At 41.9% G+C, this 72,089-nt stretch overlaps 1 protein-coding gene across 1 annotated transcript; it reads right to left on the reverse strand.

Annotated features, from left to right (window-relative positions):
* Positions 1–3,807: 3,807 nt before the first annotated feature.
* On the reverse strand, positions 3,808–38,984 carry BDNF (brain derived neurotrophic factor). The gene is made up of 2 exons (XM_026512203.4): positions 38,753–38,984; positions 3,808–5,100 (listed from the first exon to the last, which is right to left on the reverse strand). The coding sequence occupies exon 2, from the start codon at positions 5,077–5,079 to the stop codon at positions 4,336–4,338; it is 744 nt and encodes a 247-aa protein (XP_026367988.1). The 5' UTR covers positions 5,080–5,100; positions 38,753–38,984; the 3' UTR covers positions 3,808–4,335.
* Positions 38,985–72,089: the final 33,105 nt, after the last annotated feature.

Raw genomic sequence — 72,089 nt, forward strand, 5'->3', positions numbered from 1 at the left:
AAGCAATGATCTGGGTTATTTCTAGGCATCCCAATGCCTGAACAGGTTTAACTGCTTGTACCCAACGAACAGAGTGCAAATTGACTACTGTTACCTCCAAGCTGGTTAATTTGGAGGAGCCTCCATTTTTTGTTTGTTTCTCTGACCTCATCTTCTGATGAAAACTCCCAGTACTGTTTACCACACCCCTTTGACTTCAAGTAATTTGAATGCCATACTTAATTCTCTTCTTTTTACACAATCCTTTGAAAAATATCTTGGTCTTCCTGGACTAGGAAAATTGGTTAAGCCTGACGTTGAGCAAAGATCTAATTCCACGGCTGGGCTCATGCCTTGACTGCCAGGCAGGGTCTTCTCTTAAGAGTTTGGAGGACTTTGCAAGCTCCCTGGACAGATTGGGATCGAGTAATTCATCTCATTGGATCTGTTCTTCCATATACACAACACAAGTCAATGTTTGTTATGACTTTCTTGATCCTTATTTATAAGACAATACAAGAGGAAACCATGTGTGTATGTTTGAAATAGAAATGATACATTGCACAGATATAGTTCACCACGTTCTGGGATGGGTTGTCAGTGTTCAAATGGGGAGTCTGAAAGAGTAGGAACAGATGCTTTTTTTCCTTAATGGCTCTTTCTCTAATTTAAAATCCTTCCATTTATTTCCCTAAGATTTAGTGATAACTTTAAACACTTTAACTAAATTACCCAGCGGCTTGGCAGCCATCACAGAGGCAAATCTTTTTAGAAATCCTAGCAATCTGTTAGATCATGGGTACTATGATATAAAATCTGCATGCTTCACATACAAAAATTAAATCAGTGCAATGGATACAAATGCATAATGCAAATGGCACCATTTCCAAACTGAGGGTACATGACCTGCTTCTAAATATTGAATTTCTATGTTTTCTTTCAGTCATTGACTTTCTAAATTTGGGCCAATTTATTCTCATTATTCCTAAGTAAACCTACTTTGATTTTTTTTTTTTAACAGTTATTTTATAATCAAATAGAGCCAGCCAGCCCTGCTTCATGGATCCTGATGTTGCTAGGATACATGGTTTGTACTTGATGAAAGTATATCACTTCAAAGGAGAAAACTTTCAAGTGTCCTAGAATATGACACTCCCGTCTTCCACTGTGGAAGACAGGCCCAATCCTAGAGCTTCTTGGAAGCTCACAGACTGCAGGATTGGCCTCCCCTGCTTTGAAATAAGCATCCTCTCTGGGGGGGCTGTGCAATTGCTAAAACTAGTCAGGTTGGTCTTAAAGCAAGGAACACACGTATTTATAATAAAACATGTTTTCATGTTTGGTTTTACAGTGAAGAGAAAAAACCCAGAACCCCCAGATTTTATGTACTTTGAAAATATATTTAAAAACATTAAAAATTCTATATTTAAAACATATATTATATGTTAATTAGTACACTTAAATAGAACTTGTATTTACATAGGCTTCTGATGCGGTTAAGTTTTAATGCCAATTTTTTTCAATAACATAATTATATAAATATACTAAAATACAATAAATATTTTTTTTTTGTTTTACATGGTGAATAATATCTTTACCATAGAGAAAACAAGGCCACAGACATTTACTTACATTTTCAATGGCAATCACCATAAAAAAGCAACAGGCCTGCTGGCATGCATGAAAACACTTCTGCCACAAAGAGACCACAGCAAGACTTTAAAAAAAAAAACAACAAAACAGAACTGAACAGAACAAAAATGAACAGCAACAGAGAAAGATTTTAACAAAATAAATCTTAGGTCAACATAAGCCACCAAGCATGTGACTGTGATGTATCCTATTGGGTAAGAGAGCCAGTGACCACGCAATTGCTCAGTGTCTCCTGTTCAACCACATAACAGATCTGGCCTTTGCAGGACTTTGAGATTGTGACGGGGACTTCCTGTTTTATAGTTTTGTCCCTCCGAAGCAAGCTGCAAAAAGTTAACATACAGCAGATATTCGTTACATGTCAAAAATAATTACAAAGACAGTATTTTCACACAGCACAAAACAAACCTCTACTAAAGTCTTCCCTTTTTTAAAGATAGGTGTTCAGATGGTATCGAAAAGGATAGGCTCGGCTTGTTCTAAATGAAAGACTGAACAAATAGAAATTATTTGCTGATGGTATCTTCATTCCCTGGGTCATGGTGGACGTCCTCTTTTGCCGACCCCTCGCCCTACTAAGATGCAGAAACTTCTGGAGGCTTTCTGCTATTCAAGGACACTGGTCTAGGGCATTTTCAGATTTGGAGAGTGGGCTGAATGGGTGAGTGGGTTTAGCACTAAATCTCACTGGGATCCATTTCTCCCAGGACCACTATTCCAGACTCCCAACTTAACTTCTCCAAACCCAAGATGGCAGAGGTGAGGCAGGGACCCTCTCCATGAACAGACAGGTTGGGCAGGAGGTTGCTGAGGGCTTCACTGCGGAGAAACACTGTCAGCTCTGTCCTGGCCTCTTCCATCGAGCAAGGCACCTTTTCGAGCCTTGGGTGTCCTAGATGTGCAGACACCTTCTCGAAGTCTTGTCTCTGGACAAGATTTTCTGTCAGTAGCCTTGGTCATCTGACCTGAGTTTTGGGGCCTTTTCCTGTCCCTTCCCCCTTACCAAAAGTTCTCAGAAGACAAAACCCTGGTTTCCTCAAGTCTAAGTTCAAAGCAGTAAGTGTTCATGCCGCAAGCATCTTCTCTCTCGTTGCATCAGTCTCAGGATCACAATGCCACATTTGGTTCTGAACCTGCTCCAGGCTAATCCAGCTTTAGGACAAATTACCCAGGGGTGGAGAGCGTAAGTCAGCTTGAGTGGGGTCCTCCAGCGAGAACCTCTTAGCACAGTTAGATAATGTAGGCACTTAAAGCACGAGGTCCAAGCAACTTGATGCAGTCATTCCAGAGCCACCTCTGAAAGGTCCTTCAGAGGCCTCCCTTCTGGAATGTCTCAAGTACCATTCCCCACCCCCACCTAGACCTCAGGATGGCCACTCAGAAATTCCTCCTGCACCACCCGGAAATGACATGTCAGCTCCACACAGCCTCCATATGGCTGCTCAGTCTCATTTCACTGGCGGTGTGGACTCCTACTCTGATCTAGGCATTTCTGGGTCCTACAGAACTCCACCTTTTGCTTGCAAGACAATTTTTAAGCCTTACCATGATTTTGTGAAGCCTTATAATGATTGACCCCATGTTTACCCCTCATAAAAAACACAAAACTTCATTTTTGTGTTTTGTTTTTCTCTTCGTAAAAAAAAAAGAAAAAGAAAAAAAAGAAAAGAAAAGAAATCACTGTTCTCCATGCTTATATGAGGGCCACAATGACAAAACTGGTTCACTCGTTCACAGCAGTGGTAAATTATTCCAGAGCGCGCAACTGATTTTTCTTCCTTTAAGAGAAAACAAAACAAAGAGGGGACCAAAGGGGGAGGGAGGGAAAGAATGTGTTCTAAGAAAATGTAGGTCTTTCCAACAAAAGGAGCCTCTCCTGACCAAGGCCCAACGGGCGAGTGAAGCCTAGGAGGTGCATCATGGGAAGTGGAGTGACCACTTTGTTCAGTTGCCTTAATTTTTATTCATTTTCCAGTCATCTGATTGATAATGCAAACATCTTTACAACATACAAATAAATCTCTTATCAACCAGAATATATATTGAAGGAATTCTTTCCCCATCCCTACTCCCTATGGGAACTAAAGAAAACAAAACAAAAACAAAACAAAACAACAAAACAAACAAAAAAAAGAACACAAAACAAACAAAAATATACCCCTCCCATCCCCCATTCCCTAAGCCAGTAAAGCGATGACAACAGCACCTTGACATTGTTTTAATTCCAACGCTATCAGAAGTTAAAAGCAGTAAAACAGATAATAGTACTAACAAGAACGAAGATACTTACTGTCTAAAACGTAAACGGAATGTTTTGGTTCAAATTTTTGTTGGTTTTTTTTTTTTTTTTGTCTGTTTTCTGAAAGAGGACAGTTTATTATCAATTCACAATTAAAGCAGCATGCAATTTATTATTATTATTTTTTTAAACTTTTTTACGTTTTCAATTCTTGGCAACGGCAACAAACCACAACATTATCGAGGAATGTAATGCAGACTTTTTAGAGTTGTGCGCAAAATGACTGTTTCCCTTCTGGTCATGGATAGGTCCAATAAATAGATTGTAGAACCACTGTACTGTATAAACTTCATTTATACATGCAGTTCATAAAATTATTTTTCTTAACTGAATAATTTACCCTGTTATGTATATATACAAATAGATAATTTTTGTCTCAATATAATCTATACAACATAAATCCACTATCTTCCCCTTTTAATGGTCAGTGTACATACACAGGAAGTGTCTATCCTTATGAATCGCCAGCCAATTCTCTTTTTGCTATCCATGGTAAGGGCCCGCACGTACGACTGGGTAGTTCGGCACTGGGAGTTCCAATGCCTTTTGTCTATGCCCCTGCAGCCCTCCTTTGTGTAACCCATGGGATTGCACTTGGTCTCATAGAAGTACTGCTTCAGTTGGCCTTTCGATACAGGGACTTTTTCAAGGACCGTGACCGTCCCGCCCGACATGTCCACTGCAGTCTTTTTATCCGCCGCTGTCACCCACTCGCTAATGCTGTCGCACACGCTCAGCTCCCCACGGCGGGCGGGGTCAGAGTGGCGCCGGACCCTCATAGACATGTTTGCAGCATCCAGGTAATTTTTGTATTCCTCAAGCAGAAAGAGAAGAGGAGGCTCCAAAGGCACTTGACTACTGAGCATCACCCTGGAAGTATACAAGTCCGCGTCCTTATTGTTCTCCTCACTGGGCCGGACTTTCTGGTCCTCGTCCAGCAGCTCTTCTATCACGTGTTCAAAAGTGTCAGCCAAGGAAGTCAGGCCTCTCGAACCTGCCTTGGGCCCATTCACGCTCTCCAGAGTCCCATGGGTCCGCACACCTGGGTAGGCCAAGCTGCCTTGTCCTCGGACGTTTGCTTCCTTCATGGGGGCAGCCTTCATGCAACCGAAGTATGAAATAACCATAGTAAGGAAAAGGATGGTCATCACTCTTCTCACCTGGTGGAACTGTAGGGAGAAAGCAGAAAGAGGACACAGGACTCGTTAGGGCTTTCTTCTGCAGGGATGCAGTGTGGCCATGTGATTGTAATTCCAGGCCATTCTGCAGGGTCAAGGATTTTATGTACTGGTGATAAACTCCAGCTGCAAGCAGACATAAGTTAATGTCAGGAGTGTGCTCTATGTGGTTTAATATAAACCAGAGACGTGCTGTGTTTGCCCCAAGACTTGGCATTGAAACCCGAGGTTACACGGCTTCTAGGCAAGTGAAAAAAATGGTGGCTTCAACTTCTCCTCCTTCCTCCCACTTTAGCAGCTTTGTAAATTTAATTTTTAATGATCTCTGCTCAGGCCGTCACAAGAAACACAAAATCAGAAATGTTACTAAGCAACAACTTCAAGTGTAATAGTAATTTTTTTTTCAAGTTAGCAACATGGTCCTATTGCGGGAACGTGTGACAGGAACACTAGTGGCCTAAGGGGTCTGCGGGGGCCTTTCTGGTGGTGTGATATCTAGGCATGAAGAGCACCATAAAAAAGAAATCAGGGAGCTGTAAAGAGCCTTTACACTGACTTTTCCCCCCCTCCTGTAGAGAGGATCTATTAGAACGAAGCAGCAAGATAATCCCACCAAGCCATCCTGCTTTACAGGTAAGGACATCAAAGGCCACTGACGGACTTGCTTCCTGTCCCGAAGAAAGTTTATATTAGAACTCGGGGCTCCCAACTCCAGCTCCAGTGCTTTTCTACTACACCTGGGTGGTCATAACTGAAAATGTTTTGCTTATTTCCAAACACAAATCATTTTCTACGCATTGATTTTAATGGCCTGTCTGTGCCTGGGGCGGCTATCATGAAAACAATGTGTCTGCTTAAGAGAGAACTGGAAAAGTCAGCATTAAAAAGGCACTGAAGTCAATTTCAAATGCCTCCCAGATGCGATCCATGGTTATCTCCACCAACTCTCCAAGCCCCTCACCCACTGGCTTTCCTGGCTCACATGCGGCCCCGTCTAAGAAAGCTCGGCTCTGCTTTTATTGGCCATGTGGTCCAGTGGGTATGTGTATGACAGCGCTCCGAGTTTATCACACCTTTAAAAAACTGAGTGGCATTTTGCGCATTTTGGAATAGGCAGCTAGTGCTTCTTTCTGTGCTTTTGAAGTTTTCTGGGAAGTCCCTTAACAGCACACCACAAAATTAATCTTTTCCTGTTTGCCAGAGGGTTGCTATACTCTAAATTTGGCTCCACGTCTACAAGCAGGCTCTGGGAAGCCAATTAGAATGGGTGAACAAACAACAGTTAAACATACCTACAGACCAACCCAAGGTTACCGGCAGATGGTGAAGGACTTCCGAATCACTTACCTGAGGCACCGGGTCCCTTAGCAAGAGAGAGGAGCAGCCCTCAGCTCCCACACTCCTACCAGTCCTACTTCCCAGTCCTGGAGCAGGGACTTACAAAGAGACACACACGTGCCCTAGCTGTTAGGCTGTGCTAAGCAGCAGGAAAAAGGGCGGTTTTTCTTCCATGAAGTGTCACTAGACAGGAAGGCAACAACCTACCTCCCGTCAATAGGTCATACTGCAGGAATGGCTGAAAATGCTGGTGCGGAGACACTAATGATTCTGTCCTCCGCTTTTATAAGAGATCACGAAGAGACTATTACCATCCCCAAACACCCACAAATCTCCTAGTGGATTCACGCTCACTTTGCACAAATAGCAAGCACGCTCAGGACTGTCTGGAGTACACGAGGGTCTGAGGGTAGGAAGGGCACACTGGTCGGAATGAAACACAGATATCCATTCTGCTTACACCTGAACTTGCTGTGGAAGTTCTGGATTCTGCACCATCAAAGAAATGTATCCTCCAAGGAGCTTTCTGTTCCTGGCAGGTGGTATTTACCACTGAATGAAAATCCTTTCTCCTAATGTTCCTAGTTCAAATTAAAACAACCCAAGGGGCGCCTCCGATGGAGGCTGAGGAAAGAATGCAAATTTAGAATATTTTACTCCAGCCACCTCCATCACTCCGGGAGAGATCTGCTGTGATCAGTTATCTTTTAATACTATGACTTCATCAGATCTAAGATACTGGCACTATAAAACACACCATTTTGTGTACCACTAAGAAATTAAAAATGCAGCCAATTAAACTACCGCTTTCTTTATCACTCAGAACTGTTACTGTATACTTACTGAAGAGCTCTCTTAGACTTTAATATATGATGAAACACATTTGATCATACAGAATTTTTCTGCATAGGTAACAAAAAAAACTAAGCAAAATAAATTGGTTAAGGTGATGACAACTGTGCTGCGACTTCTTCCTACCTGCCCAAAAATAACAATGAAATGACATCAACTGTAGGACACAACCCATTCCAGAGATGTTAAAAATATGAATCAAGAAAATGCTCATTTAGAATTAATCAAATAGAGTAGGTCTCGTAAATATTTACTAAGTGCCCACGCAAACTACTTAAAATGGCCCAGGGTACTCAGGCATCTTCAACTACAGAGTTGGGCCATTGCTCTATTACCGCTATCAGAGCAATGAGGCTTTTAATGATACCTTTTCTACACTTGGCTTAAAGAAGTTTACTCTGCCTTTCACCGGTCTCATCTTTTTACTAATAACTTTTCAGTTACAAAAGTAGTCAGTTCTCTATATGTTTTTCTTAGCAGTTGTGTTAGTAAAGATTTCAGAGGAACAGATGGTATCTGAGTCAATATAACTTGGCTTTCAGAGTGAAGCCCAAACTGGGGGCACCCCTCAAAGCTGAACATCTGCACAGAGTCACTAATTAACTACCTGGTGCTGGAGTCCAGCTCCCATCGCCAGCCCTGCCCAGAGGGACACTTCTGGGGCGCTCACTGCCTACTCACTCACAAGGCCTTGTAATGCCTCCAACGCCAATCTCAGCACTTTTTGTGGGGACCATGTTACTTCCTAACTTTTCTGTTTCTGACAGTGATTTCTTAATACTTTGGACCATCCAGGGTGAAGGCGAGAAATCTTGGAATCAAGTTTGACCATACATTTTAGGTATGGTCTTCAAATTCTATCAGCAAAGAAGTCCTGCCCGTTTTTCCTTTAAGACATTTTTCTTGTCCATTCCCTTTTTCCTCCGTCCCACTGCCACCATCTCGGCTCAGCTATCACCATCTCGTTCTGGGACTACAACGTCCCCCTGACATACTTCACATCCTTTCTGCTCCATTCAGCTATGACGACCACTGCCTGACTAACGACTCTTAGCTCATCATTCTCTTACAAAAACTTGCAATGGCATTTTTGTTCCACTAGATCCCATCTAATCTTTGTAATCTGGTATTCACACCCTTCAAAAGCTGGCCTCACCTTACTCACCTCTGCTCTGATCAGGCCAGAGTCCCTGGAGCCCCATATACGTTATTGCCTGGAAGTGACTTGTTCCATTCCTGGCAAACTCTTTTCTCTCTAAGTCTTGTTTATCCTTCACGTCCCAGTTCAAGCATCAAATCATACATGCCATCTTCTCTAATGACTCTGGCACACACTGTCCTCCTTCTCTTCTAAAATTTGCATGTTATATCTCATCTAGCATTTCATTCCCTGCTCGCTTGTTAATTGTGGACAGTGTTTGCTAACCATGGCCAGTCTTCAGTTAGATGATAAGCTCTCTGAGGGAATGAATCATGTCTGACCCAATTAATGCTTAACACAGAGTAATGTAATAGCTCTCAGTAAAAACTGACTGATGAGTTTATTAAACCATGAGAAAAGACAGTTCTGACCTAATTTTCACGGGAAGCCTTTCCATTTGGAAAGCACCAGTGAACCCGCTGGAATTATTTGCTCAAGCACAGGCCATGCTAAACCCAAATTATGAGCTTGAAGGAATCTAATCGATGTCAGAGATCAGTCACGAGGGATCTCTTCGGCTTCTCTGCCAGGGCAAAGCTTTACTTGAATGATTTCTAAAAAGCAAATAACATGACACCATATGAACAGCCCCTATCATTTGCGTAGCTCTGTTTCTAACAGAACACTTTGGAAAAGCAGCCAGTGATAATAATAATTATAGCAAAACTTGGACCTTTTAGTCTTGTAACTGCCTTTTTTGCTGTCAACCTCTTCAGTGAGTGATTTTATATGCTGTCTCAGGAAATCCTAAAAGTAAGTAAAAGCTTCCCTGACAATTCCTAACGTTTTAGCCCTTCGGATGAGTCTTTATTACGCCAAAGATGAGAGGCGGTGTAATACTGCTAAGTAGACGGTTGTTCTATATATCTGTTTATACGTAATAAATTCACTGGTGCTGTCTAATTCTGCTCCAAGGCTTACAACAATCAACTCAACCACATCTATAAAATGCTAGGAAGGATTTTTTAGCCTCATTCTCAAAAAATTAAATATAGTACACAGGACTAAAAAGAAAATCGACAAAATAGAAGTAAAGTTTAGTTTTAAGCATGACTCACAAGTCTTAAACATTCAACCAGATGAATATCCATGACAGCACACTGTAGTAATAACTTACATTTGTCTAAAAGACTACAGAACATTCACAAGTATGATCTAATTTGATTGTTACAAGGAGATAAGGCAGGAATTATTATCCACAGTATACAGATGAGACAATTATGGTTCAGAGAGGTTCACAGGTTACCTCTTTGTCAGGGTTTTCACCATCAGGACATGCTGCTGGGTTTAGAGTATTTAATTGCACGGAGAAGAGAGGCTCTGCTACAAAGGGTGGTCAGAGAAGGAGCTTCTAAAATGTGGCCACAGTTCTCTGCAGGTGGGTGTATCCTGGAGCCCAACTTTCTGAAGGCAGCACCAATGAGATGTTACTTTGTAGTATTGGAGTAATTGTGACCCAGAAGACCCTTCGACTTTAAGGCTTGCTAATTTCAGTGGATGGAATTTCAGACAACACGGTCTTCCTCTAAAGGAAAGCTTTGCAAAAATTTAGGCATGCTAGAACATTTCTATGGCCAAAGCTAATAAGGGAAAGCAAACAGTAATATGGGTAGGAGAAAAAACACAAAGTATTCCTTGTTGTCAATCCCTTAGGGTTTTTTTTGTTTTTTTTGTTTTTTTATGATATGTTAGTAGGAATTGTCCATGAGCACATAATCAAAGAAAACAGTTTAAAGATACAGCTGCTCATCTTAGGCAGTCCTATAAGCAAGAAAGATAATGGTAATGTTGAAAAAATTATCAATTAATATTTAATTCTTCACATATATGATGCAAGCCTATTAAGAGACCACCTTAATGCAATCTTGCAAATCAATGTAAATAATCTTTAATTTGTATCCAGTTTCACTATATGCATATATTAGCCTTTGTTTGTTCCTTCAATGTATAAGGAATCTACCTTCAAATCTTACAGTCTAGGAGGGAAATAGGACATATATTTAAGTAACTGAAACAGAAAGGTAGAAACAACCCAGGAAAAGTAAAGAAAAAATTCTATAAAGAGAAAGAGGTTACTTCCAGTTAGAGAATGAAGAATGCTTTGTGAGGAGTAAGGCAAAGGACAGAGAACATTTAGCTGTGTCCAGAAAAGATACCAATGGATGGATGGAGGCTTGGTTAAAGTCATGAGTACATTTTTGGAGAGAAGAGCTCTGGAAGAGAATAGTGAGAAATAACAGTGAGTGACTGTAAGATTCTGGAAGGCTCTCAGGGGGATGCTATTGAGTTTGGACCCTGCCTTACAGGCATGGAAGAGCCACTGAAGAGTTTCTGAGCAGGAAAATGCTTCCAGAAGCCCAGTTTATCACCAGGTATAGGAGGGCCTAAAAGAATGATAGAGTGGGAAAGACCAGTTAATTCACTGATTTTCCTCTTAGTGGCTGTTGAGGTTTAAAAATAAATAGTGAGGGCCACCTGGAGCGGCTCAGTTGGTTAAGCAGCCGACTCTTGCTTGATTTTGGCTCAGGTCATGATCTCAGGTTGTCATGAGATCAAGCCCGGTCCCCGGCTCCATGCTGCATGGAGCCTGCTTAAGATTCTCCCTCTTTCTCTCCCTCTCCCTCTGCCCCTCCTCCTTCCCCAGCCCTGTGTGTGTGTGTGTGTGTGTGTGTGTGTGTGTGTGTGCACATGCTCTCAATCAATCAATCAATCAATAGTGAGTAGTTACTTAAGTGTGAGACTGGAGTTAAGAGCTTGGGTATATCTTTTAACTTAATTTCTATTTTCTATTTATTTTTAGGCTGAAGTAAGTTGCAAAAGGAGAAGGGGTTAGAGAGAAGGGTGCAGAGATGAGTGTTAACCACGGGTTATGTCTGGGTTGGCTAAAAACACCATGGAGGGAGGTGGAGGGAAGGCGGGAATCAAAACTCTCATTCCAATTATAATTACACTGAACTTGGATTCCACCGCACAGCACTTTTAATTCAAAGATCTCCAAACACTTTGCAAATATTAACTAATTAAGACTCATAGGACCCTAGAGGTGCAGGTACTATAATTATCCCCCTTTCGTACAGGAGGAAAGAGGACCAGAGTTTTTAATCAACTCATCCACTCGCTGTGGTTCCCCTGATAGACCGAGGTCAGAACCTCAGATTCCAAAGGAAAACTAGGCCTGCAACTACAGAGACCAGTTTCTTTCATCCCTCTGCATTATTTTCCCATTAGGTAGATACTGCTTAGGCGAGAATAAAAACAAAAACAATAAAAAACAAAAAACCCGAAAACAAATAACTTCACATTCCTCAAAGAAAATAATTGGCAGTTGGAATCCATAAGTAAAATGGTGGTGGGGGCCTAATGATCGTGACAGATGCTCACCTACTTCCCTGAATGACCAATCAATTGAAATTAATAAATATTTCAGTAAATGAAATCTGATAATGCAGATATTCCAAAGCTTTGAAGGAAGTGCCTTTAAAAATGTAGCTTTTAGTAAAAATGTCATTTTAACCATAATGTATTTTTTGTTCATGGGTATCCAATTATGCTTTCTACACAACACAGCCCTTCACACCAGAGGCTTGGTATGGTACGTACCGTATTGTGACCCTTGCAGACATTACTTAGCCTCACTAAGAGTGCCAGAGAAATTGCTGGTTATTACAGACCCAGAATAATACATACATGCAATTATCATGTAAAAAAGTATATTGCCCTGAATTATTAATTTGATAGCTAAATTTACATACATCTTTGATAGAAAGCACAACAGCTCTGCTCCTTTATTAACACCTTCTACTCCGTACTCCATCCTCGAAAAAAGCAAAAATTTTTCTACTGGTCAGACGCCCAACTTACCCAGGAGTAAAACTAGACCAGTCTCCATTAGGATGGAGATGGGTATTCTCCTTTGAATTACGATTTGTACAGTACCTTGTACAAAGTAGGTTCCCACATATGCTAAATGACTCTTTTCCCTTTGCAATGGTAATATTTGTATAGTATTTAGGGAGGTGAAATTAAAGTAAGAACAGTAAGTCTTAAAATGAGATGGAATGAATTTTGGATAAGGGATAGAACATGCCTGGCACAAGGACCAGGTCCGGGCAGAGAACACCCCACCTGCCATTCCAATCCCAGGCACAGCTGCCACCATCCGAAGGTCTTTAAGTGCCTCCAACACTACTGCCCCAAGAAACGTACTGTTTCACTGTAACCAAGGAAGAATCCCTGAAAGCCAGAGCCACCCACAGCTGGCAGTCCTATCCATGCCCTGCCCACTTCCTTCACCTCCTCTTCACAGAGTAATACCGCCCAAACAGTGCACATCTCTGTAACAAAGTGGAACATACACAAGTCACTTGCCTATCGAGTGAATAGACAGCCTAAAAATTTTGCTTTTTAAAATACATTTTTAAACTGCTATTTTTTAAAAATATTTTCTTTATGTATTTATTTATTTTGAGAGAGAGAGTGAGTGAATGCTCATGTGCACAGGGGAAGGGGCAGAGGGGTAGGGAGAGAATCCCAAGCGCACTCGTGCTGAGTGTGGAGCCCAAAGCTGGCTCGATCTCACGACCATGACTGAGATCATGACCCGAGCTAGACGCTTAACCGAGCCACCCAGGAGCCCCTTAAACTACTACTTTTTAGATTACAAGAACAACATGGCAGTTAAAATTCAATTAAAAAGCTTAACGTCTTTAATTAGGATTCTGTTTTCTTTAGAATTTCAGGTGAGATTTGATTATAACAAACTGAAGTTTAGATTTAACAGTATTCTATTACTATTGTTCTTGACTTTTAAAGTTTCTTATTTTAAGTACAGTTAATTAACATACGGTGTTAAGTTAGTTTCAAGTGTGCAACAGAATGATTCAACAATTCCATACATCACCCTGTGCTCATAGTGCACTCCTTAATTCCCATCACCTATTTAACCTATCCCCCCATACCTCTCCCTTCTGGTAACCATCAGTTTGTTCTCTGTAATTAAGAGCCTGTTTCTTGATTTGTCGCTCTTTTTTTCCCCTTTGCTTATTTGTTTTGTTTCTTAAATTCCACATGAATGAAATCATACGGTATTTGTCATTCTCTGAACAACATTCTATTAAATTGCAAAAAACAATGCATTATTAAAGTCCCATACATGGTAGACAGTAATGTTAATTGATATGATCTACCAGGTTCGATTAAGTTTCAATGACCTACTTTGTAAGGACCTGAAAAAATTAAATGAAACCTTGCTTCTCAAAGTGAAATCCATGGGCCAGCAGCATTAGCATCACTTAGAAACTTATAAGAAATGAAGACTCTCGGGGTGCCTGGGTGGCTCAGTTGGTTAACCGTCTCCCTTTGGCTCAGGTCACGATATCAGGGTCCTGGGATCAAGTCCCACACTGGGCTCTCTGTTCGGTGGGGAGTTTGCTTCTCCCACTCACTCTCCCTCTGTGCTTCCCACCCCTCTCTCGTGCGCACTCAAATAAATAAATAAAATAAAATAAAATTAAATTAAATTAAAAAAGAAGAATCTCACCTTCCCTTCCTCCATCCCATCCACCCTATCCACCAAAACAGAATCTGCACTTCAACAAGATTCATATACTTCAAGGTGATTCATATACTTGTTAAAGTTGAGAAACACTGGACTGTAAATGATAAAGAGAAAGGAAGCTACTTACGATAAGGAAATGAAAGGGTTAAGGTCAACTTAAGTATTGTACATTCTGAGCATGTCATGGGCTTACCTGCCATCTTTCCTCATTGGTTCAACTTGTTTTATTGGGACATTTATTATGTAGGAAAATATTTTTGCTTTTGTAATGTTATTAAATAAATCTGGTTCCCTTTATGTCACCTGGATTTTCCACTATTGTGTTTATACAATAAAGTGCAGGATACCTATAAATGTGATTGATTGAACAAGAATTTATATTGTACTACTGACCTAAATCTGGACTTCTACTCAATCATTAATTTTTATCTCAAAGCAACAAACCACCTGCAAGCGTAACTGGCCTCCCTGATCACTTACAAAGCCTAACATCATTCCCTCAATCAGAATCAGACTGGAAATGACACCAATGGCATTGGCGGGTGATAGACTTCCACACACACGAATATTGCTTTCAGCCAGATGTCTCTGATGGTGAAAAGAGACAGAGGCAGGGAAAACTGACTCACTCACTCAATGAAGATTTCTAAGCCTGCCCTAAAACTAACAGATCTTGCTAACTCCAACCACCTAACTCCTAAATAAAACAGCAGCAGTGGCAGCAACAACAAAACTCTAAAACATATCAGTGTATCAAGCATCCAAATCCCCTATCCGACCCAAATTTGTCTTTATCTCAGTAAAGTACCCAGCAGGCAACCCAGTTTCTCAGCTGGGTTTCAACAACTGGGATCATTTGCTTCAAGTCTGAAGGAGGCAACGTGGTAAAAAAAGTTACCTTTCTAAAGAAAAGTCTAAAAAGTTTTGAGTTACAGGGACATCTTCAGGGAGTTGATAGGGTAGTTTCATCAACAGAACTGGAGATTGCTTCACTGTTTAGGTTTTTTACAAAGAATTGCAAAGACAGCTAGTTCTCAAACACCGAGTCACCAAGTCACCAGTACGTACACAAATGACTCACACTGGGAACCCTGATAGTGTTGCTGTTAGATCACCTGCAAATGGGTGGGGCTGAGATGACACAGAACTGTCTTTTCCCAGGCGGAATCCTAAGAATTACTGGGTTCCACCTTGAGCGCCACGCAGTACAGATGTGAACACAGCTAAGGGGCTGCCTCCTCCAAATTACAAACACGGCGTTCCTACTACCGGAGGATGTTCTGAAAGCACAGCACAACCCTGTCTTCCAGGTTCTGGGATCCAGGAGTAAGCATGCTCTGTACTTTAAAAAAGTGCAAGGGTGATGTAACTGTGCCCCTTGTCCCTAAGGGGAGAACATACAGTAACTCTCTCAGGCCAGGAGATAAAAGGAATCCCCCTTTAAGAAAAGAAGTTTGCCAAATTGTGGAAACTGAGAACAAGCCAGAACCATTACAATTAAAAACAAAAACCAAAAACAAACAAAAGAGACTATTTCAGTCTCTTTGCTCAGAATTGGAAACTTCAAATCAACAGGTTGCTTGTAAGGTGTTGCTGGACACTCTGGAGGTCTTGCCATGAGATGCTTTGGGAATTTTGACAGCTGTGAGCCAACGCCCACGAGACACCGTCCCCACACAAACACACTCTTAATGGACCCCAGAGCTGTGGAACGGCACGCCCTTCCCAGGTTTTCCACAGATGGTGCTCCTGAAATTTTCCACAGCCGATGTATTCCTGTGGTTAATTAATTATCTGAGCAAATTCCATCACAGAATATCTGTTCATAATTAGAGCCATCTTAGGTCCAAACTGGAAGCCTTCAATGTCATTACTGCAGAAGGGATAAAATGAGAATGGGACAGATGATTGTCACCTGATGAAGAGACCTCCATCTAGATTAGACCCTATCCTCTGAACTACAACAGAGAACATTAATTTTTACAAAGCAAGAGGTGAAAAATAGGTGGGGGAAGAAACTGGACAGATACGGGTGCCCCGAGAACAAAAGAACAGCGTTCCTGTTAAAACCAGTATCAGGAAATCCTAAGGGAAAGATGAGATTAGCAAGAGAACGCCATTAGCCCTCTGTTGCTCACCTTTACGAGACCATTTTCAGGGATCAGTTTGTTAAATTCCACATGCTGCAGCCCTTCTTCTGGGATGCACAGTCATACCGTACAGAAGCGTGTGGGCAGATGCCAAGACGTGTGTGGACATGCAGCCCTTTCTGTAGAAACTCAATGTTCCGAGCGTTAACGAGGATTAACCTCCCGCACACGTGGAGAAAACTGGTGGTTCCACACATCCAGTTGTCCTCCGGGTTATTTTTGCATCTAACTCTATAATTTCTTTTAATTACTTATTGGAAAGCACAGGAAAGTGCTCATTATTTGTAGCTTAATGCAGGAGCAGAAATAATGGAGTACGTGCCCCTGCCCACTGCCCTACCGCAGCCCCCAACTCTTCCATGTGTCCCTGTTCACATGAGTAGCACAAGCAAGTCAGTTTCTGGGCCCTGCGCATAATGAGCCATGTGGACCCCGTTCCAGAAACTGGCCATGTTCCAGAGCTACTATAAAATACAAGGAAAATATTAACATCTCAGATGACAAAAGATCCATATGGCTGGTCGGAAAATATCCACAGTGCTTAAGCCAATAGAACGTACCTATACAGAAACATTCGACTCTGTTTCACGAGCATCAGGACTGTGAGAACATCTGTTTGTCTCCATCCCTTTTCACTAAACATGGATTCCTACAGAATACAGGCAAACTCAAACACCAACATATTTAAGCAGTGGGATGAGGGATGTGTTTCTATCTACATAGTATTTATAAGTAAACACAGTATGGGGGGTAGTGGTGTGTACGGGGGGAGTGGATTTTGGGAGAAGCTGTAGGCAGCTAGATAAATAAGTAATATCAAGCTTCTCTTTGTATTAAAAAATGATTAAAGGGGTGCCTGGGTGGCTCAGTCGTTAAGCATCTGCCTTCGGCTCGGGGCGTGGTCCCGGAGTCCTGGGATCGAGGCCCACATCAGGCTGCTCCGCTGGGAGCCTGCTTCTCCCTCTCCCACTCCCCCTGCTTGTGTTCCCTCTCTCGCTGGCTGTCTCTCTCTCTGTCAAATAAATAAATAAAATCTTAAGAAAAAAATTATTAAAAATAATAGCTAACATTAATGAGCAGCAAGGTAGATAACTGAGTTATCCAGCTAAGAAACTGAGGCTCGGAGAGGTTCAACAAATTGCCTAAAGCCACAGGCCTGGCACATGGTAGAAATGGAATGTGAATCAGAGATGGCTTGCATGCTTCTTTCCACATGGGGTCCGATGTGGATGTGGTCTTATATGTTGAGAGAGGTCTACTTGGCAGACACAACCTGCAAACCCTATGTATCAATTTTTATTTATTTAAGCAAAGCCCTCTATGATCAATCCCAATAAGCAGTTTATTTACACACTCATTTCACAAACGTTGACATCACTCTAATGTTTCCGCTTTACTATCTTTTCCCCTTATTGTAGCGTTCCCTCAAGATACCAACCACACATGCAGACTTAACAAGGTATAGTGTCAACACAAGGCACGGAGGTCATTTGTTTGAAATGTCAGAATGTTTTCCCCTGAGAAGATCTCACTGGGCCTCGAACAGAACCACATGCTTTTTAGATCACTAACCACAACTGTCAAATACTCCTGTGTCAACTCCACTTGAGTAAGAATGATTTCAAACAAGACCCAAGCGCCAATGTGCCTTAAGGAAAAAAAACCCAAAAAACCAAAAACCAACTTGTGACATACAATCTTTCTTAATTCCCTCAAAATCTAGAGGCCTGGTTCCCTAGGCCACCCAACTTGTGACTCATGCCATGGTCCTGTTACTCAAGAACAGAGCTGAGGGGCTGAGATGAGAGTGGGGAAAAGGTATGGCAGGACAATCTCAGATTTATTCTCCAGGAGTCGTTCATACAACTAGTTACGACCCCAAAGACCGCAGAACAGATGATCCAACAGGGACAGAGCAGCAGACTCTCAGAGTGTGCTCCCAAGAGCAATCAAGGTGAAACAGCCAAAGGCACAAAGGTCATGGGATGGAGATCTCACATGGGTTCCCTGCCTCCAAACGGGTTCCCAGAGGCCCTTGGCATGAGCAGCAAAGGCAAAGTGGACTCAACAGGCACGCCGAGTGGATACAGAACACATACCTAAGACGACATCCTGAACGTGTGTGGCAGGTGGGATGCACGACAGCACAAAACACAGAATACCCTGCTTCGGGACACAGTCAGCCCCTTCTAGAGAAGCAGCTGCAGGGAGCCTGAGAACGGAACTGGAAATGCCTGTCGGGAAAGCCTTCCCGGTGTCAACACAAGAAAATATGCATTTGTCAGCGGTGTGTCAGCCCGCTGCTGGTAGTCCACCCTTATGCCCAGGAATGATTGTTTGTGTAGCCACACACAGTCATCGCTGCAACTCCCCCACTGCAATGAGGCCATATAGAGGAAGAGGAGTGGCTTTCCCTTTTAAAGGGGCCCCCACAAAAATTCGATGAGAAAGAACGTTTGCTTGAATGGAATAACCATTCTGCCAGGCTCTTTTACCACACTTATCTATGCAGTAGAACTAAAGCGGCCTTTTTTTTTTTTTTTTCCTAAATAGAGCACACTCTCTGCAGAGAAAAATAAGACTACGAATCAAGCTCTCCAATGAGCACGATACAGTTATGTGCACATGACCTGGAATATCTGCTTTTTGAAATGTGGACATGTTAGCTAGGCTATAAATCCTGTGTTTTTACCAGACCCCCTATTTGTAGGATGCAGGAAACGGCCTGGTAACTTTAAGGGAAAAGGGTAACAATACTGTGTCATAGTTCAATGTCTACATTGTACTCCACCAGCTTTAATTTATCTTATAAAGTACTAATTATTCAATTACACATCTTCAGGAAAGTGCAAAATCATTCCTCAAAAGTGCATCCCCTTGGGTGTGAAAGTTCTAAGCTCAGAAAGACTTCATCTGTGCTTTGGGATATATCTTCTGAACTCGGTACTTAGAAATCAGGTTAACAGCTACAAAACGAGCACTGAAAGCCTGGTACGCGGTGCATTGTGGTGGAACAATTTCCTTTTCTGTTGCAATAAACCCTGTTGTGGTCTTCAGATCTATTATTGCTAGTTAGGTGAATAATGAGTGCATGCTCAAATTTCCATTGCAGGAGCTCCTGCAAGTGGCAACTGGGTCCATTCCATGTGTGTCACCAGAGCTGGCATAAGCCCATGGCCATGGTGAAGCAGTATTTCCACTGGAATTGGTGTCTGCACCAAGTCTTGGACTGTGGAATATTCCCACTGCAAACTAGGGGCAAAGGGAGAGATGGAGACCTCACTTAGAAGTTCGTTCTCCATTTCTCATCTTTCAGATGGACACACACTCTTGCTGGTGAGGCTATAAAGAAACAGCCATTCCCATATATTGATGGTGGGAACACAAAGGGTTCGAGCCCTTTGTTTTTGTTTTTTAAAGACTTTATTTATTTAGTTGAGAGAGAGAGCGCGCGCACGCGAGCATGAGCAAGGGCAGTGGCTAAGGGAGAGGGAGAAGCAGGCTCCCCACTGGGCAGGGAGCCCAATGCAGGGCTCGATCCCAGGGTCCTAGAATCATGACCTGAGCCAAAGGCAGACACTTAACCGACTGAGCCACCCAGGCTCCCCAGGGTTGAAGACCCTTGCAGGCCCCTTAGGCAATATCTATCAAAATTATAAATGAATTTTCCTGCTGACCCAGGAATTCCACTTCTGAGAATGTACCTGTACAGGTAGGTGCACAGGTACAAAATGATGTATACCCAACATTAGTAATTGCAACAGGCACATAGTAGCAAAAATACTAGCGACTGCCCAATTTCCAGTTACAGGAAAACAGATAAACTATACTGCATACATACAATAGAATCCACGCAACTGTAAAGAACAATTAGCTGCCCACATACTGAAATATAAAGCTCTCTGAAATATATTGGCAAGTAATAAAAGCAAGCTGCAGAACAGTATATGTAAGACATATTACCTTTTGTTCAAACAATGGGGGAAAATAGGGGTGCCTGGCTTGCTTAGTCAGAAGAGCATATGATTTGATCTCAGGGTCTTGAGTTTGAGCCCCACGTGGGGTGTAGAGATACTTAAATAAAACTTCTTTTAAAAGATGAGGGAAAATAGGGGCGCCTGGCTGGCTTAGTCGGTAGGGCATCCAACACTTGATCTCGGGGTCATGAGTTTGAGCTCCACGTTGCAGGTAGAGGTTACTTAAAAAAAATGGCTTAAACAAATGGAGGAAACCTTAAAATAAATTCTTAAATGGGGGAAAATAATAATACATTCATATTTACTTATGTTTTTATAAAACACACTATGAAGGATTCATATGAAACTAATATTAATGATCAAACACCTATAGATGATATGTGCTGGATGGGGAAACTGAGGCGGGCAAGATGCTTCAATGCAGACTTTTTAATACTTGTTTGATTTTGAATCATGTAAGTAAATTAACTATCAAAAAATTAAATTGGAACTAACCAATTTTTTAAAAAACGTCTAACCTAGTGACCTCACTTTTGACACCAATGACTCTCCCACACTGCTCGGGTGCAATAGACACTCGAGGCATTTACGCCACTTCCTTTGCTATGTCCTAGCAGTGACTAAAATCAAGAAGTCTGTTGGATACCATCTCAATTTCTGGGACATTTCCTGGAAGACACCAGTACAAGGTGGGACAGCTGGGTATAGACAGCAGTCCCTGGGACTGGGGAATGAAGACCTGAGTTCTGGGCCTGCCTTTCCCACTTGTTTTTAAGTTGACCCTATGAAATGGCTGATAATCGGCCATTTTTTAACCAACAAATTGGGCAAATTCATAGGTGAATCTTCATGGATGAGCCAATCGAAGGACCCTGCTGCCTCAGCTCTGTGATAGGAGGATAAGAAATCTCAGCTTTCCTGACTCACAGCATCATGCCAAGGGTCATCAACACACGGAAAGGGGCTTTATAAACTATAAAGGGCAACTGTACAAACAAATGTTGTTAATCACTCCACCAGTCTGAGGGGTGACCATAGCCAAACCTAGAAGGGGAACAAAACCCATTCCCAAAAGTTTCTGAGACACTGGGATGGTGGAGTATATTATCCAAAATAATCTCGATATGTAAACAGAAAATAAGAGTGGACTGACAAAAACAGACTTGAAGAGGAAGACATGTGGTTAAATGACTCCATATGTGGACATCTACAAGTGAATATACTGGATATTCCATAAGCCTAACAGGGAAATTACAGAGACATGACATATATGGGAGCAAACTTTAAGGATACAGACTTTAATACACAAATGCAAGATCAATGTCAAATCCCAAAACCAAATCCAATCCAAAATGATGGTCCTTATCCCTTGTGATCAGTAGAGGTGTCGGAGACAGGTGCCTGTCACACACAGGTAAGCCTCCAACTTTCCTCCAAAATCAGATGTAAACTTCAAACACTTCTGAAAATACTCCCTAGGGGACCTTCTACCCCAAATTTAGACACTGAATGAAAAACCATGCTTTAAAAAGGCAAAAAAGACAAAAAAAAAAAAAAAACTTCTCATCTCCATATGTACCGTCATCTGGAAAGCAGATCTCCCATTGAACGGATGGTCAAGGCCGCACCACGATGTTAAACTAATCAGGAAAATCCAAGGGTGGCTTTTCACACCCTCCTGAAATACAACATTCCCAGAGGCAGGAAATAACTAGAGGAGGAAGTTCACTGGAGGTGCTCTACTTGGTACTGCTACCTAGACACCTGCGGAGAAGCCAGAAGGCCGTATGGAACTCAGAAAAAGAAAGCAAAGAATGCCTTTCTATTTTGATTAAAGAAGGCCCTGTGCAAGGTGCCTGGTTCCGGCTGGGTTTTAAGTAGTCTAAACGGTGCGGCGAACTCTGGGATCACCTCCTAATGAAATGAATTTTTACTTTAGGCCATTCTGAGAAGTTCCAATGCCTCTTTGGGTCAAATACAATGTCCTCACCTCCAGCTTCATGTCTCTCAGCAGACCATGTATGCTTACAGAAATTTCTCTAGGGGGCTTACTAAATTACAGTATTTCAAGTCAGAGTCTCTTCTTGCTTACGAGTGGTAAACTATCTCTGATTAAGAAAGCATTACATACATTTTAGTTAATGATTCATTTATTTATTAAAAACTTAAGAGTTTAGATGTACTCCGTTTAAGGAAAATAATTTGCAAGGCTGCTTCATGTAAAGTGGGAATAATCCACTTGATAACTCTTATTTTCTTTTAAGTAAGCTCTACTCCCAACATAGGGCTTGAACTCACGACCCCACGATCAAGAGTCAAAAGCAAATGCTCTACCGACGGAGCAAACCAGGTGCTCTTTGACTGGGTAACTCTTAGTGAAGTCTTCAAGTGACTGAATCCTGAATTTAAATTGTCACTGACTTTTTTTTTTTAAAGGCATCGATATTTATTTTTTCCATTTTTAATTTAAATTCAATTAATTAACATATAATGTATTATTGGTTTCAGAGGTAGAGGTGATTCATCAGTCTTATATAATACCCAGTGCTCATTACATGACGTGCCCTCCTTAATGCCTATCACCCAGTTACCCCATCCCCTCACCTGCCTCCCCTCCAGCAACCCTCAGTTTGTTTCCTATGATTAAGAGTCTCTTATGGTTTGTCTCCCTCTCTAGTTTCGTCTTGTTTTATTTTTTCCTCTCTTCCCTATGATGCTCTGTTTTGTTTCTTAAATTCCACATATCAGTGAGATCATATGATAATTGTCTTTCTCTGATTGACTTATTTCCCCAGGCATAATACCCTCTAGTTCCTTCTACGTCATTGCAAATGGCAAGATTTTTTTGATGGCTGAGTAGTATTCCATTGTATATTTATACCACATCTTCCTTATACATTCATCTGTCGATGAACATCTGGGCTCTTTCTGTAGTTTGACTATTGTGGACATTGCTGCTATAAACATTGGGGTGCAGGTCACTTCACCCCACTTCAGATCACTACATTTCTGTGTTTGGGGTAAATACCCAGTAGTGCAATTGATGGGTCATAGGGTACCTCTATTCTCAACTTTCTGAGGAATTCCATACTGTTTTCCAGAGTGGCTGCACCAGCTTGCATTCCCACCAACAGTGTAAGAGGGTTCCCCTTTCTCCACATCCTCACCAACATTTGTTGTTTCCTGAAATTGTCACTGACTTTTAAGTATAACAAGAAAATCTGAGACCTACGGAGGTGGGTGCACTCCCAGCTGTTGGTAGCTTTCAAGGAAGTGTTTCAGTGTTACCCCAAATGGTCAATTTTACACAGTTAGTCAATTAGAGGTTCATAAATCAAAAACAGTTCTTAAAAAAATGTTTATGGGAACACAGGGACAATGAGGTGACACCTCCAAAGTATACATCAGAGTCATGGAATCAAGCTCATGTTTCATCAGCAGAGCTCTGGTCGTATCAGCAAAGTGTAAGGTCATAACCAGCTGTGTTTCTGTCATTCTCTCATGTGAAGAAACTCAGTGGTAGACCATGAGCATTTCGTGAGGAAAAAATCCCACAAATATTTTTAAAGCTCCATTTCTGCCTTTTCTCCTTTCAAAGACACAAAGGTCATCCATCCTTCTGTGGCTGGTTTATCCTTGAAAACCTTTCATTGGGATCAACGTGTCAAACTCATAGCTTAGGAGGACTGACTTAGCCTTCTCCTAACATTTGCTCTTTAACAATCTCTGAGCATAGATGCCAGGGACACCAAGATGAATGAGGCAGAATCCCTGCCTTTGGGAGTTTCGCCGCTAGAGAGCGGGGATGGGGAACAGGTTAGACACAGATTAAATCAACAACTATCGTTCATTGTAGAACATGCTGTCATTGGCATGTGCCCAAGAGCAGTCCCAAAAGAGGGAATGAAAGGGAGGAGGGGTGACAGAGAAGAGGAGGCTGTTGACCTAGGTTTTTGTTCAGTATAAATCATATTCTGTAGAGCAAAAGCTTACGTGATCTGATCTGTTTAACCTCTTAGCACCTACAAGCCATAAAGCAAGAAAAGTGCCCGTAAAGAGTTCAATGTCGCTGAGCTTCTCGGGCATGTAAGCTGGAAATCAAGGCTCACTTATGGCCACTTACACAGAAATGATTTCCATTCACAGTGCTTCCCTAGCTGAACATGACAACGCTGAAGTTTCTTCCATGTGGGAAGGAAATGTTGACGTATTGAGCAAGTACTTCTGGGAGCACCTACCATGTATACACCCACCCATCAGCTATGTGCTATGGGAACTAAGACAATGTATGACACACAGGCTTTGCTTTCAAAGGGCTTACAATTTTAAGTGCAGAATTAAGGCTAAAATACGTGGTTGTTGAATCACTATATTGTACACCTGTAACTGTATATAACACTGTGTGTTAACTAATTGGAATTAAAATAAAAACTTAAAAGGACTAAAATACATGGGGGGAAAGTTAACTTATAAGACAGCTGTTTTGGGACAAGGACCCTAACTCACTCAACTTTGAAAAAAATTACCATTTATTCAACTTCCTACTTAATAGTACGTATTTGGGATAACCATACCTCCTCACTTTGGGATTCTGAGTGGAGAACAGAATAGGAACACACTGCCAAGAAGGAATCAAAATACAGAGTCAGCCTCATGTTAGCAAAGCTGGGTTAGAAAACACGGTGGGCACAGGTGTTGGCAGGGCCTGAAGAAGCCAGACCTGCATTTACTACTTATTGCATCATGGCTAGAATGCCAAGAACCTATGCATTTGGACGTGGTGGTTCCACAGAGCAAGAGAGCAGTGAGCTCAACGTCAGCACCAGCAGTCCGTTGCTGTGATTTACATAGTGTACACGCTCCAGGAGAGGACAGGTTTAGTAATGTCCCACCAATCAGATTAATCACCACTTCTCACAGAAAGGAGCAAGTAACGGGGATAAGGGAGACCCAGAATGCTCCTCTGATCTGACGTTCTCTTGTGGAATCACAGGATGGGGGGGAAAGTATTCCCCTCAACATTACTCAAGCCATGGAGAATTTAGGCAACTTGCCCAGGATCATAGGTCTAGTAAGTGGCGGACCTGGAATCCAACTCCATCACTCCAGCTGGGTCTTGAAGAATGAGTAGGATTTAGATGGATGAAGGGGGAAGAAAGTCATTAATAAACAAATTAGACTCTAAAGATGACCGCAAAACAGAGTCTCTGTCTCATCGACTTTGGTACAAAGTGAAGCAAATTTAGGCAGGAAGCATGTTAATAAAGTTTTTAATCGTCTCGATAATAAGTCACAGACGGTGCTATTTAAGGCTGGAAAGTGCCAACAGCAACAACAGTGACTGAAATGCATTAAGCCCTGAATACGCCAAGCACTGTTCTAAGCACTTTACTAGTATTAACACATTTAATCCCTACCTCTATCCTGTCAAGAGGCTGAGGCACAGAGAGTTTAAGTGATCTGTACAAGGTCACACTTCTAGTAAGTGGTGGACCTAGAATCCAACTTGATATGTAAGCTGCGGAATAGTGTCCCAGGTCTTCTGTTCTCAAGGAAGTTTCTGAGGAAATATCTTTCGAGTCAGAAAATATCTTCAACAGGACTCCCATCTCAAAGACTCTGAACTTCTGATTATTTACAAGGCCACAAAACCCTTCTAACCATGCATTAATCCACATATTTGAACAATGAAGTAAATGATAAGTCTCTCTAAATCACAGGATATTCAATTTATTTGGCTTTTCATTCAGCAATTCTTAAACTTCCCTGCATTTCTGACCACCTGTTGAAGTTTCTAAACATAAGAGATGTCCAGGTTCTGTCTCAAACCTAATGAACCTCAAGGACTAGCACCTGCAATCTGTATTTTTTTTTTTTTTACACTTTCAAAGACAATTCTGATGATCACCATGTTGGGGAACCCCTCTCTATTATGTTCTCCAATGGCTCACTTACCAGGATCCTCAGCTTTAAGCAAAATTTTAACAAAGAAGCTCAAGGAACAAGACATCAAAAAGTCATATATTCTGTTCCTCTCTCTTCAAGAGTTTTTTTCTTACAAAAAGGGGGGATAAATTTAAAAACTCTTTAAAACAAACATTTGTTTAAGCTTCCCATCATCGTTGGCACATAGAGGGCCGCCAATCTCTGCTCTATAGAGTGGAGAAGGCCAGGGTGACAATATTGGCCTACACCTGTGCCAGATTCATGTTAATGCGCCGAGGGTGAAATGGTTTCTTAGCTGAATACTGTAGGTTACGGTGTAGACAGCCAGCGATGGCAAGAGGACTAGGTTAGAAGTCACGGAGTTGTAATCCTTATTCTGGTTCTACAGCTATGCCTCCTGGATCAAGTTATTTAGCTACTCTGAGCTTCGGTTTCCCCATCTGTTATGTGGGAATAATGCCCGCTCAATCTTTTTCAAAGGGTTATTTGTAGGATCAAATGGAAGGAGACATGAGAATGCATTTTTAAAGAACGAAACAAGATTTTGGACAAGATTATTATTGAAGCGTACAGCCTTGTCTACATATGATGTTAGCCAAGAAAATCGTGTAGGAATGTTAGCGATGACAAACCCACGGACTGGACCCAGGACCAATGCTTACTGCATTAGGCCAAATAGCGATGGTGAGAGTTCCCCGAGACTTTTACATGAGACTGACTCTGGAGAACAATCAGAGGCTCTGAAATAATAAAGGCTTCCACCTTTTAAGCAAGTCATTCTCAGGAATGTGAAAACCAGAAATGATATTTTAGGAAAAGCCATTTAAATTTTGTTAATGATGATACATTTTAATGATTAATAAAATCTTTACCTTAAGGCCATCCCTCCTTGCTTCTCAACCGTTCCACACCTATGATTATTCCTAAAAACTACGCAATGGGGAAAATCCCATGGAGGAGTATCTCCTTTATCAAGTTCCATTTGTGAATACTCTGAACAAGCAGAAGAACACAATCTCAGTGCAAGAGAACGGCCAAGGAGTGGGCAGGACGACAGTCATGTTCATGAAAAGGAAGGAAGATTGAGGACTTTGGGATTTCTACGTGTTGACTTTTATCCAGAAAAATAGTTATCCATCTGGGTTTTGCAGAGCAGAGTGTCACGGGACCTCCTGCAAAGGACAAAACTGATCAAGGTCAAAGGGGCAGGACCCTGATGGTCCCACCTGTAGTTCGACTAGAACAGCCCTACTTATTTTTGTTTTACATACTCAGGTGCCATATATGATACGATTTACTTATTTATATTTATACCACTAATTTTGAGGTTAGTGGACACGTGTCTATCTCTCTGAGTATGTCTCAAAACACAAAGCCTGGAGTGTTCTCCGGCACTATTTACTTACTGCTTATTCTAGCTGCCCTGCTCAGAAGTGAAAAAGAAGGCTGGGAGCATGGCTGGGAGTTTGGTGTAGGAGAAGGAAAGTGGGACCTATTACCACTTCTTTTTTTTTTTAATTTTAATTATTTATTTGAGAGAGAGAGAGAGAGTGCAAGCATGAGTGGGGGTGGGAGGGGGAGAGCAGAGGGAGAAGACGGCCCCCCACCAAGCAGGGAGCCTGCTGCAGGGCTCAATCCCAGGACCCTGGGATCATGACCTGAGCCGAAGGCAGACGCTTAACGACTGAGCCACCCAGGTGCCCCCTATTACCCCTTCTTGATCCACTTTCTGTTTTTTTCTGAAATTTATAGAACTACTGAAAATTTGCTTCCTTGTTATATATCAAGAGGTTAAACATTCCTTTCTGAGTTGACGGTGCCAAACTGCTCTTAGTTATATTGGCATATTTACATGATCCACGAACACCACATATGGACTCTTACTTCTACCACACATTTGAGCAAAAACACCTCCTGACTTCACCATGAAAGGAGATCCTATGGATTGAAAAGCAGTTTTTAGTAAACTCTAAAGACATACATTACTAAATTTAAACATGTTACTGACTAATCTTTACAGGCAAGATAGTATTCACTAAACTGACTTTTCTGTCTTTTCCTTACTCAGCATAATCATGAAACCAGCTTCCTGGAAATGGAAGCCTTCTCACAATTTAAATTTATATACATACAGCATTTATAAACACTGTCAAATGAAAGACACATTCCTGAATACTAAGAGGCCCAAACATGTCCTTGTACTTAAGGAAAAAAATCCATCATCCAGTCAGTGGAAATGAACCAGCGTCCATGGTTCAGAAGTTCTACTGTGGCTTCTACCAGCATCCAGCACAAAGAGCTCCTCGGGGAACAGCCTCAAGTAGCAAAATGTTTATGACACCGTCTAACAAGCATTTTTGTCTTTATCTGAATAGAAAATGACACCTGAAAATCAAGTCATAAGAAAGATCAGCTCTTAAAAGAGAAACAAGTTATTTTAAAATGTTACACCCCATTGCTGAAAATACAGTATGGACAGGAAATCAGAGAATTTGCTCAACAGATTGTTTCTTTCTAAAGACCAGGCCTCTTTTGAAGTGAGTGTATAATGAGGTAATGGAAGCCTTACATGGAGAAATCAATGGAGTTCCCTTCCCAGGTAGCACTTAAAGATGGATGGATTCGTACAGGGAAAAGAAACCCCAGGTAGCCCAGTGCCTGGCACCCCCTGGGCACTCAATGAATGCTTGGTGAATTAATGAGTAAAGCACTCATCCCTGGTGTATAACACTTTTACTTTTTTTTTTTTTTAAAGATTTTATTTAAATATGTGACAGAAAGACAGCCGGCAAGAGAGGGAACACAAGCAGGGGGAGTGGGAGAGGAAGAAGCAGGCTCCCAGCGGAGGTGCCGGATGTGGGACTCGATCCTGCAACGCCGGGATCACGCCCTGAGCCGAAGGCAGACACTTAACGACTGCGCTACCCAGGCGCCCCAACACTTTTACTTTTTTAAAAGAAAAGCTTTGAAACAGGAGAAAACATATATGAAGCAACGTAAACCATTAAATATGTGATGTCCTAACAGGGATGTAAATAGTAAACTGTCTGATATGCTGACGATATGAATACTTGAAAGCAGTCTGAGAGAGCGATCATAAAGAATAAATATTCATGAGTACTGCAGTGGGCTGTGCAGCCCATAGTCTAAACTTGCATTTTAATGACATATCCATGTTGATTAATCTCCAACTATTCTATCCAAGAGCAAAATAAATTATAAAAAAGAAATTTACGTTGAAACCTGATGGGTTGGGGAAAGGGTCCATTTCTTTGACACTTAATATTTAAAAGGAGAAACTCTGGAACTAACTGCCGTATCTGAAGATCTCATGGTTCCCAGAAGGGGAAGGTGAATGTTGAGAAGGTTTTTTTTAGTTCAGCCGCTGAACTCTCTAGAAAATTTAATGTCAAAAGTTAATTTCTTAAGCAATTTGGGCATCTGAATCTCATCATCAGGCCTCTTTTTAGAAACATTCTGCTTAGTCTGATCTAAAGGAAAAAGAACTACTTTTGGGAAACGCTATGAAAGTATGGAAAAAGGAAAAGTGCAACACTTTGCAAAAAAAAAAAAAGGGAAGCATTTCTGATACTGAATTCATGAAGCTGCAAAGGGAAAGGATTAAAAAACAAAGATATGTAATTGTCATTATTAGGATTGTATGTTAACTAAAAATAGGGAGCCCACTTTATGATATGATTAATGTATATGAAAAACTTAAGAGGACAACTTACTTCAGATCCCATATGCCTAACTCCAACCTCCCACATTAGCACGCATCCTTTCTAAAAGATTTACAACCTCTGCTTAAACATTTATTAACAGGAATGGACCATATCTTTAATGATGTGGGAAACAAAGGCAGAAGAAAAATTATTAAATTTCCTTACTACCTACAGCCCATTAACAAGTCCTTGAAACAGGCAGAGTGACCTTCCTCTAGGGACTCAACTGCCTCAATGTTAATGCTTTGCTAAGGGCAAAAGGCAATCCTAGCCTGACACAGTCCCCCCCCCCCCCAGGATCCCGTAAGTCTACTTTAACATATAAAAATTCCTTTGGAAACTTCCTTTATCTCTAAGCTCCCCAAGATACATGTTGGCAATCATCCCCCAAGGATATAGCCCACTGATACACATCTGAAGGGTCTCATGACTAAGGTTTTATTAGAGGGTAATAAATGACCTTTTCCCAACAACAGCTAGCCCCCTCAAGGTCCTGGAACCCTTGCTTCCAAAATTCCTTAGAGACTTACACTATCCCTAGCCCCCTCACAACTTGAGGGTATATAATGGGCCACTCCTCATGACCCTGGTGCAGCTCTTTTTTTTTATTTTATTTTAATTTTTTTTATTATATTATGTTAGTCACCATACAGTACATCCCTGGTTTTTGATGTAAAGTTCAATGATTCATTAGTTGCGTATAACACCCAGTGCACCATGCAATATGTGCCCTCCTTACTACCCATCACTGGCCTATCCCATTCCCCCACCCCCCTCCCCTCTGAAACCCTCAGTTTGTTTTTCAGCGTCCATAGTCTCTCATGCTTCATTCCCCCTTCTGATTACCTCCCCCTTTCTTTATCCCTTTCTTCCCCTACCGATCTTCCTAGTTCTCATATTCCATAGATGAGAGAAATCATATGATAATTGTCTTTCTGTGCTTGACTTATTTCACTTAGCATTATCTCCTCCATGTCCATCCATGTTGCAGCAAATGTTGAGAACTCGTTCTTTCTGATAGCTGAGTAATATTCCATTGTATATATGGACCACAACTTCTTAATCCAGTCATCTGTCGAAGGGCATCTTGGCTCCTTCCACATTTTAGCTATTGTGGACATTGCTGCTATGAACATTGGGGTGCATATGGCCCTTCTCTTCACTACGTCTGTATCTTTGGGGTAAACACCCAGTAGTGCAATGGCTGGGTCATAGGGTTGGTGCAGCTCTTTCTGCCCACGGGTCCCGTCCCCGTGCTTTAATAAACCACCTTTTTGCACCAAAGACGTCTCAAGAATTCTTTCTTGGTCGTCGGCTCCGGACTCCACCCCACTGAACCTCACGGATATCCCACAACCTCATCATTTAAAAAGCCTCTTTTTTTGTTAGATTATAAATCCCCCCGATGAAGTGCTTTGTATGCAGTAAGCATTCAATATTTGCTGAAATTAAATGGAACTTAAAATAGTTCTAGACACTACATACGGTTACCTACATTTATATCACTGGTCCTAGATCTGCTCTCTGGGGTGACACAAAACAAACTTCCTCCCTTCTCTACATGTGAAGACTGTCCCTATAAATAAGGATGTCAAAAAACATTATCACATATGCTGCCACTAATCCCTCAGCCGTGGCGGGCATTAGCTGTTAGAACATTCTTTCTCTTTGAGGCTGGAAAGCTTCAGAATTCTTCTTAAGCCAGCATTCCAGGTAGCTAGAATCAAGTGATGGGAGTTGCTAAGAGAGACAAAAAATCATTTCCCATTCCGGCCTAAGTTGTTCTGTCCCCAGCCACCCATGCCAAATTCCCTCAACCATTCCTCGCATGAATGTTTTCCAATGCCCCGTGCATCTGTGCCACCATGATCTTAATAGATGAAAGCAACTTCAGTTCCTTGAAGATAATAGCCTATATATAGTCTATCTAAAAAGTGGAGGAGAATTATTAGCTTCCCCTTTTGAGCGTTACGGTTCTACTAGGGCAGACCAAAATTGCCGTAGCTATGTTCACTGCCCATAGCCACTCCACTGGCTCACACTGAAACTGATTATTTAAAACATCTAGGTTTCCTTTCTATAGTCATCCCCTCCAAACCTTTTCCCAACTCCCCATTCTATCCTATATGTATACAATTGATTTTAACCAAATCCTACTATTCTACATCTAAGTAAATGTACATGATCCAGATTCTATGATTCAACAGAATGTCTCTGGCTTTATGTTTCAATATGATAAACATATCATCTGTGCCTTTAGGTACATTATCAGCCAACATGTTCATGCTGGATGTACTTTCCCAGTGTTGCGTAAGAGACAGCACCTTTGACAGTTTGGTCTAGGAATGTGGCCTGGGACTCTGCCCAGCATCCCTGCCAGTAGTGTGAAGCAAACTGCTTGACCTTCAGAGTCTGTATGATGTAAAAGAAATTTATCTGTGTTTAAAAACACTCCCCATAATTCAAGAAATAAACAAACATGTGAAAAGATAGAGAAACCTGTTTCAGTTTGGGCGTAGTTTCAGTTTTCAAAAACACAGGAAGACAGAAAGAACATCAGAAAATGCAGCAAATGCTGATGCTAGCAGCTCCAAAACGAAGACTGAGCAAACTCAATCTCATGTAGCAAAAATTGTACTCAGTGGGTTTCCTTTTTCCTCCTTCTCTCTCTCTTTCCTTAATACTTTTTTTCCCCTGAAAACAAAAGTTTTCCGCACCTGGTTGTTCCTACGCATGACACAAAATATAGACAATATCATGACTTTCTTTGGTTTTCTGCTTACCAGAAAAAACTGGCACTAACTTAACATACACTGTTAAAAAAAAAAAATACACACACACAGACACACACAGCACACACACACACACACACACACACACACACTGTTTTCCATTCCCTGAAGCACAATACCTGGCATCCAAAACTTTGAAAACATTTAAACGAAAATCCACCAGTAAGTCTGTAGCTGCTACCACGTAAAATCAACTCCAACATTTCTTATGTTCCAAACATGATTAATTTCATAAAAAAATAAAATTGTGTGTAAGAAATTTCAGAAATAAGCCAACTAAAGGACATCGACAACAGGTACCAGGAAAAAAAAGTAGCACTACACTTCCATCTTCCAGCTTCTGCTTCTCTACCAGCAAAACCAACATTTTTCTGCAATTATGAAGTTTCTTCATTGTCTACGTTGCTAGTCAGACTCTGAAGCAACTATTAATCAATTTGTTCATTCAACAGTATTTGTCGAAGGGCCTCTGCGACCAGCGCTGTTTTGGATGCTATTGTGGGAGCATGCAGAAATGAATTAAACACAGATTTTGTCATCAAAGAATTTTAAGCTAATTTGGAATTATTGGTTCCCGGCCCCACCGCTATCTTTTGGTGCTGGCTCAGATGTCTCTCTTTATCTATTGTAAGGCCGAGGCAGCTCTTACAATTTCCTTCTCCTTGTCTATTTTTCCCCTCTTACTTTTTTGGTGTTTAAAGTCTTGCTACGTACATGACCCTTTATTTTATTCTTAATTCTCCTCGAATCATTAAAGTTAAAATTGGATCTTAGATCAAAGACATTCTTAAGGTCCCTCTAGTCCATTTATTTGGTGTTATTGTATCTCAGAAAGTGCAATGAATTGCCTGTAGCAAGTGAATAAAATCAGAACCTTTGTACTCAATGCTTCAATACCTATTATTGAAAATAATAAATGTTAAAAAAAAAAAAAGCCAGCCTCTATTCCTGGCGGGCTGATCTACATTTGGCTACTATATTAAAATGCTAAAATGACTTCGGGTTTGCGTTGGGTTGTGGACCTGCCAGTTTTAAAATCTCATCTACAATCCCAAATGCATAATAAACCTCTCTGCCACCCCCCCCCCCCCAACTCCCCACACTCACCAAATCTGAATAGGGTAGCAAGCAAATCCTAGGAACTGTAGCCTTAACAGTAACTATAGCATGAAAAGAAATGGCTTATATGACAAATGAGCCATTTGACTTGGGAAGGCTGGTGATTTTGTTCTCTAGGTGGCACTATGATGTCAACTTTTGATGAGATGCTTCAATTTCTTGAAAATGCCATTTTTGGTTTGTTTGTTTTTTTTAATTTCCATTGTATAAATCTTAATTTTACGCACACTAGTTGTAATTAAATGACAGGTTGTCTTCTAGTTTTATTTTAACAAGCCAGTTTGAAGGTAAGTGATTTCTTATCATATAATTTACATTTCCGAGTTCTATTGTCTTAGAATTAAGGAATCTTCCTATGCCTGCCCACCTCCCTCTAAATATGCAGAGGCATGTCAAAAACACAGAAGGTGGTCACAAATCTTCAGTCAGACCAAAGGAATCAAGATGAAAGCACGTTTAAAAGCTACTAGGTTCTGTGAGCCTTCAAAATCAGGACATTACTACCATGACAACCAATGAAAAGTTCTTTCAAGTGAACCTTTGGGAAAAACTGCATAATGTTCCTTACTCTCTGGGATCTTTGGAAATACACTTTTGCTGTGTTATGGCTGTCACTGAAGCTTGTAAATTTACTCTGCTTCCCCCTAGTCACTCTCCTGGTCCTGCACCTGGCTCCCCTAACTAATTTAAAGGAACCCATCCTCAAACTTCAGACCATGTACAGATGAGACATCAGGGCAATGAACCACTTCTTAGCATCCAGCATATTTGGTCAGATTTGTTTCACTAAGAGCCTAAGTGTCCCAGAATCTGGACTTGGATTTGAGGATCTGCATTGAAATGAAAGCTTCCATACTTGTTATCTGACCACTCGACTGTTTTTCTACAGAAACAAGAATACCTTTCTGTTCCACTCAGGGAACACACGCATTTACCACTCCCTTACCCCCAAAAGTTTTTCAAAATCAATATATTAGTGAGCTTCATTGTTTCATGTCTGCCATCAAGAATGATTCCATATATTTAATAACTGGGTCTAAGACTTATTCTAAGGCTTTAGTATAAGTGTTCTGGAAAGCCAGAGATGCGTTTAAGTATAAAATTATTTAGGAATAAACAATTCTATGCCTTCAATGGAAGTTTAAGGGGACTTTGAGGACACATATGCCCGGGCTTAAAAATACCAAAGCTTTCTTCTGTTGCCTAGGGTTAAACCCCATATACAAATGACATACGGATTTCATTTGCCAACATCATTTATTGCTTAACATTACTCCATACTGAACAGAGTAAATGGATGCAGAGGGTAACCAATAAGTTTGCTCATTCACTTTTGAAGCCCATCTGGGCATGTTATTCATCCTAGTAAAGAAAATTTATCACAACGCAACTTAATGTAATTCTTGTTCAAATGATTTCTTCCTCCACTGAACAGCCAGCATTTAAACCTAGAATTCCCCTGAATTCTCTCCTCCATGCCTCTTTAAAATGCAATTCACAGCTTGAGATTACAGAGCCTGCCAGTGGCTGAATGGCTGCTCTAGATGGCTGAGAGTCCTTCAATTAAGAGCAATTTTGCAATTAGTGGAAACTGAGTGCTCCATAACAATCGTTTGAAAACAAGTTGAGAAAAGTTAGCAATTACCCTATTAAAGGGACATATTCACTAGCATTTGGCTGAGCTGGCCCCCTCACACAAATTGCAATCTTCCATACAGGGAAATGGCAGTTGAAAATTATGTTTCAACCATTAAAATAAATTTGCTATTATAGACATCAAAATGGGAGTGCCTTTCATTTTAAAAGATCTTCAGAGTTTAGCTATCATACAACTTCCATGCTCTCTGTTTTCATTCATGAAGTCGAGAGTTATTCTCTCTACTCCGGGACTAACTTCCTAGATCTTCAAATGTTAATGAACTGTGTGCATATGACCTTTTCATTGTGTACATCTTCAATATTCTTGAAGCTTAGAAGAGTAAGTCCATGATTGAGACCCAAAGCTGCTGGCTGTTACATTCCCCAAGTTCACTACCTGGATATAGAATATATTGAGCTCTGAGTGCTGTGTGTGTCTGAAGTGGGGGGTAGAGGGGATATTTACAGAACGGTTTAAAAACAAATGTAAAAACATGTAACAGAGCTCTTTGCTATTATCAGGTGGGCGTGCCCAGCTTGCTGTGTGTGCTGAGCTACAAACCAGAGCTATTTATGTTTGAAAGAAATGAGATTATCAATCATCTGCATTTTGACTACTGAAAAGTAAGATTCCAGGAAGAAGGCAATAGCTTACATTCTAATGGTGCCCCTATTAAACAGGAAACCAAAGGACTTTAAGCCAGGATTTTAGAAATTTGCATTTACAGGATTTCCCTCCTCCTGGTAAATCACAATGAACCAGCAATATTCCAAGCCCTCCCCACCCCACTTTGGCCATTATGAGCTTTAGACAATTAATTCACTTAGTATAAATGAATCATTTGCTTTTTAGGCAAATGATTATTTTCTCAGTTCCTCTTGTTCAAAAGTAGAAGTTACACTTATTGAGAAGACATCCTAAAACAGATTTCCTTAATGCTTTATTCTGTGGATACTTTAATGTTGACCTACTTTATATTTTAAATGACCTTAAATATCACCTTAAAATAAACATGACTTCCAGTTACTAATTCAGTTCTGAATGGGCTATGAATGGCTCCAAAGGTATGTGAAAAATTACGCTGTTATTTTGCTTTTAAAAAAACGTGATCTCCAAGTGTGTATGCAATGTTCTAATGCTTCAAAACATGTACGTAAGTCTTGTTTATCTGGAAATAATTTCTTTCTGCTTATATCATTTATAAATAGAATACGTTCTGTAATAACTTAAAATAGCCCTACCTACATAACAATTCTGCTATCAAAATACTTATTACCAGTCTGTATTTACCAATATTTACCACATTCTGCAAAATAACGTAGAAGAAAAAAGACAACGATTTTATGGCCCTGGAATTCCAGTAATGGTGACCAACGTGTTTTAAATTCCAGTAAAAGTTATGGTTACATTTCAACAAGTGTCTCTTTCCTTTCTCTTACCTCTGCCGTTAGTACAGAGGGAAATTCACAAAAGAAAAATCTTAAGCAAGGTGTTTGCAGAATCAGGGAACAGGAGTCAGTGACTGTTTTAAAGGGGTGCTGGCCCCCGGGCCAAGATTTGGCAATCTCTACGTGCAATGTGTGATGTGATCTATTACGTGTAACAACATGGAGCACTACGGGCCATAATCTCAGAAACTTCAACTTAAAAATGATAATGTTTTGCGGGAGGTAAACACTGAGGGTTCCCATGTTTAGACGAAATAAATCTGTAATTATACTTCAATAAATAAAAATGTTTTTTAAAAGTATATAATTTTAAGACTAAAATGGCTTTTGACCTCATAACAAACATATACAAATAAATTTTTGGATAAAAATAGAGAAGGGGTATTTTCCAAGAAGTAGAGCCAGTTTGAAGATCTTATTTAATAGCATAACATGTTTTATATGCAGTTTAAAAACAACAACGTTCCCAATTAGACATTGGTTTGCTTTAAAAGATAACTGTACTGGGAGTGGGAGAATTAATAAACATTCAGAAATATGATTTTCTTTGCTTCTGGCCAAGAACATTCCTGCATTCTTGTCAAAAAATGTTCACTGGCTACTACTGACATTGAGGAGTAAGTATAAGATACCTGAAGAACCCAAAAATAGATCCAGGGAGCCCTAACACCACAAACCGCAGTCCGTCATAACTCCCCCAGCGCTAGGAAACCTTTTTGCATTGGAGCCAAAGAGGGGCAACGGGTCAAATACATCCGAGTGGGGAGTCAGAAGCATCATTCAACAAGTCCCTCCTACCAGCTCCCGAAGGGATCCTGAAAAGTCATCCCTTTCCACTTCCCCACCCCCAGCCTCCCGGCCCCCAGCAGCTGCTCTGGGTAGTTTGGCCGGCAGAGGGCACCCTCTACCTTCCCTAGCACCGAGCTCCCTGCCCCCCTCCTCCTCGTCCCCCAACCCCTGTCCCTCCACCCCGCTCCACCCCGCTCCACCCCCAACACACAAACACAGCATCCTCCTACCGCGATTCCGGTTCACTCCAGCAACCCCAAGACTTTTCTCCCCTGGAGGTGCCCCCAGTCTGCAATTTCCCTTTTCAGCCCGTCGGGCATAAACCCCACAACCCTCAGCTCTTTCTTTCCAGGCACAGCTCACCCGTTCCTTCTTCCCGGCTTTGCATCCCCAGAGACCCACCCGAGTCAAGACACCCCATCCTGTTCCCGATAGTCAAAACTTGTAATTCCCTGGAAGGTGCTTCAAGGGAGGGGCGCGGAATGGGGAGAAGTGTGGGCGCAGCCAGCCCCCAAGACCGGCAGCCCCTTTCACGTCCGAGCTGCAGCAGTGTCTCAAGTTTTCTGAGATACGCTGGCATTGGACCTGTGTAAGTCCGCTTTGGTCACAACTCTTGAGGCGCAGGTAACCGTGTGCAGCCCGGCTGGAGCCCCGGAGGCTGAGGGAGCAATGCACCCCCAAAATCTGCGCGGGGACCGCCCAACCGATAGGAAACATTCATATCGCAGCTCCGACACAGTCACCGCAGTCAGGGCCCCCGACAGCTGGCGCCCTAAATCTCTCTCACGACCCCGGCTGTGCTAGGGACGGGTTTCGGGGGATCCCCGGGGCGCCGTCTCCGCTCCCGCTGCGCAGCTCCGCGTCTCCTCCAGGCTATTTGTACCCCACTTCAGGGCTGCCGGGGTCCCTCTCCCTTGGGGGGTCCTGGCTGCCCTGTGGGCCGCGGGATGCCGAGGAGAAAGCTCCGCTGGAGCAATTACAAGTCCCCCTTCTCCTGGATGGGAGGAAAGGAGTTCCAACCTCTTCCCACAACTTCGGGGCCCCCCCAGCCAACTTTCCCCCGCGGACTGGCGGCTCCCGCGCCAAACCCCACGCCTGCTACTCGCCTACCTCGGAGTCCACACAAAGCTCACGGGTCCCCGGCGGAGGAGTCACATCGTTATCTCGCTCCTGGCCCCTGCGCCCAGCCCGGATCCCCGTCGCGGAGCCGCTGGCCGCCGGCCCCACAGCAGCGGTGGCAACTGCAGTTCAAGTGTCTCATCAAAGCTTCCCGAGGAGGAGGAGAGGGGCGCGCCGGGCCGACTCCTCGGCCCCGCCCGGGAGCCCGCGGCGCGACGGGGGGCGCGGGACAGCTAGCGGGCGGGCGCGCCGGGGCGCGGCGGCGGCGGGGACCGGGAGCTCCAGCCTGCGCCTCGAGCTCGGGTCAGACATTATTTAGCTCTTCGGTTGAGCTTCGATTGGTCAAACGGCGCCGCCCCCCGCCCCCCTCCCCCGGCTCGCCCGCGCCACCGATACCCGTGCGGGGCGGCCGCTTAAAGGGAACGCCGCGCCTTTTCCTCGCTCCGGCTCAGCCCCTGGGGCTCCCAGGGCTCCCCGGGTCCCCGCACCCCGCTCCGCCTGTCCCTGGGGCCCCGCGACGTGGCCCCGCTAGCCCCGCGCCCGCCCGGGCAGGACGTACACGCCGCGCCCGCCGCTTCGAGGGGCTACCTACCCCCACCAGGGGGAACCCCGTACCCGCGCCCTTCGCGGAAACCCCGGCTGTGCGCGCTGGGGCGGGAAGGAGCTGGTGCGAATCAGGCGTCCCCCGGGGTCTTGCTCCCCTCCATTGCAACTCCCTCCGCCCCATCCCAGCACCCAAGTTCGCGGGAGAGGGCGTGCGTTTCCCGGACCACGAGACACACCTTCCCGCACCTTCCCGCACGACGGAGCTGCAAACACGAGCACACAATGAAATCGCACGGAGCATGGGGGCTATTGGTTTACTCCGCTGCCTTAAACACGCCGGCTTAAACAGAGTTCGTGCACTGACCTCTCCAGAGTTTGCCTAATAGGAATTCAATCAAGATAATAACGGCATTTTTTATTAATGAATGCCCCCAGATAACGTTACACCAAGTTACTTGCTCCAGCCAGGAAGCCGAGGCAATGACAGACCTCACTAAAGCCACACGCTTTCTAGCAGACCAAACAGAGAAAAACGGAAAGAGAAAGAAAGAAAAGAAACCCACCTTTTCAGTCACTACTTGTCAAAGTAAACATCAAGGCAGCTGCTCTGGGGAAGACTTCGGCCCCAAAACTCCCAGACTCTATTATTTTTTTGTTCACGTTCCCTTTGGTTAAAAAGAAGTGGGGGGTGCGAGTCTTTGGTGCCCGGTATGTACTCCTTCTGTTCTGCAGCAAAGAAGTTAAATTATTGATAGTGGAAATTGCATGGCGGAGGTAATACTCGCACCCCCTGAGCGAGGAGCTCCATTTGATCTCGGCAGGGGCAGGGAGATTTCATGCTAGCTCGCCAGGGGGAGCGGCAGCGCGAGCAGCCCTCTCCGCGGTGAATGGGAAAGTGGGTGGGAGTCCACGAGAGGGCTCCACGGTGCCTTGACGTGCGGTGTCATATGATACCTCCGCTGCCTCGAAATAGACACTCTAGTGCACGAATTACCAGAATCAAAATTCAGCGCATTTAAAATGATACATCTTTTATTAGAAGAGTTCCGTTCCAGGGCATTGCATGGTTTTGCAGATGTTTTCACTTCCCTCCCTAGCAAACTTACACACATAAACCAACCCTTTTAATAATGAACCTGGGCAGCAAAGATAAATAAAGAGCCTTCTGTTCTTACCTGTGTGTGTGTGTGTGTGTGTGTGTGTGTGTGTGTGTGTGTGTGAGGGGGGTGGGGAAACAGTTGGCTCAGTTAATCCTCCCCTCGCACCCTTCCCCCACTCAGCAAAGAGCAGTCAGTAGGGTACAGGTAGCCAAGACCCTTGGAGAGAATTTAAGTGGCTAGGGTCCAGAGGATTGTCTTCAATTTGCCATTGGACGACCACTGTCAACCGTCTACTTAGGTTCCTGTTTTGAAGCTGAATTTTCTTCCCGTTAGGTCAACGGATTCGTACGCTACTGGGAAAGACCTTAAAATACAGAATAAGGAACAAGACCGCCGTACCTCATTTGTAGTCCCTGGACCTCCCGCGAGCATACAAATCATCTGGGTGCCTGCTAAAACACAGATTTCTCCTCCAGAATTTGTGATTTAGTAGGGGTGGGGCAGGGTCTAGGAATTAACATTTTAACAAGCACCTCAGGCAATTCGGATGCAGAAAATCTGAGGTCACACTCTGAGAAACACTTTCTTAAGGGATGAATAAATGGGTGTCAGAGGAATCTCCCACCCACCCCCAAATCTGATAGGCAGTTTTATGTGTATGTGCATTTTTCTCTAATCTCAAAGGGGTTTCACCTAATAATTGCTAAGACTCATTGCTGTAAGAATTTCCCTAAACACTCCAACATTAATCTGGGGAAAGGGAAAGATTTATAAACAGTTTCCTTTCCTGGACCCTCTTGTGGTTATCAAGAATGTGCTGTTGAACTGAGTATATAATAATATTATATCTAAGGGTTTACAGTTAACAAAATGAGTTCACTTATATTAGCTGTTTTAGAGCTTCTAAAGACTAGTGACAGAAACTATTATTATTTTATAAATGAAGAACCTGAGGCTTGATGCCATGAAATAATTTGCCCAAATTCACACAGCTAAAATGCCGGAGATAAGACTTTAATGAACTCAGGAACTCCAGCTAGAAATATCCGTGCCTCCCCTCGCCTCAAAATAAACAAAGCTATCTGATCCTTGGAAGTGTTATCAGAAGGATCTCACAAATTGGTGGACGGACGGAATAGTCAAATTGTTCAAAAACATGCATATTCTTAGAGTGTCAGACATGTAGCTTTGCAGCTCTATCAACGTGACAGGACACATGACCAATACAAACTACCCTACAGCACAGATGATGAGGTTTATTGTGGGCTATTTAATGCATGTGAAATCTGCAGGCTAGCCAAAAGCAATAAAGGACAGTGGGCATGAAGCTGGGCTTGCCCACCTCAGAGAACCTCTGTATTGAGTCCCAGGAGTATAGGCTGAATGCAGACACAATTTCTTTTAATACTGCAGAGCAATGTAAGAGACTAGATTTGTAAATTAAACATACACACATTCACACGTACAAACCTTGTAATATATAAAGTACTAGAGGAGCCTTACCTAAACTTTTTAAAAATAACTTTATGCTAACTTCAAACCCATGCTTACTTTCCAACTTTAAATCTGCTTGAAAATGAGTTATTTCCTCAAGTTTTTAAGCTCAATTGTAATTTACTTCCTTCAGGAAGAATACCTACCAAGTAAAAGTCAAGAATCTTAGCATTCTCGGTGCTGCTCAGTTAGAAGTTACGATAAATCTTCTACCTGCTAAAGCCACATTGCCACATCAGCATTTTTGCAGAAGGAAACAGTGTTCTCATTTCCGAGACTCTGATTGTGTCTACGGCCAATCTTCTTATTCCTACTTTCCCTTGACTATACAAATAAATGTTTGTATCTCTACTTTCCAGTGTGTGGTGCAGTTTTACTGAGGAAAAGACAGAGGAGTCAGAAATGGCAGGAATATTTAGAAATAAAAGAACACCAAATGCCAATTCAGATAAACCCTTTGATGAATCAGACCTCTTGACATTTCTGAGCGTTTTGAAACTTTCTGATTTGTGATTACAGTGTTACCAACGACCAGACTTAAAATACTTTCTTACTTGCCTTAAAAGTACATCTTACATTCAAAAACAATGAAGCTAAGACGAACTAAAGTTGTACTGGTGTGTTGCACGGAATTCTGAATAATTTTTTTATTTGTTTAGTTCAGGTAGCATATGGAGAGAGTGCTAGAAGTCTAAGATCAAACTTTTTACAAAATTATTTTCCTATTATGATCAAGGGGGTTGCTGAGAATATAGAGCAAACATTTCTGATTCTCCTTAAAGATTAGTCTCTCACATGACTGATATGTTAAGAACAAAGATCCCACGTTCATGATGTGAACATTTTCTCAATCACCCAAGGGAGGAAAAACTTGACTGCTTGAAAAGAAAATGTTCCCTGTTTCACTTTTGGGGGACTTAAAAATTAATTTTGAATTAGTTAAAATCTTTATTTATTTTTGGTTATGGGCTAATTCTATTCTAACCCAATGTTCTACAAGGACAAAGGTCAGGAAGAAATGTGAATTCCCATCTATTCTTGTCAGGAAACATAAACTAATCCTCATTACCCAAGTGGGAACAGAGGCAGTAGGCTCAGATTTGACATTGACATATTTTTTTCTATTAATAATTTTAATTGGCTGAGGTCAATTCTACTATCATTATAAGCATTTTATGTTTAATTATGTTTATTTAAGTTTCCTAGTTACTCCTGCCTTCAATCCGCCTTGCAAAAAAAAAAAAAAAATAGCTGTCTAGAATCAAATGAATTGACCTCAAAAACTGCTGAAAATCTTAGTAATTAGCACAGGGAAAATAATAAGTAAACAGAAAACTCTCCTGCTTAGCAGAATGGCAAAGGTATTTTCAAAGTCAGGCTGCATGATTTAAAAGGCCCAATCCAGCACTGAAATATGTCATTTCAGTACTACAAATTATTGAGTAAGGTCTTTCCTGAGAAAAACCTTAAAAGAGAAATAATTTTCCTGTTTATTAGATGGTACTTTAATATGGGGCGTATTTCTTCTCTGTAAGCTTTTTATGAACCATAAGAATAGCTTCTATGCCATAATCAAATGTGTCCAAACTGGCCAACACCTGTTACAGGAATTATGTAACCCAGCATGGCCATTAGTGGCAAAAAAAAAAAAAGAAAGAAAAGAAAAAAGAAAAAAGAAAGGAGCCACAGTATGAAAATGTTAGAAGGGCCAAAATTAGGAGAATAGAACAAGGTCAAAAGCCAATCCCATCTGGGAATAATATTTAGTTGGATCAAGAGAAACAGCACTAAAACTGTTATAAAACAACTGAGACTACCCCCCAAACATATGAGAGTCATCAACTTGTAAACCTCTGAGTTACCAGATTTTCCCTGAGAACACTTAAAAACCAATAGTGAAGAATAAATTGGTTTACTCATCGTAATGTTTCTGTAAGCATGGTCAAAAGGGCTGTGATTGTAGACTGAGAACAAAAGTTAGAACTGACAGTGATAGCTGCCTGTGGTATGTTGTAGGTTTTATTGGAAGAAGAGTCATGAGAAGAATTAGCAAGTTTAAACCAGAGGGTTTCAGGACGTTGAATCAAATTGTAAGGAACAGATTACCTTATTTTGAGACTCAGCTATTTAGGCTGTTTGATGATGGGGGTGAGATATTTTCTACTGTTACATTTCATATTCTTCATGGAGAAAGTTAGAAACATATGCAAAAAGGGAATTTAGAAAAAACCATTGAACTTCCTAAAGTCATAGTAAAAACAAAATCACACTAGGAATTGGGCCTATTTTTATATGATTCTGAATCTATAAAGTGCCTATCTTGAATGGTCTCTCTGACAAGGACCTGACCAGGACGTGCAGCTGGCTCTCTTGTCTAAGCCCTCCCAATAGCACAGGCATGATAGGAATGAAATCCTCAATGCTACACATGTGGCAACAAGTGTTGGGACTTAGATTTGTCTAGCATACAGAATCATTGGAAACATCTGAAACTCTTAACTTTCTCAACTTCAGTTAATCTTTAGTTTACTATATTCATGTCATGGTTACCTTCATTCAGTTGATGAACACTTGCTGAATACCTACTGCCAAACATTGCTCTATATTTTCTATTAAGACTATTTTTTAAGTAATCTCTTCAGCTTATGTAGGGCTTGAACTTACAACCCTGAATTCAAGAGTCACATGGTCCACCGACTGAGCCAACCAGGCGCCCCAACTCTTTGGACTATGTTAAAGGCAGATGAATAAAACATATTTCAGCTCTTTAGGTACTCAAATTCTAGAACATAAGATTTGTCTTTTAATCCATTGGGTCATTCGTGAATTAGTTAAAGGTAGGAAATTATGTTCCATTTTGTTTTCCCTTGTAATGGGTTTGGTGTACGGGAAGATGACCTTCAACATGCTGGCAGAGGCCAGAAATAGTAGCGATGGACAAGAAACTGTTCCCAAAGCTGGAAGGGCACCTAGCAGCTGGGGAGGGCCCATCATGATTGATCAGTTCCCTAGGTACCCTTGGTTAGCAACGTTTTACAGAAAGTAGACAAAGGAGAAGGGGTCATGATGTAAGTAGTGGTAGGAAGGAATTGGTCAGGCAACTAATTTTTCTAAGTGGTTAGGTAGATTTATAAAAAGAGATCCAGAAGGGATCTTAGGAGATTATTTCATCTTCCTCACCACTTATAGGCTGACCAGCAAAGTAGATTCCATATTCTTCTTCGGAAGACCTTTCTAAGGATCCAGCAATTCTAGTGGTTGGAAGTTCCCACTCACAACACATTTTTGTTCTTGTTGCAATTTATATCTTATTTCATTTCATCCAACCTTAGTGAAGATAGAGAACAGCTGCTTACTAACCTCCTTGTGTTATTAAGTCACCACTCGGACTTTTCTCATAGCAAGAAATCAGATCTCCCAACCTTTCTTCATAAACTCCAACTTCCAATCCATTAATCATTTCCCTCAGTCTACCCTGGACCTCCTCCAAGATCTCCATATTCTTCTGAAAATGTGGAGCCCCATACTAGACATGTGTGTGAAATTATCCAGGGCTCAGGAAACACGGGAGTCATGAATTATCTGAACACAGCTGTTGGGAAAAACTAAAGGAGAGATTCAATCAGATTGACAAATCCTTCCCTTGCAACTTAGAGACAGAAGTGGTTCATTTCATAAAAAGATGAGCCTTCATGTCAAAGCTGTATCTTCTATCCTTAGTTTTTAGATGAAGCACTTTGTGAAAGAAACAGATCTGAAACAGGACATTTAGCTTTTACTTCTTTTCTTCTCAACAAAATTGTTTAAGAACAAGTGATTTTTCTGTACTCCACTTAATATCCCAAGTTGTGAACCTTTATCTGTTAAAAGTGGGATAGCGCTTACATATTCCCAAGTGTTTATTTTGATGTAATTTCTCTCAGAGGGTAAGGACTACAAAACAGTACACTATTTTTAAAGCTTCTACTTTCTCTTAATTTGAGAAATTTCTCCTATCTTTTCATTTTGTCTGCATATAAAGCCTAATTAGAATAGAGAAAAGCTAAATTGAAGTCTATGCAAAAGAATCATATTAACCTACATGATACCTAGAAGCAAGTTTAACTGATTATTTCAGTTGTCATTTATATCTCTGTTATGATCTCACAACCCAGTGTGACCAAATATTTTGGGCCTTCTCATTCTTTATAGCCCAGATGAAGAGCATGGGGTCAGCAGAAATACCATTCTCGCCGCCCACGGTTGTCTCTTTAGGGCATGTTTAGGGCATTCAACGGTGACTACAAACTCAATTCTAATAGTACCACAAAGAAATTAGGCCAGTCATGATATGAAATCAACACTCTAAAAAGAAACTGAATAGATGAGGACATTTATTTCCCCTTCATAATATCATTTTGAGAAGTTGGCAAAAGACTCTGTGACCAAAAGAAGACTACTAGGCTAGGAGTGTCTGCTGTAAGCAGGCACTTCTGAAACCGCGGTCTATCAATGCAGAGCACCAAGAGTGGTAAGTCTAGTTGGATCTAAGAAAGGGTGATGTTGATGCAGATGGATAGGACAAATATAATATGTCATAAAAGTTGAGGACAGAGAGATGGGATAGAATGGGGAATGAATGGGGGAAAGTAGAGCCACACATTTAAATTCCAAGACCCCTTAATTGATTTTTTTTTTCTTTTGGTTGGTCATTGCTATATATACACTCAAAGAAACCCATTTTTGTCTGCCTGGACAGTGGTTATGACCCGGGAAAGGTGGGTGATATGTGTGATGTAGTGGGGTATATGGTTAGATATCCAATTTGGAAGTCAGACGTTGATTCCATGATACAAATTAAATATATTTCTGGGATGCATATTCAGACCACAGTCAGCTTTCCTCGAGACAGCCTCTATGCTGAATTAGAAAAATGAAGACCCAACACATTAGTACCAAATTTCATGCCTCCCCCAAATGCAGTACAATGTTTAGCACGGAGGATCTTCTATTTCATAGACATGTTTTCCTGGAGTACTTGGGAAGAATGAGCCAATACTATTATATATTCTGACCTTTTTAATTTAAAAAAAGAAAAAGTTCCCAGGATAAATAACTGAAGTTAGCTTGCATTGCTCATTGCTTTATGTCTATACTGAATGCTAATTTGAATTACCATTCTCACATAATAAACATATTCTTATGGCATTACAACCAGATTGTGGATGTAGATCATCTTAGAACTACTTTGCAAGCCAAATTTCCATTGCCTTCCATTTTATCTGCACACAAAAACTAATTAAAGTGAGTAAAAATAAGTTGAATTCCATAAAAGAGAATCATGCTAACCTACATGATGCCAATTTGTCTCAAAAAAATATATAGAAGTTTGACATATGCTTGACTATTTGCTTGGCTAATTAACATTTTTATTATTACTTTTTTGTTATTGCGTTTTTGATAACTCATAGTGTTGTTATTTATTTATATAATTGCATTCTTCAATTTTAGGAAGAATTTATAAATATCTAATTTACCCATCAGTTAATTGGCTTTTATAAGAGCACAACTTCAGAACAGTGTTTAATAATAGAAATTAATCACAAAAGTGGAATGATGTGTATGGATGTCAAATGAGGAACACTGAAACAGCCTTAAAGAGTATTTCTTGGGGGCGCCTGGCTGGCTTAGTCAGTGGAGCATGCAACTCTTGATCTTGGCATAATGAGTTCAAGCCCAAAGTTGGGTGTAGAGCTTACCAAAAAACAAAAAAAAAGAGTATTTCTTTGGAAATGATGTGGGTTAAAAAATGTAAGGTTTAAATCAGCAAACATTCCCTAACATTTTTAAGACTAGGGATTTTAAGAAATATAATTAATATTAGAATTCCCCTATTATTTTTGATCATTTTAAGGGAAATAATCAATTTTTTGTTTTGTTTTGTTTCCTAGGGGGAGTGGGGGAAGCTATAAAAATTGTCACTGAAAACCAAATAAAGCTGTTGTCAAATCTCAGTTAAGAATCGAGAATCAAATGAAGTGACTGAAAACTCAGGGAATAATACAGTAATCAATGAAAACTTGAAGTTTCAATTCATCTTGCCTTAGCTCGTGTCTCAATAATCATAAAGTAATTGTGGAGTGTTGGAGAAATTTAAAATATAATTAGTTTTGTACTGTCAATTTAAAATTAACAAAGTCTTACTGGCATGCTATCACTATTTTGTTAATTATGTTTCTATTTTAGTAATTAATCTAAGTTATATATAAACTTAGGCCATTCATTGTTTTATGTTTTTATTAGTGGAAAATAGAAGAACTCTCATTGTCACATGATGCGACTTTAAGGCCAATGCAGTAGTCAAGGGAGTTTAGGTCCTAGGTTAAACTTCACCGCTTTCTGGCCATGTGACCTGGGCAAGTCATTTCACTAGCCCACATGGATACTATAAATTTCATAGAAATGTTTGTTGAATAGGTTGAGAGATCTTCACTAGTGTGCACTCAGTTGCCTGATCAATAAAACGAGGGCAGGCAGCACATTCAGACCTTAGCTCAGAAAGAACCAATGATTCAGGGGATTTCAATGCACGAGAGGTACATGTGAACTAGATCATCTTTAAGATACTTTTCTCCTTGTACATTCAGACTCCTCTCAGGAACTGTATGTCTTTTGGTAAACTAAACTTGAAACTCATGTCATTATTTCCCCTAATGTTAGGCCCTGAGACAAGGTAAGAATTCATACTCTCCTATCTTTTAGAGCACACACTTACCTCTGACAAGGCTTTCAGTGGACTTTTTCATACAATAAAATGTCCTTTAAGATCATCCTTTCCTGCCGGGATGGTTTCTGAGCTCCAGGACATAATGAATACATTATGAGTTCAGGCCATCCTTTCTTGCATAAATCAGAGTGGAGGCAGGATGAGGTCTCCCCATCTTTGATTCCTTACATAACTTCGGCTGCTCTGCAAACACCATTGACTCATGCTAGCTAAGACTTACCAGTATGCCTCCAGTCCCTCACTTAGAGCCACATCTTTCCAGGAGGGGCTGTTCAGGAGGACGATGGATGGGTTTTATCAGGAAGATGCCCAAGTACATGTCCCTTACGAGGACTATCTCCCAGCTTATTTCTAGAGCTGGTGTTCTGAGTTGGTACAGAGACACAAAGGACCCAGACACCAAGTTTTGCATTCTCCCAAATGAGATGTGATTTCCAGAGAAATTCCAAGTTTGGAGTGGAGCCTTTGGAGGAAGAACACTGAATTGCACAAGGAAAGCCAATAAACATTTTAGTCCCTACCAGGGGCTGTAAGCCTTGTAATTACATTCAAGATTGTGCTTGTCCATCCTTCTCTTCTCCGTATCTGTAAACAACATGTTAGCTTTGGAGGTCTGTCATCCACTGTGTTTTTGGAGAGGGCGTGCCTCATCACAGCATCTGTAGTGCTAGCGCCTCTAACAGTTCGAAAAGGCAAATTTATGAAATGGCTTCTAAACATACTAAGTCCTAATCTAAACAATTTATAACGTTTCTTACTCAATAACTCTCAGAAGTCAGCTAACTTGGAGCTGGCCTGAACAAGTTAAGAAAGGAATTAGACGTCATCTGTTGGGTTAATAAACGAAAGTAAGTGGGAGGAAAAGCAGGCAGGTGAAGAGTTCCAGATACTCCTCTTCCTCTGCAGTGGCGGTATACTTATTTCTGGAAATTCTCCTTCTTGCTCGTGTTTTAAACATGACAATTGCAATAACAGCTAAGGGATTTACAGATTAGTTTACTGAGTAAAAGAAAGGGCTTTGGGATGAGACTGACCTGGGTTTGAGTCAAGCTTTGTCACTTATTGGCTCTGCTGATTTAGGGCAGTTAATTAATTAACTGATACCTCAGTTTCCTTATCTTTAAAATGGGAATAATAATATCTCTGCCTAGAAAGATTGTTGTGAGGATTCAGTTAACTGTGGAAATGCAGAACGCTCACCACAGTGAACTCAATAACGTTCGATTTTATGATTACTTTTTTGGATCCTCTCAAAACTCTAAGTATTATCACTGTCTCCATTTGGGGACTGTGAAAACAGAGCTCCAAAGAAGGATAGGTGACAATGAGTGGTTTGAAAGTGTTTCATTAGTTAGCAGAGATTCAATGTAATTCTGGACCAGCCCTTGGGGCTCTTAAGTTTGAGATTCTCAGCCATCTCAAAGAGTGTGGTGAAGATCTCTCAACAAAATATATGTGCAAACCTGAAAATGGGAACCACGAATCAAACCTGGGTGGTAGCTATTAGATAGGGAGACATGATTTTATAATGGGCTTTAGAACCCGAAAGCGTTATAGGTTTGAATTTTAGGTTTTCCACTGAAGATTTGCTGTATAATTTTGGGTAAATCACTTAAACTCTCTGAGCTCCACTTTCCTTATTTGTACCATTAGAATATAATCCACCTCAGAGAGTTGCTTTGAGGGTTAAACAGTATATTCCAATGCAAAGCAAAGAATTTAGCACTGAATAAATGCAACATAAATGTTATCTCATCCCATCGTAATTTGCATATAGTTTCCCATAGTATGGTAGTGACAAAAATGAGGTCTCTACAGTTTGTTGAGGTTAGTGAAGTCACACCAGGTATCCAAGGCAATGCTCATGGAGTTAGTGACCAGAGTCTGAACTTTTTCTCTTTTTCGATACAGTAGTGGATTTCTAGGGCAGAGGGCCAGTGCTGGTGGTACTAGGGATGAACTGTAGAGTAATAGCAAACTCAGTCAGTAGAAACATGTCACTATTCCCTAACCACGTCATCAGTTGGTTCTTTCTCCACTTGGCAACTTGTCTAATGGTAAAAGTATATTTTCCCCAAATGCCAGTTTCCTTCTGCCAGGGAAGAAAACTCAATGGCTAACACTGGAAGACAGCAAGAGATGAGATTAGCATTCTTGAATCTATACTATGTTCATAAGCACCCCCCCAACAAGTGGTGTGTTGTCAACTATGTTTGTGAAATGCTACATAGTAGTATGTGTAGACTTTGTCACCAACAGAAATCACAGACACCTTCATATCACTTGTCAGTTGTTACTGACATCGCAAAATATGTTGATGCTTATCACTACTTCAAAATCTTAGTGTTTACATACTTAGACCTTATTTCGTGCATTAAAAAAGCATGTTACCGTATCACATAATATACTGTTTTTTAATATTTTGTAACTGTATTAAATATAATTGGCTTCCTTTGTGATCTTATAATTTCTTTTATTTTCTTTATTTAGAAACATTATTTTGAGAAGGGTTTACATAGGCTTGACCAGACTGCCAAGAGTGGAGTCCATGGCACAAAGGTGGTTACAAAGTTCATGCTAATCCAACATATTCCAAGGAGAAACAATAACAAACCCATTTTAAAATATCGATTATGGAAGTTGCTGGGGAGAAAGTAGCCCTTAGTGGAGGAGAATGGTAAAAGCGGAATAGTTTCCTACCAAAGTAACCAGAATCAGGAGCATGGATGATGCAGAGCAGTCTCAATGGACAAATGGCCTTAAGGAAAACTCAGAGGGGATACTTCTAGAATCTCTGTTTAAAACTGATCCTATTTTGACTTTTTATTTTCTCTGCTCAATTTTCTTCATCGTCGTATTTCTCTTTTCTATTCACTCACCCTTCAATGTCCTATCCCAAAGGCTTTGGATGTGTATGGAACCTTTCCATAATCACCCAATTTGGGTATTTCTTCCCACAGTCCTCTAGGGAAGTAGGTAATTGATATTTTCCTTGAAGCTGGAGATAAAACAATTCCAATTCCTTCTAGCGCTAAGTATGAGATCTAGCATATTCTGAAGGAATTTCCAGATTCCATAATATTATAACATGTACTCTGAGCAAAAGATCACAGAGTATTTTCTTCTGCTGTTTGAGGCAATTGATTGGATTTCTCTTTCCCAGCGTGAGTTTTTTTAGTGCATTTAATGTTTACTCAGGGGTTAAAAACATCAGCAGAGTACTTTCAAACTCCTGTGGTGGTCCAGAAAATACTTGCAACTGGTCAAAATGTCTCACATAGGCCACATGTTTCTTCCAACTTCAGACCAAACTGTTAAAGTCAGGTCACATGTTGCTTAACTGCTGGTTTTTAGAAACTAGATTTTAAAGTTTTTGTTTTTGTTTTAAATTTTTAAATTAATACTTTGGAATATATTTTGCCACTTGTCTAAAATAGAATTCAAGAATGATATCTGTCATCCCTAGTGCATCAGAAGTTATTTTAAATATGGCATCTTTATAAAAGTCAATAACTGCCTCATCAAAGGGCAATCATGTCCAGTGTGGGTGGCTGTGCCAATTGTTTTTGAACTACTGCAGCAAGCTAGCCAATCCCAGGGAATGGCTTGCAGCCTTTCTACACCCACATTTTTTCTTAATTATCTCCACCAGGCTGAGTTAGCTAAGGACAGATCTATAGCATTTCCTGGATGTCAAAATGCCCACACACCTTCTGCAATCCTTGAGCTACCAGCTCCCTTTCATGTTTTTCCTGGTTGGTCCATCTAATTATCTATTATCATATGTATATAATGCATTATTCATGAGGCCCAGACAATTTCAGGATGTAATATCTTTGATTTTAAAAGGAAATGACCTAAAAATTAGAACTTACGCTTGCATAAACAAAATGAGCAATTAATCTGATAGTGAGTCAATCTCATCATCCCATACCGTTAAAAGATAATCTGTAGGAGTTTGGGATCATTGTTCAAATTAAAACTCTCCAAGTCATCATTTCTCAGAAAACGATAGGTTCAATATCTAGATTCCTTCTATGCTGGGTTTAAATAAGTTGCCTTGACTTCTCGTAACTTGTTTCTTAACAAATAAGTTAAAAACCCGGCAGCACCCCAAATTGTAAATCATCAAAGGTTAAGGTGACTTAGGCCCCACCTTCCACTAAGAAAGAGTTATCCATTCTACCACTCAAACTTGGAGCCAAAGTGGAATTGAGAGTTTATCCTGAGACATCCTCCTCATCTTATGTGTGAAGAAATAAGAGATTGGAAGGGACTCATTGATTGTTTTCAGCTACTGACTAGTTGGGAGCGAAGCTTGAACTCAGGCTTTTATTTGGTTCACTGTATTCTCTTGAAAAAGGTAAGATTCCAGCAATCTGTCCCCTTGCAGGGATTAGAGCAAATTAAAGGACTAGTCATGTCTCTAAACTATAAGCTCCATGAAGATAAGAACCATTTAGTCTTCCTTATTGCTGAGTCTCCAGGTTGTCGGTTAATACTTACCACATAAAATTATGAATTTTAGTGTATCTATTGAAAGTATACTTTTTGGGCTAAGTAGGAAATGGCCCGTCAAGCTCATGATCCCCATAAGTATCAGAATATCTACCAAGACAAGCAAGACCCCAGGAATCCAAAACTGGGATGAAATTCCAGAGGCTTGGAAGAAAACAAGCCAGCATGAATTCATGCATCAGATATGGGCCGGGCTAAGTGACCTCTGAGAACCTCCCAGCCCTCAGATTCTATGACTCACAAGTAAAAGCAAAATGATTCTTGGCTTTGGCTCTTCCTATTTTCTGTGTTGGTTTTGGGGGACTTAGTGACTATGCCTTACATGGTACATCAGCTACACGAAGATTCTTGCGTTCTTGCCTTCTTGGAGCCTCCAATTGTGAGAGATTGAAATGGCTTGGGAAGGGAAGGTCACAGCAGGATTCTGGGAACTATTTGTTGATAAATTTTTTTTAATCAAAGAAATCAAAAGAGGAGGAAATAACACATACAGTCCCATCAGATGCCTAAGTGGGATTTGAGGCGTCATGGTCTGGAGAGGAACAAGCACAATCCTTAAAATTTGAAGAAATAGACTGAGTCAGTCTTCACCTCTTACTGGCAATGTGGTGTTGGACAGCTCTGAATTTGAATTGCCTCATCTGTAAAAAGGGGACTGTGAATTCCTACCCTACGCAATTGCTGAAGAGAACAAATAAGGAAACCTGTAAAAAGCTATCAAAGCACTACATGCCTACAAAATACTATTAGGAAATACAAATAAAGTCTGCATTACAGTAGAATTATTTGTAGGACTCCTTTAGAATATTAGGAAAAAAGAAAAAAATTAAAAAGTCTGCCTAAATTTTTAAAAACTCAGAATGAACACTCCCAAAATTGCCAAATGAAAATGGAGGAAGGGATAAAGAATTTAACATTGATCTTTGTACCATGCTGTTTTGGGGTATTAGTTTTCATGGAACATGTGTATCTTCAAGACACACTTGTTAAAGCAGTAGCTTTAACTTCCAAAGTAAAAAAAGGAAGATTTCATATTTTTGAAAGTATGATCACTCTTAAGTCAAAGGGGGAGGAAATTTTCTTTTTATTGGTTAAGAATTGTATATTTCTCCCCTTAGAGGCAATCCCCCCCATTTCCATAGGATTCAATAATGGTAAGCTCTCACTAAGTGTTAATATTTATTTTTATTAAGTACCACACTCTGTTCTTTACATGGACTATGGCATGTAAATTTAAGAGATCTCTGCTTGTGACATTCATCAGAAAACACACAGAGACAAACATGCCCATACACACACACACACACACACACACACACACACACAGAGCAGTAGCAGACCAGCAGAGAAAGACATGAGCCAAAGAAAGATAATTTGAGTTACTTCTGAGGTAGCAGTTGTAAAATTAAAATAGGCAACTCATTAAATTATCCATAGAGTGAAAAGAATGCTACAAAAATAGATATTTTTCTGGCAAGTCAGTGCTTTTCAGAAAAAAATTTAGTTTAAGCAGAATTTTAAAACCAGATATCAGTTCACATTCATTAGAATCATTTAAATGGCTAGTTTGTCCTAATTAAAAGCAAAGAATAGCTCTACTGGCCTTTGGTAGAAGTATATTTAATAAAAAATATGTTCAGTTAGACATCATTTTAACTGACAGATTGTAAGCAATTTGATCTCGTGAATGTTATTTGAGCAATTTGGAACCTGGTCCCCAAATCATAGCATTAAAAACGAAAATCCTTTTTCAGTCATGTCTCAGTCCTGATTTTTCTTCATTTCTATTTGTTGGTTTTTGTGGCTGATTATCTATTTTGTGGTTGTCCAGGCCTTGCCTCTCACATTGCCTGATTTGGGGATGTTGTTTCTTACTAATGCTTCCCCTAGAGGACAGGCCAGGAAAAGAAAAGAAACTAAATTCACCAGCTTCTCCTTTTATTAAGAATTTAGATTAGAGACTTGTTAGGAAAAGAGCCTGGCAAATAAATGAAGTTTATGCAGGTTGATTTTAGATCTTTTAAAGGCCTTCTTTCCAACTTACACTGATATGTAATTAACAAATAATACTTTGTAAGCCAGGAAAAACTTGTTTTTAAAATCCCCACTTTTTTTGCCTTAACCATACAAACTAAATGATTATCTAAACATAATTAGTACCCTCGCTCCACTAAATGAAAATGCTGTATGTAAAAAGAATGTCATAGTGATACGTCCCATTTATGGAGAGTGTCGACTTCCAGTTTGCAAAACCCTTTCAGACATTTTTTTTCAATCCTCAAAAATTGCTGTGTTGTAGCTCTTACTATCAATGACACTGAAAAAGCTACAGGCAGGATGAATATATTTTCATCTGAATCAATACTGATATATTCCATTGGGGGAGCTAGACCAAGCTAAAATCTCACACACAGAAATATTAATATGCAAGACCAGGGGTATAAAAGTAGGTTAGAATACTGTTAATTTTTAGGGTTAAAAATACCCCCTTCCCTTTCTTCCCTCTCTTTATCACCTTCTAATCTTCTGTCTGATTCCAAACAGGACAATTGAAATTTCTTGCCTTCATGCTGAGAAGCTCTATGTAAATACACATCAACAGTGAATATCAGGTGCACCATTCTTAAAGTGACATTCATTTCCACCGCACTTTAGGCGAAACCATTTTATCTCAGAAGTCGAGGATGTGTGTGTGTATGTGAGAGAGGATGACGTGACACTTTGCAGGTTTAAGTGGTTAATGATCTCGAGGTTACAAGAATTAGACTGCCAAGCATTTTCCCTTCTTGTCTCCCAGAGACGAGAAATCTACAATTTTCTCGGTTCGACTGTCAGATAAATTGGCAAGTCGACTAAAAGGATAATATTCCCTTAACGATGCATTCATCTGAAGCCCTAGCAACTGTATTAGGCAGCAGTGAGTATTCGCTAGCAAGACATCTCGCGGAGAGGGAACTCTGCAATTTAGAGTGACAGATGATTTTTTTCTCATCCATCAAGCCGCCTCAGAATGTCACAATATTTACACCTCTTCCTTGGTGAATTAGAATCCAGACAGGCAGACAGGGAAAAAAAAAATTTCCGACCGGTTGCCGCTTGATTGGGGAAAAGCAAGCGTTGCACCTTTAAATTCTGCCCATCCATTCCCCGTTCCCCCCCCTCCCTTCTCGGGATTTTGCAATAAATCTCCCAGTTCTGCGTTCAGCCCTGCAGATCCGTATTTAAAACAGCACCATCTGGGAAGGGTGGGTGGCGATGGTGATGCGGACTCCTTGGAGTTCCTTTGCAGCACGCTTGGAATTGCATCAGACTGATCAGAAATCCCCCCGCCCCCAAGACCAGCCCCTCCCGCCTCGCTCCCCTCCCTGCCCCTCCCCTCTCCTCCTTTCGCGTAGATCTGACTGAGAAAACGACTGGATCTCGGAACAATCTGTGCCCCATTCGCCGCTGCAGACTTGCTCCGTAAACCCTGCTCTACGCTCCCTTTGTGTGCGGAGCAGCCTATCACCGTCATCTGATCCTAGTGCCTGTTTTTTTATTTTTTTCTTTCTAAATCTCCACAATACCCTCGCGTTGCCCATGAATCCGTCCCTTCCACCTGAGCAGAGTTGGGATTCTTTCGTTCGCTAGAAAGTCGAGTCTTGAGTTTCGGAAATAGGTTTTCCCCTACGCCACCCCCGCCCCCACCCCAAGCCCTAGACCCTTAATTAAGAAGGGCTGATCCGGGAAGGAGGAGTCCAGAACGCCCAAGCCCTGGGGCGAAAACTGCCACTGGGTTTGGCTCCGTGGCCGGAACAAAGGGTCCGGGAAGGGGGTGGGTTGAGGTTCGTAGGAGTGTGGAAAGGGTGGTGGTCCCCGCGCTGGGGCGCGCAACTCCCTGGGCTCCCAGAGGAGAGGCCGGAGGACAGTGCTGCCGCCGGCTCTGGCCGCTCGGGGTCCCCCCCGGGGCGGAGGCGGGGGAGGTGGAACGGAAGGCAGGGAGGCTCTAAGCAGCGTCGATCTTCCCCGCCTCCCGGCCCACCCCGCCCGCGGCCGCGGCCCCGCGGCGAGCCGGCCGCCCTCCACCCGCGCCTCCGGGTGCAACCTCGCGGTGGCTAGGCAGTCTGAGCCCCAGCTGATTGGTGGCTCTGTCCAGCCGCCGAGCGGATCTGCTAGTGCTCTTCTCCACCGCTTCCAGCCGCCCAGACCCCCTCCCCCGGCCCGCTCCCTGGCTCTTCGGCCCGGAAAGGACCTTTTCCTCCCAAACAGAGGCCCCCTTTTCCTTAGTTACCCCGACTGACTCGGACCTGGGCTCAGTGAGGCATCCGGCCCGGCGGGGGAGCGGAGCGCGGTCTCGGCGGCTCCCCTTCCCTTGAGAAAGCGGGAGCCCTCTAAGCCAGCGCCCGAAACTCGTGGGGAGGGAGGGGAAACACACACACACACACACACACACACACACACACACACACACAGAGAAATAAAGAAACATCCAGCGAGGCGCGAGGGCGACGGAGGGGAAGAGATAGAATGAGGGAGGGATGGAGGCAGGAGGAGGGGGCGGGGTAGAAGGAGGGGGGGGGCGGGAAGGAGGGAGGGAGGGGGAGAGAGAAGAAGGGAGGGGGGAGAGATACATAGAGAATGAATCCTTCTCACTAGAAGAGCTGAAATTACCTTGATTCATTTTGTGTTGTAGATTTAACGTTACCTCCTACCCTCTCCCCAACCTCCACCTCCCCTTTCCTCACCGTACACTACCTCCACCGCCTGATTCTAAATGGTACAAAGTCAAAATTTAGGAAATCGAATGTTGTGTAAAAGCTTCATAATTAGTAATGAATCTACTGTACACACACACACACACACACACACACCGGCAAAGAGAACGGAAAAGAAGGAGGTGAAGGGAAGAAAAAGAGAAATCTTACATTTGAATCAGACATATGCAGGTCCAAGTTAACTAAACTCATTATATCCGCAGGAAGACTGAGCATTTTTTTCTCTTTATTTCTTCCCCCCGCCCCCCTTCTCGCTTTACCCCAAGGCTCTCACCTAGGGCAATCCAAACTGGGCAAATACCAGGAAACAACCCCCCTCTCATGCTCTCCTTCTACCTCCTCCCCTTCACCACAAGTCCTCTCGGGAAGATCGAGTATCAAAATAGCTCAAGAATTGGGGTTGCAGGGGGTCCCCGCCCCGATGCTTACCTTCTTTGCGGCTTACACCACCCCGGTGGCTAGATCCTGGAGATAAACACTTGCATTTCCCAAAGTTAACCCAGTATACCAACCCGGAGCTTGCCAAGAGTCTATTCCAGCCTACACCGCTAGGAAGCCAACTTCAGCGAGCTCAATGAGGGGACCAAACTGGGGCTCGCTTTCCAAACGCTCCGCTCCAAAATCTGACTCTCTCCAGCCCGATCTCGGTGTGAGCCGAACCTCAGAAAAGACGCTTCTTAAGGGCGACACGGAGCTGGCTTTACTGCGGGGCTAAGACGGCTACCTAGGGTACCACCACCTCGGACAAATCCGTTGGCTCTGTCCAAGGTGCTGAATGGACTCCGCTCGCCCAATTACACACCCGGCGCAGCAGGAGGAAAAGGCTAAAAAATCTCTAATTCGGTGATACTTGATATTGCTCTAGACGGTTTCTTCCACTTCCTTACGTTTTGTCACGTGTGGATGGCTTTGCCAAAGCCATCCTGTTAATAGTTGATCACATGTTGATGAGACCCTTTTCTTCTATGAGAGGATTACCCATTTCATTACCGGTGATATGCACTTCTGACTTATTTCTCCCCCACCAACCCCACCCCCATCCGCACCCAAACTCCCAGTCTCTACCCCATCCTTACCCCCTCCACTCCGTAACCCCAACCTCTAATAGCATTATTGTTTTTAGATGGAAATTAACCCCCCTGTGAATGTCATGCCCACATATAAATCATAGAATATGCTCCTACACCACACACATAGAGGAAAAGAATGGAATGCAAGAAGGCTGGGAGAGAAGCATCAGCCTTGAACAGCCAATATAACACACCCCCCCTCCAGCTCCAAGTTTGTTCCACGCAGTTCCACATTGCTGTGTTAAATCTCAAATGATTCCAATTAAAGTTGCACTATGTAAAAACCCGATTCTCCTGGCCTGAGTAGCTGCTGTTCTTTGGCGTGTGAAGTGCCAGGAAGAGCTGTGATATGCCCGTTGTTAAGCAACATGTCAAGATTTTTCAATTATAATGCAGGGTTTATTGCTACTCACCATTGTGCCTTTGCTGTCCTGGAGACTCAAGTGTCTTAAAATCCCGTCTCCCCAACAGATGCTGGAAGGTAATGTGTCTTGTTTGAAGTCATCATGTGAGAAGTTCGGCTTTGCTCAGTGGATCGCCCACCACTTGGTGTGACTTATGAATCTAATAACCCTTTGCAATATCCGCAAGCTTAAACTCTCAACCACCTTGGCGACTACAGAAGACAAAGCAACTGGCATCGATGTTGAAAAACCTATAGATTTACGCAAACGCCCTCACTCCGAGAGACACGTTTTCTCTTGAGTTCTAACGTAATTCTAATGAATGAGCGAGGTTACCAATGACTGCCCAACTGCCCTGCTAAATAGCGGGTGGTTCCTGGGGCTTCCTCCCAACCTCCCGTCACTGGGTCCTGGCACAGAAAGTTCCCGGGGAAAGTGAGGAGTTTCAGGGTACCCTCATAAAAATAACCCAGCATGCACACCGCTCCCTTTCCCACTGCTCAGGTCACACCTGGGGCTCTGGCAAAGCTGAGCTCTGCTCGGGAGATTTCCCTGTCGCCAGGTAAGAAAACCTTCGCCTTGTCAAGCTAGGGCGGGAAGACCGCTGGGGAACTTGTTGCTTATCAGCGCCCGCAAGCTACCGCTTTAATAATAATACCAGAAGTGCGCAGGGGGAGGGGGCGGGGGGGGGGCGGCAACAACGACTGTTTACGTGACCAACTCACTGTGACTCCCTTGGTAGAAAGGAAACTTCTTAGAAAAGTTCGTGCCCCTCCCCCCTCCCCATCATGACTGAGGGTCTCCAGCTGATGAGGTCGTGAGTGATGATCAAGTGGGGGGTTGGGGGCTAGGCGGCGGGGGCTGTGGGTGAGTGACTTGTCCTTGGGAACAACTGCATGCGTCGAAGCGCGCATCAGCCCGACAACTTTTCCTTTCCCTCTTAGGGACTGATGACTAGGCGAGAGGCACCCGGGCGAGCCACTAGTTGCCCACAGGAACCTCTGTAAACCGAGCTCTCGAGCGGCTGAGTTGAATGAAGTTATAACTGCGTTTGCTCTAATAGGTTATGGCTTCTCAAATGTGAGTTAACAGCCCCGGTGCGCAGCTAGGTCGGCCTGGCGCGCCGCGGAGTGTAGAGCCGCGGGCAAAGGCAGAGAGGGGTGCTACCGCAGCGGCTCCGCGCTCCGCGTCCGCTTGGTGCTTCTTCCCCGGAGTCGCTTCCGCATCGTCCGGGGGGCCCGTTGGCGCCGGGTGCTGGGTTGAGCGCGGCAGGGAACCTGAGCCAAGCGCCAGATGAGCCTGGGCTGGGATTGCGAGCGGTGGGAGGGGTCTCTCCCAGGAAGCCCCGCGGTGTAGACCCGCGCGTCCTCACCAGTGGCTGCGCAGGCTGGGAAGTGGGGAGGTCACGTGTCGGCGGAAAGTAACTTAGAAAGGGAAGGATGAACTTCGAGGAGAAGAAGGGAAAAAAGCACAATAAAACAGACAACCTTCCCACTCCTTCACCCCCCTCCCCGGGTGTAAAATAAAGGTAAAGGCGGGAGAGGTGGGAGAGGGCCCCCCCGTCCCTGAAGACTGGGGGAGAACTTGGGAAATCTCAGGCGACAAGCTATAACTCGATCTTTGGCGACGTTCCCCCAGCCTAGGGAGGCGCTAACCCAAGGTATCTTTCCACTGAAGCTGCCCTTTGCCTTCCCCTAGCCCGTGCCTGTGAGCAGAGCAGAAGAACAGAGGAGGAATGTAAACCAGTTGTTATGGAGATGCCGGTCGCTCTGAGGAGCGCAAGTGCCCCGGGAAGTCCCCAGAAGGATTTCAGGTTTCGTCGTTTTGGCACCAACACCATGATTTTACTTTCCACCCAGAGTTCCCACAAAGGGGAGCCTCAACGTCGTCACAGGCCCTGGCCGCGGCGCTATTGACTGCAGGGATGAGGCAGAGAGATGCTGCAGAAGATGGTGGATAGCTCTTAAGTTTCAGACCACCCAGCCCTTTCCAATTTGTACTTTCTTTATGCCAGTCAAAAGTACTGTATTTGAATATCATTCGTGCTTCCTTATGTGTAAAAACCTCAGTTACACGATAGGATTAGAGGCAACAGAACATTAGCATTCTGTGGCTGCTTCAAGGTTCTACTCCCCTCCCCCTCCCATCCCAGAAATGCCTTCCTCTTGGAAAACAAGCTTTACTTCCTAATTCTGTATATGAACTTATGTACATTGGAATTCCCATTGGCACCGGGTTATTAGTACCATATGTAAGTCCAGTGTTGAGTTGATACCACTCTAGAGACACTTTCAGAGCCAACCTAGTTTATCCTAGGCTCCAGCCAAGGTACGAATATACAGATGCTTCCTAGACCTCATTAGGGACAGTTCCGGATTTGTCAGGCTCCTGGACACCTGAGGTAGGTCATGATAAAAGGGTGCCAGACACCCTCACAATCATCAATGCAACAGTTCCCTCCAACTAAAAGGGCTGCTCAGATTGTCCACAAACTGCCACTTTTTGTCGATCCATGAATTAGCCAGCAGATGCTGCCCTAAGACTGGGACAGCTGGCACATACCATCCTCAGAGGTCTTGGGGTACAGGTTTTGTGGACAAAACTGGTTTCCTAAGAATGCAATTCATAATGCTATAATTAAGTTTCCCTGCCTATTCAGTGACTCCATTACAGATCAGAAATCTTGAAATAACAGAGGGAGATGATCACTATATGAACATAATTACTCCCATTGTCATCCATGTTAATATATTTATTTGACTTATTTGTCAGCAGATTGTAGTTTGTATAGAGACTATCAGATATTTCTCTGATGGATCTTTATCCTGAAAACTAATGTCATATTTTATAGTAGGGTACCCTGAATTGTTAGCTTGGATGCCTAGGGATGCAAAACATGAATGATCAATTAGTTTGAAACGATTTAAACAACACATAATTGTGCTGAAAATATTTTTCAAGGAATATTTTTGACCATTGCCTTTCTTGGAGTCATTACTAAAACCTACAAGTCATGGATCAAGACGAGGGACAAGAGCTGCTATATAATGTGAGTTACTATAGAGAGTTGAAGAGAGGAATGAAGAGATGGTGTTTAATATACGGTATTTTTTTTCTGCTCTTGATTTCTCAGTGATCTGATGGAGAATTCTCTTCTCTTGGTATATGATCAGTTCTCCACCTTTTTATCTCTTTCCACTCACTACATTTTTTCTTTTTTTTTTCCATCTGCAGAAATCCAGTGTCTAATATAAGCAAAGATTGCAGTCATTTCATTTGTTAAGACATACGCCAAGCACTGTACCTGCCACAGTTTTCATCTCGGGAGTACTTATTCCTGAGGTCATCTCATTTTCTCCACACAGCCCGAGTCAGCTGTGATATGAATATCACACTTCTCGAGGTTCATCTGACCCCGTTCATTTTTAGTAATGGTAAGAACATTTCAAACTGAACAGTAAACAAATCTTGTTCCTTAAAGATCACTACTTAACAATGTAGCCAGATTTAAAGCAAGATGTATTAATATAACCTAGAAGAAAAGATTTTTGCTTTGAGACCATGAATATTGTGTTCCTGATAGGTGAATTCTCTAATGTTCACATTCAGTGTTCTGCCAAAGCCATAGTTGTAAAATTTGTTCTCTGACTGTAACTTTATGAAGATGAGTATAAAAATTAATAAGAAAGGACTTATCTAGACTAGGAGGCACAAGAATATCATTAAGAAGAAGTGTGAAGAGTCTTAGGATTAGTAGCAGAGAGGTAACAAAACAGGAATCTACGCAATCAGAAATGGAAGAGTATTCCTTTTTCTTAAGGAATTAACAGATGCTTGGAATAGCTCTTGAGACAAACCCTACTCTCTTGACTTCTAAAAGGAAATTCAGTATGTCACATTAAAAAGGATGGTTTGGGTACTCCCTCCCCCCTATTAAGGCAGAAGTGATGAGACAGTACTTCTGTCCTTTCTTTCCAACTTTTCTTTTCAAATCTATTTGATTGTAATTAATTGCTAAATGTTCCATCTCACCTTGTGTTTGATGGATTAGTTCCTTTCTTCTCTCTTACTCCTACTTCTTCCCCTTCAGTACTTATTCTATGCCTGCCACTTCTAGGAGCTGGTGATCCATATATTAATAATTCCTATCCTAACGAATCTCAGAGTCAAATAAACCCAAGATCTAATCCATGAAGAGTTGGGGAGTTAGGTGCAGGTGACACAGTGGAAGAGTGTTTGGCTAATCATTGCCCAGATGTCAGCAGTCATTGCCTAAGGATCACTTGTTATAACCAATGACGAAGAGTATTCATAGAGAAGCTTTAGATGGTGACATAATTGCTGTCTTATAGGCTAAAAAAACCAAAAAACACCAAAAAAAAAAAAAAAAAAAAACCAAAAAACCACCCCAGCAAAAGAGTTCTGTTTATGATATAAGAAGTGATTCTGACCAGGTAGGAAGAAAGATTGGCTCCCTTAGTCACTTCCTGATTTTTAATGGTTCTCCACAGGCAATAGAAGGAGAGGCAAAGAATCACGATGCACAATTTGGAAAGCTTTCTGAAAACAAGAATAGGCAATGATTGCCAAGAACCTGATGTTGAGCTCATATTTAAAAAGAACCCAAGGAATCTTCCAGTTACAAACCTAGTTTAGATAGAAAGGAAACAATCAGAGCATCAAAAAGAAGCAAGCAGGAGAAAGCCTTGGAAAAGTTATGGTTTAGTTGCAATAACCCTGGTGCATTCCTGAGCCTGACAAGTAAGCATGAGACAAAAGGTCTGATCATGACCTAACTCAATTTCAGGAAAAACAGACAACTGCATAATGAGGCTGAAGCAAGACCACATGGGATTTTGAGGAAGAACTGAATGACTCTTTCTAAAGCATCTTACAGACAAGAGATGAATAAGAGGAAGTATGGGTGGCAAGTAGGGGAGAAGTGACGTTCATGTGAAAAGCTGATAGAAGATTAAGACAGGTCAAGAACATGTCAGGTCAGGGCTTGGAAAAAAATATGCTTAGCTAAATGTAAGATAATCTTAGAAACTGAATAAAATGAGAAAGCAAATCCCAAGGAGTCACATAACTCAGGATCATGAAAAGGCAAATGAAAACTTGTAAGAGTAATAGAGTCTATATTGTGGTGGGGCCTAATGGTATGTTTGAGATTTAATTTGCCTAAAACATCTGGAGGGAAAATTTCACAAGTGGTAACTCACGCTTTTTCCCAAATAATTTAATGCACACATGAATTTCCTGGGCAGCTTTTTTTTTTTTTTAAGTAAACTCTACCCCCATCATGGGACTTGAACTCACAACCCTGAGATTAAGAGTCACATGCACTATTGACTGACCCAGCCAGGCACCTTACCTGGGTAGCTTTTTAAAAAGCGGATTCTGAATCTAGCATGAGGACCAAGATTTGTCATTTTCAACAAATTCCCAGGTTGGACCACACTTTGCACATGCTGCTCCAACCCATGGCACCATTTGGATTATGGTGTTCGTTGAAACCTAGCTAATCACTTTATCAACTGAAGTGAATGCCAAATAATGAAAAATAATTTAAGTAATAGACCTCTTCTTTTAACCCTAATATTACACCAACCACAAACTCTAACTTGCTGTTGAACTCATTAATTCTAGAAAGTTCCTGAACACAATGAACATCAACCTCTCATTATAAATAACATTGGCCATGGTTTAAATGTTTGTCTTTTTATATGTATTGAAATAAAAGGAAAGTGAATTGGCTTAGAATACACTGGGCACATTGCAAAACTGAAAAGAAGTCAGGAAAATTATTCTAGTCATGTAAAGAGGATTGGTTAGGTCATATTATAAGTCCTGAGCTCATTCTGGGTTTCTTTCTATAAATAGGATATTTTGGAACTAGAGAAGGCATAGCAGAAGGCAACCAGAATGACAGAGGGATTTGGGGAATTTGCTTCTGCTGAAAGGTTAAAGAAACTAGGTCTGTTTTCTTTTGTAAGGAGAGAAAAGATGGTACCTCACTGAGGTGATATCATTCTAAAAGTAGTGGAAGTAATAGGATGCGACAAGAGTGCCTTATGGAAACAAGAGTAGAAAGATTCTGGCACAGAATGAAGGCCAGAAGAATGGCTCTAGCTTTTCTAAAGGCCCTCAGTTAGCAGTGTTCCTACTGGCAAAATTTCACTAGTCACAAAGGAGGGATAAACAATGGATTTTGACCAGGAAATAAGTGAGAGATAGAAAATGAAGAGACAAAGGGGACCTTATCTATTTCTTCATTGAGAGTGTTTTAAAATAGGCATTTATTAATCCTGTAGAAGTCCTTACTCATAACACATGGTGAACTTTACCAACATTCCCCAGGCTCAAGGACTCTGCTTCTGTAACGTCACATGTCTGCTTGCTCTTCATCCCCAAAATGGTACTTTTTCCATCAGTTCGGCAGAGAAATGTAAATAATCAGTTACAACATGCAGGACTCTTCCTCTAAGTTACTTGCTCCTCTTCATCGATCCTGGAAAATATTCTTTTTTTTTTCTTTAGTTCAAAGAAAAAGCGTTGTCCCTGACTTTGCATATGAGATCCTAATACCTTCATCTGATTCCTGAAGCTCGGAGATGGAAGGACTTGCTGGTCACTCTGGTCAACCCCATCATTTTACAGCAGGAAAACACAGAGCTTTTAGAGTGGATAATCATGCAATTTTGTCTGTTTGGTATTAGAAAATATACACTTTCCAGAAACTTTGAAAATTCCCCAATGAACTATCTGGAAAATAGCAGTCATACCATGAGTTAACTCAGAATTCTAGTTTTCTGTCAAAATTCATTTTCAGCTCTGTGTCTTTTCAATTAGCCAGCCCTGGGCAGGAATTGTTCTAGGTCCACTGCTTTAAGTGGTCTCAGGCTGCTGTGAGTGGTCAATAATTCAGGGAAGCAGGTAAGAGAAGGAGGCATTTCTCTCCAGCTTCTCCTTAGACCTGTACGATGCTCATATGCATGTTATTATCTCTAACTGCCTCTCTCTCCATCAAGACAGCAAGGGGTTGCCTATTTCCACTTTCATACTATCCTGTCCTCCTCTGCATCCCAGTAAGGGTTAGCCTGAGGAACAGAGGAGGAAAGAGTTTTGTAAGAAGAGAAAGTAGCCTCTCTGAATCTCCTGATGTGGTGTTTTAGCTAGTTACTGCGATGTAACAAATCACTCCAAAAACTTAGTAGTTTAACATGAAAATAAACATTTATTACACCCATATTTTTTGTGGGTCAGGAATACTTAGCTGGGAAGTTCTGGCTTGGGGGACAGGGCAGGGCAGATCTTTTATGATGTTGCAGTCAAGATTTCAGCTAAGGCTGTAATCATCTTAAGATTTGATAGAGAAACTATTCACGTACAATAGAAAATTATTGCTGTCTTTTGGTGAAATTCCTCCCACGTGGCCCTTTCCACAAGCTGCCTGAGTGTCCTTACAATATGGCAGTTGGCTTCCCTTCGAGCAAGCAATCCATGAAATAGAGAGCTAGGCAGAAGCCACCCTTTTTATAACCTAGCCTCAGAAATCATAGAGTTTCACTTCTGCCACATTCTGTGTGTTAGAGGTGAGTCACTAAGTTTGGCCTATGTGCGAGGAGAAGAAAATTAGACTTCACCTATTAAATGGAGGATTGTCAAAGAAATTTATAACATATTTTAAAACCACCAGATGTGGGAAAAATGATAAATTGTATAACTTGGTACCAAGAAGGGCAATGCAACTGGGGCAAGTGAAAGAGGGAGGGAAGAGTGTAAGATGAGATTGGAGAAGTAAGCTGATGGGTTAGACCATGCAGAGCCTGTGGAACACTTTGGATTTTTATCTTCAGGGCTTTGGGAAACCATTAAACTGAAGAAGTTACATAATCAATTTTATATTTTGTTTTATTTTTTAAAAAATCTTTTATTTATTTGACAGAGAGAGAGAGAGAGAGAGCCAACACAGATGGGGAGAGGGGCAGAAGGAGAGGGAGAAGCAGACTCCCCACTGAGCAAGAAGCCCGATATGGGGCTCGATCCCAGGACCCTGGGATCATGACTTGAGTCGAAGGCAGATGTTTAAGCAGCTGAGACACCCAGGCATCCCTAGCTTTGTATTTTAAAATGATTAATCTGGATGCCCTGTGAAGACTGGATTAGAAGGGTCTAGGTATAGAGTCCAGATGATAGTCTATTACAGATAGAGGATTACAATTCAAAAAGTGGATAGATATGAGATATATTTGAAAGGTAAATAAAAGGACTTGGTGAAGTGTTCATGTGGAATGAGGATGACGAAGGGTTCTGGCATGAGCAATGGCACATTTGAGGAAATCATTTACTGAGTGGAGAAGATTGAAGGAAAAGCAGATTTACAGTGTAGGGGAGGGGTGGGGAAGATTAAGAGTCTAGGTCATTTAATTCTTACAGCTGCACTGGGAGACAGGTTAAAATGATAGCTACCATCTATTGGGCACTAAATCTGTGCCACGCACTGTGTTCAGGGCATTACCTACATTCTTCTGTTTAATCCTCTCAATGATGTGACTATTATAACAAAGTTATGGAGAGGTGAACTAACTTTCCCAAAGTTAAACAACGTGTAAGTGGTAGGGTAGGGATTAAAACTCAAGATTTTCAGATTCCAAAGCTCATGCTTTTAAGGCTACATTTACCCCTCTTTGCCTTCTCCCTCCCTTAATACGTCTGTGATTGATTTTTTGCAGTCTAATGTGTGTTAGAGAATTGCAACAAGCCAATCTCAATTAACTATACTGCTCTACCCCACCCCCACACCATGGCTGGTAGATAATTGAAACTTAATATAATTTTGTTACATGAGTTGGAATTAAACTTCCCCCTTTTATCTCTGGGAACACTTGTTTTCTAACCTCATACAACACAGAAATATAGATTGGAATGCAAGGTGAGGCTGGACGAAGAGCACTGAATGAATATCAACTGTCTTATGTTCTGGGAAGGCTTAAACCACATCTGGAATCTCCCCTTCCTTCATCTCCATCTTAGAAGGTAGCAGATGCATCCTAGAAGAAGCCTAGACAGAACTTAGGCCAACTCCTTTCTAGGATGCAGGTTATTCTTGAAATCCAAGAGCTACAAATCAAAGATGGGGTATACACTGCAAATTAAGGGGCACTAATGCGATGACTCAGAGTCCCAGTATGGGTCTGAGTTTGCAAATCGCTGAGGAGATGTTCCCAAAGTCTTGACAGATCTATGTTAAGGCAGAAACAAGGACATCATATTCTCTAATATTACTGTGATTCAGAATCTAAATAGTGACCTGAACATCAGAAATGTCAGCCAAGAAATGGGAAAAGAAACAAGCAGGCCAGAGATCTAGGTCTGCTGAGAGGCCCATGAACCCAATGACTTGGAATAGAGGCAACTGTGAAAAGCCTGAAATTTCAAGAGAAAAGGAGAAATCTCTGGCCCCCACAGTGGGCCTTTCTTGGTTTTTCTGTTTCTGTTTCCTACCTCCTGTCAGGGAGGATAGAAATCATGGAATCTGATGTGTTGGGAAAAGGGCTGCCCTGGAAAGAACTCTCATTCTGACTCTAGTACTGATTGTATTGTCTGACCTGGTCAGATCAAAATCTGTCTCTGGACCCCAGTTTTTCCACTTATATAATGGCATTAGTTTTGATATTTGTTATGGGCTGAATTGTATTCCCCCCAAATTCATATATTGAAGTCCTAATCTTCAGAATATAACTATATTCAGAGAGAGGGTCTTTAAAGAGTAATTAAGTTAAAATGAGTATGCATGGGTAGGGCTCTAATCCAATATGACTGGTGTCATGATAAGAAGAGAGAGATCGCAGGGATGTGTGCGTACAGAGGAAAGACCATGTGAAGACCAGCAAGAGGGTGGCCATCTGCACGGCAAAGAAAGAGGCCTCTGAAGAAACCAGCCTTGCTAGAACCTTGATCTTGGACATCTAGCCTCCAGCACTGTGAGAAAGTAAATTTCCAGGTTTTTGTTTTGTTTTGTTTTTGTTTTGTGTTTTTTAAATTTGATTTATTTATTTGAGAGAGAGAGAGAACACAAGCAGGGGGAGGGGCAGAGGGAGAAGCAGACTTCCTGCCGATAAGGGAGCCTGATGCAAGACTCAATCCCAGGACCCTGGGATCATGATCTGAGCTGAAGGCAGACGCTTAACTGACTGAGCCACCCAGGCGCCCCTAAATGTCTGTTAAACCACCCAGTCTGTGGTATTTTGTTACAGCAGCCCTAGCAAACTAATATATATTTCAAAAACCAAATTACCTGCCTTCCTATTTCTGTGAAATTTCCTCCATTAGGTTTAGTATTGGAATCAAACGAAGTTGACGGCAAATTCTTTGATAGTTCTCTCATCAAGAGGTAGGATCTAGGTGCTCCTTTCTCAAATCCTGGGTGGCGGGTGTGTGTGTGTGTGTGTGTGTGTGTGTGTGTGTGTGTGTGCTCTCTGACTGCTTTAACCAATAGAATATGGCAAAAAAAAAAAAAAAAAAAAAAGACACTGTGACAGTTTCCGGGTCCAGGACTTAAGAGATTCTTAGCTTCCTCTTCCTATCTCTTGAAACACTTGCTCTTGGAACCCTGGCCCACGATGTCAGAGGTCCAACTACCCTGCTGGAGAAACCATGTGAAATCCATGAAACTACCTGGAGAGGGAAAGGGGCCCAGCTGAGCCCAGCCTTCCAGTTTGCTCTGCCAAATGCTGTGCATATGAGTGAGACAGTCCCGGAACCTCCAGATCAGCCCCTCCCAGCTGAAAGCCATCAAGTGATCAATGCCATGTGGAATGAAAGAATTGCCTAGCCAATTCCTGCTTGAATTCCTATGTCACAAAATCATCAGATATAATATGGTTGCTGACGTAAGTAAGCCACTAAGGTCAGGGGTAGCTTGTTACGATAATAATAAATAATTATTATTTATTATAATAATGAATATAATAATAAATATAATAAATATTTCTGAACTGATTTACTGGATGCTTACTGTTATATGAACTCTGTACAAGCCCATTCTTACCAGGTCTCATTTTGTGGGAAAAAGTAGGTGCAATTTTTAAAGGATTGGGTTTAAAGACTGAGCTTTGGATCTTGAAAACTCTGCCACTGACAGGTCACTCGTTTTGTTTCATCACTTGGCATCTCTGATCTCAGTTTCCTCATCTGTAAAAGAAGGATAATCACCCCTGCTGTGTGGGCTTTTGAGAAAACTTAATGTGTTAATTGGACATCATATTGCTATGCAGATAGGGAGCATACTAAAAATGGTAACCACCATTCCTGCAATAGAAATGCTATGCTGCTGCTGATTAGAATGATAAAACCAGGTCAAGCTACCTATAGCAGTTGGTGGAGTTGGGTGAGATTTGCCTTCCAAACAAGCAGCGCTCACTGGTCTGCCACAGGACCCAAATCCCACCACTGACTCCTTCCAGTTGTGGCATATCAGGTTAAGGACTCAATAGCCTGTAAAGTTCTAGTTCTACCTGGCGAGATTAATGTATGCACTCCTCTATGGCTTTAAGGACACTTCCCAGAAGATGGACACTGGTTGTGCTTATATCCCATTGGCCACAACTTAGTCACATGGCCAAATCTATCTGCCGCAGGTACAGGCTGGGGAATGTAGACTTGAGTCAGGACATCCACGTGCCCAGCTAAAATCTAGGAATTCTGTTAGCCATGGAATAAGAGAGCATTACCAAGGAAAAGAAGTAGTCTAACAGTTCCCACTTACTGAGCATTGTTTAAAGTCAGAAATGGCCCTAGGCAATTAGAATACTTACCTGTCCTATGTGCTTAATCTTCTTGTTTCCACTTAAGAGAGGGGAAAGGTGAAACTGAGAACTGATTTGCACAAAGGCACACAGCTCGAACCAGGTCTGTGTGACTTCAGAGTCTGTGCTCATTCCACTCAAGCAACCTGGTTCTAGTCCTGGATTGGCCAGTTTCCTTACTGTGTGACCTTGAGGCAGTCATTTCCCCAGGCAAAGTCAGGCTTACTGAGAAGCTAATGAAGCATTTCACTTGCACAGACTCCTGGAGAGAGACAGGAGTTTCTGGGAGCTGTAGAGGGCTGGAGGTGGAATAGTAGCGGATGGAAGCCAGGTAGCAATTAGGAAGCATTCCTATGTAAGCATTTCTGGCAAACTGACAAAGAGACCTAAGAAGAAAAGGACCCAAGCCCCAAGGCTGCCACGATTTGTTTGTGATATTTTTTCTTATTCTAGATAAACATTTCTTTTTTGGACCTGAGGTTGTGTTTGTAACATTGCAGTCTTTCTTTTTTTTTCTCCCCCCCCTTTTTTTAAGATTCTATTTATTTGAGATAGAGCGAGAGGGAGAGAGAGCATGGGGTAAGGTTGGGGTGGGGGAGCAGCAGAGGGAGAGGGAGAAGCAGGCTCTCCACTGAGCAGGGAGCCCAATGCAGGCTCCATCCCAGGACCTTGAGATCATGACCTGAGCTGAAGGCAGCCACTCAACTGACTGAGCCCCCCAGGGGTCCCACATTATAGTCTTTCTTAAAGAATCCCCCAAGTTGTATATACTTCAGGTCCCACAAAACCTGAATTCATCCCTGTCCCCAATTTAGAAATTTAGAAAAGCCTAAGAGAATGAATTCCAGACAAGTTTTATATAAAAG

Source organism: Ursus arctos, unplaced genomic scaffold (genome assembly GCF_023065955.2).
Source record: "Ursus arctos isolate Adak ecotype North America unplaced genomic scaffold, UrsArc2.0 scaffold_23, whole genome shotgun sequence".
In the NCBI taxonomy this organism is placed as follows: Eukaryota; Metazoa; Chordata; class Mammalia; order Carnivora; family Ursidae; genus Ursus; species Ursus arctos.

What these genes read in the sequence shown, in the direction of transcription:
- BDNF (XM_026512203.4), bottom strand. Translation starts at nt 5,079, where the DNA reads ATGACCATCCTTTTCCTTACTATGGTTATTTCATACTTCGGTTGCATG.